The 71,338-nt window shown below is 43.9% G+C and overlaps 3 protein-coding genes across 5 annotated transcripts; 2 read left to right on the plus strand and 1 right to left on the minus strand.

The window, feature by feature from the left end:
• The first annotated feature begins 10,789 nt into the window (after positions 1 to 10,789).
• On the plus strand, positions 10,790 to 29,560 carry LOC115288485 (olfactory receptor 10J3-like). 3 transcript variants are annotated; one of them, XM_029935843.1, is made up of 3 exons: positions 10,790 to 10,950; positions 13,683 to 13,773; positions 14,029 to 15,161. In XM_029935843.1, exons 1-3 carry the CDS (start codon positions 10,860 to 10,862, stop codon positions 14,978 to 14,980), a joined length of 1,134 nt encoding a protein of 377 aa, XP_029791703.1. In that variant the 5' UTR covers positions 10,790 to 10,859; the 3' UTR covers positions 14,981 to 15,161. The 3 variants fall into 3 exon arrangements, 2 of the variants coding, with proteins under 2 accessions (XP_029791703.1, XP_029791704.1); XR_003907029.1 differs by lacking the exons at positions 13,683 to 13,773; positions 14,029 to 15,161 and adding an exon at positions 29,215 to 29,560 and having other exon boundaries at positions 10,865 to 10,950; XM_029935844.1 differs by lacking the exon at positions 10,790 to 10,950 and having other exon boundaries at positions 13,718 to 13,773; positions 14,085 to 15,161.
• On the minus strand, positions 19,626 to 25,307 carry FCER1A (Fc fragment of IgE receptor Ia). Its single transcript, XM_029935848.1, has 5 exons — positions 25,205 to 25,307; positions 24,580 to 24,600; positions 23,207 to 23,461; positions 21,496 to 21,753; positions 19,626 to 20,026 (listed from the first exon to the last, which is right to left on the minus strand). Exons 1-5 carry the CDS (start codon positions 25,242 to 25,244, stop codon positions 19,833 to 19,835), a joined length of 768 nt encoding a protein of 255 aa, XP_029791708.1. The 5' UTR covers positions 25,245 to 25,307; the 3' UTR covers positions 19,626 to 19,832.
• Positions 29,561 to 49,089: 19,529 nt separating the features above from the next.
• Positions 49,090 to 50,022, plus strand: LOC115288487 (olfactory receptor 10J1-like). The gene has a single exon (XM_029935846.1). The coding sequence runs from the start codon at positions 49,090 to 49,092 to the stop codon at positions 50,020 to 50,022; it is 933 nt and encodes a 310-aa protein (XP_029791706.1).
• Positions 50,023 to 71,338: the final 21,316 nt, after the last annotated feature.

The following is a 71,338-nucleotide window of genomic DNA, read 5'->3' on the forward strand; positions in this document are numbered from 1 at the left end:
TCAGTTCATATCCATATCTCTTTCTCTCCCACGCACACAGATTCTGCCAAGCGTATTTTTCTGGAAGTAGTGATCTGATTTGGATGCCCCTGTGTTACACACTGGCAAATGAAAGCAGGGCAAAGAATCTGACCCAGAATTAAGCATTATAGGTAAGAGGAGTCAAAGCAGGGTATAGACCTCAGAGACTGATGCAGCAATAAAGTTGTCTGGAGTCATTAGAAGCCGAACAGTAGAAACCAGCATTTGGTTAAGCCTATCAGGACAGACTACTTTGCTTAAGGTTTACTAAGTCCTACGAAGAAATAAAACTCTCATTTTATCTATGGAGAACGTGAGGCTCAGAAGGATGAATCACTTGGCATACATTTCGAGTATTGATAAGACCAGGTGTGAAACACAGGTAGGTCTCCAAATCCATACACTTGCGTTGAATCCAAACCCTACTGAATAAATGCTCAGACTGGAGCTTCAGGTTATGGGGAAGGAGGTGACACCTGTATGAAAACAGCTCGACCCTCAGCCTCATTCAAGACACCAGGGACACCAGCAGTAGATGACGACTCTAGGATTATACAAGTTGTCTTCTTTCCCCCTACCCCCATGATTTTTAATAGGTTCCCTCGTCATTTACTTATGGACCTGAGAACACTCTCTTCCACTTTATAGGCACCTGGCCTCAGTCAGCCAGGAGGCAAGACACCAGGAAAGTGGGGAACTCTAAAGTTCAAGAAAATCATCAGGAAACCAGAACAGGAAAACGAAGAAGCTTAGAACACTTAAAATCAATTCTTTCCTGGTTTTTCTACCAACAATCACTTACTTCCTGCAAAGTTGGCAATGACGACAGGAGAAATTCTCTAAGTTGCAGATCCATCTGAATTTTTTTTATAAAAAGAACTCAGAAGAGGAGTCTTCACGAGCGCTGGGAGGCAGAACTTGAACCACAGGCCTAGAAGGGCAGCACTTCTAGAAGGGCAGCACTTCCTGGGTGTCGGAAGCTCACAGTAAGGTGACGAGCTCAAAGCCCAGAGCTTCGATTCCTCTGGCCTTGGAAGATCTTCCTGCGGAGCTGAAGCCTCTTAAAGCCCCTGATCCAGGAATTCAGTCTGTGAATTCCCAAATCCATCTGATCCAGCACTCCAGGGACATCCCCTTGAGAACTGTTCCAGGGCATGGGGGACAGCAGAGAAAGAGCATGAGGCTCCATCCCAGGGGACAGATTAGGAACTTGGGCAATTAGTAGAACAAAACTCTACCTTTGTTGACTGATTCGCAAGAGCAGTTAGCCTTGTAGAAACAAATATGTTTTGCTAAAAAGCTAATGAACGCGGAAGACACCTACAAAATGCGTGCCTATTATTCTACACCTGAGGACTGTGCCTTAATTTTATTGAAGTAACAAAGATGTGATGCACAGTTCCAGGCAGTGTACTGAGTATTGGTGGAGCAAGTGTGACAAAGACAGTCACAGTATTTGCTTGCATGGAGCTCATCAAGGAGGCAAGTGTGTAGAGATGTCACTAGTCCACTGGGCATCTGTGCAGATTAGTAAAAGGAGCCTCCCCTGCATAGGTGCAGCCCATGGGCACACCTCTTGGTGAGGAGACCGTGTATTTTGGCAGCTTGTAAAAGGACATCCCTTCCTATGGACAGAAGGAGCTCGATACCGCAATGTTGGCTTGTCGAGTGCTAATGGGCTGCCTTCATCCCTCCCACTGTCCCTTGATTCAGTATCTTTGGATAGTCTACAGCGGCCACACGAGGCAGGTTCCAAACATCCAATGTCACAAATAAGAACAGGGTTTTGTGAGAGCATAGAATAAGGGGGGTGACATTTTGCTGGTCTGGGAAGTCTAAATATTCCTCTGATGATTCTGAGCAATGATTCTGAGCTGGGGTCCTTAACATGAATGAGGGTCAACTAGGTGAAGTTAGGGAAGAGAATTTAAGGCAGAGAAAAACATGAGGGAAGGCCTTGATAGATTATTGATAATAAGTCATTTCAAGAACTGGAAGCAGGCCAAACTGCACAGAAAGCGTGAGGGAGAGATGAAGTTAGGTGTTAGAGGAGGTGAGTATACAGGTCACACAGCACCGGGAGCTTATAGGGCCATTGTGGAGCCAACAGAGCTTTTAAGGAGGCTAATGGCACAGTCCCATATGCCTCTAAGGTGTATGGTTGAGAAGTGGAAAATGAGTTGGAGACGAGCAAGTTTGGAACAGGGTCAGGTGACAGCCACAGTCATCCGTTGTGAACACGGCAGGAGCTGGGACCAGGACGGATGAGAGAGACCAGTTCCCAGCAGACACCCTGGGGGTGTGGTCAGGTGACCTGCCTCCTCCAGGACTCAGTGATTCAGGAAGCATTTCTCAGAGGAATGCCCATCTAGAGAAGGAAAGGATGATTTTTTTAAAGCAAAAATCTGAGGATTCTGTGCTGTGATCCTCCCCTTGAGGCTCGACAGAATCCTGACTTAATTCTTTTTTGTGGAGAATCATAGTCTCTCACCCAATTCCCAGACTCGGGCCAGTTCCCGTTCCCAGACCTCAACTCTGTTTGTGAGTGTGTGTGTGTACATACATATAGAACGGCAGTGATCACACAAATAGGAACTATCAAATAGAAACTATAGAAAAAGAGCAAATGCAAGCTCTTGATTCGAAAACTATAATAACTGGAATTTCAGGCATCAACACTAGATTTGAGTTAGCAGAAGACAAAACCAGGAAGCCTGAAAATCAATACTAGAAATCACCTAGTCTGTGGAAGAGAAATATGACAAAAAACAGAGGGAATCTCCCAGACCTATGGGGACAAAAAAAAAAAAAAAAAAAACACCCCAGCATAGGTGTGATGGGATCCCCAGGAAACAAGGCAGAAAAAAAATACTTAAATAAATAATGGCTGAAGACCTCCCAAATTTGATGAAAAGCACTAATAGATTCAAGAAACTCAACAACTCCTGAGCTGGATAAATGTAAAGAGAACCACATGTAACACATCCAACTGCTGAAAGCCAAGTACAGAGACAAAAATCTTGAAAACCAAAGAAAAGTGACTCACACTCATGTACAGAAAAAAACCAGCATGATTAATAGAGACTTCCCAACAGGAAACAAAATTGAGACCAAAGGTGAGTGAAATGGAATTCAAATTGTCAAGAGAAAAAAAATTAACAGCAACAAAAAAATCTGCATCTAGCAACAATATCCTTTAAAAATGAAGGAAAAATTAAAGTGTATTTAGATAAAAAGATTGAGAGAATTTGTTGCTAGCAGACCTACCATACAAGAAGTACTAGAAGTTCTTTAGCCTGAAAGGAAATGGCAGTTGACAATAATTCATTTCCATAAGAAAGAAGGAATAAAACCAGAAATGCTGCCTATTGTAACACATATAAATAATCATGCAAGAGTATGTCGATGTGTGTTTATGTGTCCACATTTTTATTTTCCTCCTGTAGTAATTTTTTTAGAAAAAAAACCATACCATTATTTAAAGCAGTTATATTGTTATAATACTGTATGGTTTATAAATTGGATTTATAAAAATAAAGATGTTACATGACAATAATGGTGCAAAGGAGTAAGAGGAAGAAATGGAGGCATATTTCCATATTGCTATATTTCCTTGAAATCAACTTTGTATTAACCTGAACAACATGGTGATAATTTAAATATGCATAGAACAAGCACTAAAAAAAATCCAGTTTTAAAACCAACAGAAGAATCAATATGGTACAATAAAAAAGTTGTTTAACAGAAAAGAAGGCAGTAAAAGTGGAATAGTGGAATGTAAGACACATGAAATTTGGAAAACAACTAGTGAAATGGAAGACATAACTCCATTCACATTGTTAATTACATTAAACCTGAACACACTGACAAGTCTTGGTTTCAGTTCAGTTTGGTTTCTCACAGTTTGTGAGTGCGAGCCCCGCATTGGGCTCTGGGCAGCCAGTGTGGGTCCGCTTGGGATTTTCTCTTTCTCTCTATCAAAATAAGTAAGTAAATTTAAGAAAAGTGAATGCATGGAATCATCAAGTCAAAAGGGAAGGATTGTCAGAATGGATTTTAAAAAGCAAGATGTACCTGATATGCTGTTTACAGGAGATACCTTTAGAGTCAAAGACATAGATATTTTGAAAGTCAAGGTTATAAATAGATACATGATGCAAACAGTACCCACAGGAGAGCTTTGTTAATATCAGACAAAATAGACTTTCAGACAAGGAATGTTACAAGAGACAAAGAAGCATTTATTTTTGACAAAAGAGTCAATATGTTAGGAAGATATAAAATTATGAAGGTATATGCATCTGAGAGCAGAGCCCCCAAATCCATGAAAAGGACGGATTGAAAGGAGAAATAGACCAAACAACAAACATGAGGGGAGAGCTCACTAATCCTACGTTAGTAATTTACGGAACAACCAGACAGAGAATCTGTAAGGATGGAGAGTGCATGAAGAGCCCTACCAGACGACTTCACCCGATGTTATGGAAAACTACACATTAGAAGTGCAGGATGTGTCTTCTTTTTGAGTCCCGGCGACACATTTTCCAGGCCAGACCACAGGGCAGGCCCAAAATAAGCTTCGAATTTTTAAAAATGCACATCTTCTTTTCTGATACTTATGTAAAACAATAATTTTCTTTGGATTTGTGTTTACCTGGTATTTTTTCCATTCTTTTATATTTCCTCTTTCTGTATGCTGATAAGATGTGTCTTTTGTAAACAGAATTTTGTTTTCTTATCCAGTGTGACAGGTTTTTGTCTACTAATTGGATTATTACTTTGCATTTATTGAAATTTACATATATTATAATGAAATTACCAATATCTTTGGGTGTAAATATATCATGTTAGCGTTTGTTTTCGACCTTTCCCTTTTTAAAGATACCTTTCCTGTTTATCTTATTTTAGAATCATCAAGTGTTTTTATTATTCCTTGTATTTGGTACTTACACAACACTTTAATGGTTATTCTAGAGATTACACTTCGAGAATGCCACGTTGTGTGAAACCTGAATACCTGAATTTCATTTGTCCCCATCTTAATATCATTGCTGTGTATTTTCTTTCCACAAATATTTAGACGTTCACAAGACATTAATTTATTGGATAATATTATGTATAATAGTAATTGATACTTCCCATACTTTTATCTTTTATGCTAAAATTCATTTGGGTTATTTTTTGTTTTGGTTATGTCTGGCATGAATTTTCCTTCTATCTGAAGAACCCCACTTCATGTTTCTTTAGCACGAGTCTGCTGGTGAGGAATTCTCTCATTTTTTCCATTGCCTAAGCTGTTTTTATTTTGCTTTTCTTCGTGTAGGATATTTTCCTGGAGTGTAGAATTCCCCTTTGGCAGTTACTTCCCCTTTCAGCACTTTGATGTCACTCCGTTGATTTCTGTTTCTCATTATTACTGTTCTGAAGCCAGTAAATAGTCTTATTCTTGAAAATAGTGTATCTTCTTCCTCTCCCTACTTTTAAGACTTTTTATTTTTGGCCATATTACATGATATGTGTACGTGCATTTTGTTGGAGTGAGAGGTGTGTGGATCTGCCTTGCCTGTAGTTCAGGGTGATTCTTGACTCTCTTTCCTGATGTTCTCAGGTTTGGAAAACTCGTGGCCATGTTTCTGCATCTGTTGCTTCTGGTACATTCTCTCTCTCTTGTCTACCTGTAACTCCAATTTCATCTAGGCTAGACCTTTCACCCGGTTCTGAATGCCTTCTGTGCTCTGTGATATACATTGCACATTCTTTTCCCCCTCTTTGTACTTCCGTTTGGATATTTCTTACTGGCATGCTTCTCATTCGGTGATTTTTATCTCTAGTTTTTTCTTTTTTTAATGAAAAAATTTTAAGTGTATTTATTTATTTTGATAGAGATCGAGACAGCATGAGTGGGAGAAGGGCAGAGACAGAGGGAGAGAGAGAATCTCAAGCAGACTCCGTACTGCCAGCACAAAGCTCGATGTGGGGTTCAAACTCATGAACTGTGAGATCATGACCTGAGCTGAAACCAAGAGTCGGCCACTCAACCGACTGAACCGCCCAGGTGTCCTATCTCTAGTTTTTTTCTAATGTGCTTTTAAAATATTCTATTGAGTTCTTAGTTTCCATTAGTATATTTATTACTTCTGATGTTTTCACTTTATTTAAAAAAAATATTTTCCAGTGCTCTGTTGTGGTTCCACATTTGCCACCTATTTTCTTCAACACAATAAAAATTGGAGTTTTATTGCTTCACAACAAATTACCACACATTTTTTTTACATGTGGCATATTTACATTCAGTTTTTCACATTATGTCTCAAATAACCACAGATTTACTAGCTTACAACACCACAGACATGTCATGTCACAGTCCCCATGGCTCAGGTGTTCTGGGTCTCCTGCTCAGGGTCTCACAAACCTGAAAGCACAAAGTCAAGCCCAGAGGTATTCCCTTCTGGACCTGTGTGTTCTTTTGCAAATTCATGTGGTCATCCGTAGATTCATTCCTTGCGGTTGTAGGACTGAGGCTGTGTTTGCTGCCTGGCGGTCAGTGGAGTTCATTTCCTCCAAGCGCCTGCATTCCCTGCCCCACGGCCCCCTTGGGTGTCCTCTCAATATGCGGCTGCTTACTTCTGCGGAATCAGCAAGGGAAGGTATTTTGTTCCGTTCCGCTAAGACAAATTTTTATAGGATGTGATGTAAGGATGAGGGTGACAGGCCATCGCCAGTGGTGTCCTCTGTTGGGTAGAGGCAAGCTCGGTTGTGCCTGTGCTCAGGAGGAGATGATTATCCAGGGATGGGACTCATTGAGGGTCACCTTAGCATGCATCTCCCACCCTCTGTTTATCTCAGAGTCCTCATAGCTTTAAAGCAGTAACTTTTTTTTTTGTATGAATCTATTGATTGCTTTTTTTTCCTTCTTGATTTTTAGACCACATCTTGGACACACAACACCAGGAGTCCTCAAACTTTCCCCGAAGGGGGCCCGATAGTAAATAATGTAGGGTTTGAGACCAAAAGTCTCTGTTGCAACTATTTAATGCTGCCATGGCAGCGGAAAAGCAACCACAGGTAGCCTGTGAGGGAGGGAATGTGGCTTTGGTTAAGAAAAAAAACACAACTTTAATTACAGTCACTGAAATCTGACTTTCATACAATTGTCATGTCACACAATATTAGTCTTTACAACTTTTTTTTTTCCCAATCATTACAAAACACAGGGACTCTGATAAGGCGTGTAGGCCATGCCAACACTGGCGGTGGGTTCAAGGGCCAGTGGGCAGTAGTTTGCTTATTCTGCTGTAAGTGAAAAAGTTGTAGATACATTGAGGCTCTACATTATAGTATCTTCCCAGCCAGTAGTTAGATGAGGGGCAAGAGCATATTAACAAATAGGGGTTACATGAAATTGAAGCTGGTTTCAGACTTTGTGGAGGTTAATTTATAATTTGTTCCACTTTCTATCTCACTGGAAGTATGGCCGTTAAGCATGTGGAGACACCAGGTGACCAGATGCGCTGCTCTTTTTTTTTTCTTTAGCGTTTAAACCAAAGCCTATGCCTTTAAACCAAATTATAGTCCTTGAAGAAACTGCAAACAGTGGGTGTCGGGCTAACATTTCTACATATCCTTTCTTTATGGAACCTTGGCCCCTCAAGTATTCACTGACTTAGAAGCTACACCCCCCCTTTTTTTAAAGTTTAATGTTTATTTATTTTTGAGAGAGAGAGAGAGTGCACAAGTGAGGGCAGGGCAGAGAGAGAGGGAGACACAGAATCCAAAGCAGGCTCCTGGCTTTGAGCTGTCAGCACAGAGCCTGACACAGGGCATGAACCCACAAACGGCAAGATCATGACCTGAGCCAAAGTTGGACATTTAACCGAGTGAGCCACCCAGATGCCCCAAAGCTCCACCACCTCTTATGGTCATTATAACATCACTGCAGAAATGCAAGAGAGAGAATTCCATCCTTCGATTGGATGCTCATGTGAAGAGTGACAGCAGGGGGAGGGGGTGACCCTGGGAAGGGCCCCTTATTCCACTTCTCTGATTTGATCTTATTTCCTCAATTGTAAAGTGGGGGCAGTAATATTAAATATATATCTACTTCACCACGTTTTTGTGAGTTACCCAAGGCCACGTGAAGGATGCAGAGTGAGAGCAATATCCGGTGAGACGTCACTGTCCTCACTGTCGTCACACGTGATACCATCACCCACAGACACCATCAGGAGGCTCAGGTCAGAGAAGCTTCCATCCAGATGCCAGATTAGTGACAGAGCTGAACCCTGAACCTGGGGCAACGGAACCACTAGTCTAACGCTTTTCCACCACCACCAAGCTGCCTTCCTGGATTGCTGTCACCCGTGGCACCACCCTGGAGCACAATTTCACATTAAATTTGGCCTAAGCAGTAGTTATGGAGAATTACACTATGTCCAGACTTGTGCTAGGACTTCTTCTGAGGTCAGATTTCCTGGTTTCTCATTTATCAGCTCAGTGTCCTAGAGAATGTTCCATAACATCTCTGTGCCTATTTTCTATTTACTTATGTAAAAAAATTTTTTTAACTTTCATTTGTTTTGAGAGAGGCAGAGCATGAGCAGGAGAGGGGCAGAGAGAGAGAGAGAGACAGAATCTGAAGCAGGCTCCAGGCTCTGAGCCATCAGCACAGAGCCTGATGCGGGGCTTGAACCCATGAGCAAGATGAAGTTGAATGTTCAACTGACTGAGCCACCCAGATGCCCTGTATTCTGAAGATGAATATAGCTGTGCTCCCTTATAGATGTATTCTTAGGATTAAAGGAGCTAACATACATATACTACATAGTTTAGTACCTAGCACATATCCTAAGTCTTACTAATTATTTTGATTAGTGGCAGCTGTAAGTACCTTGAGAGAAAAGATGAATGAGGGTCTCTAAAGATGTTTATAACTGAATTATGGATGCAAGGCCAATGTAAAGACTGACTAGAGAGTTAAAAATATGTGACAATTGAGCATTAACCTTTGCCTAGTTCAAAGCTATTTACGCTCACTAACATCTGTGTGGGACTCTGGGTAGTAAGATGCATGTAGTTCGTGGAAGGTGGCCTGGCAAGGCTGAGGTCTTGGGTGGAACTGAGTCACAAGTTCTAGAATGACGCAGGGCATGCAGCGAGCAGAGCAGAGATGAGAAAGATTGGTTGAAAGCAGAAGAAGTAGAAGAAGTAATGGGATGAAAGGCACAGCATAGGGAATGTCGTCACTGGTACGGTCATAGCGCTGCATGGTGACAGATGGTGGTGACACTCATGGTGAGCACAGCATAACCCACAGAGTCAGGGTATTCACCTGAAGCCAGCGTAACATTGTGTGTGAACTGTACTTCAACTAAAAAAGTTATAAAGGAGAGAAAGACAAATATATGATTTCACTCATGTAGAGTTTAGGAAACAACACTAGTGAGCAAAAGGGGAACAAAGGGAGAGAGAGAGAGAGAGATGCAAACCAAGAGACAGATTCTTAACTAAACAGAACACGCTGCTGGTCACCAGAGGGGAAGTGGGAGGAGGAGGTGAAGGAACTAGGGGCTGGGGATCAAGAGCGCACTTGTGATGGGGCGCCAGGGTGGCTCAGTCCGTTAAGCGGCCAACTTCAGCTCAGGTCATGAACTCGTGGGTTGTGAGTTTGAGCCCCATGTTGGGCTCTATGCTGACAGCTTGGAGCCTAGAGCCTGCATTGAATTTTGTGGCTCCCTCTCTCTCTCTTTGCCCCTCCCAATCACATGCTTTGTTTCTCTCTGTCTCTTAAAAAATAAGTAAACCGTTAAAAATTAGAAAAAGAAAGAGTGGACATGTGATGATCACTGGGTGATGGATGGACATGTGGGATCTCCATATTGTACACCTGAAACTAATTATTACACTGAGCTTTACTCTGCTGGAATTTAAATAAAAACCTAAAGGTAATCTTACAAGAGAATTCTGGTGATGGATTAATGATTGTACCTGGGACTTTAAGCTGGCTTCAGGTGTGGGGTATCTGAAGGTCAGCCCTCTGTGGACCAGGCTGCAGGGTCCATGCTTAAATCCTACTTGGCAATTGTTGCTTCCCTTCCACCCTACATGAAGCATCCTTTGCATAAGGTCTTAATCTCCTCAGCTTTGGCACCAGAGAAATGGACAGAAAGTATGACATGTACCTTAGTGGGACAATGACCCAACCTAACAAGTTCTGAAATCAGCCTTCCCCCTCTCCCCCGAGATTTCTCCTAATTGCCAAGCCAGCTCTACCTTTCAAAATGTTGGTCCCAGGATGAGGCAAGGAGCATCCTGAGTAATGAGGTCCCTAGGCACTCTGCCGCTTGGATTGTGCCCTTTGCTCCTGGTCACCTGGGAGTAGTCGGTGCTGTTTTGGGGAAAGAGACCCAGGAGTCTGGACAGGAAATCTGCACCTTATTAAGAAACCTCAAGCCAGAGTTACTACTGCTTTGTGATCCCAAGAAGAGTTCTGTCTGAGGAAGCTGTGGGAATCCAGAGGAACTCAATGTGACTTTTCCTGTCTGTCACTTTAGGCTCAAGCACTAGAAGACTGGGCTTTGTATCCTCCCCTTCCTTTCTAGTTTCTTTTCGGTATCCCCTTCTGGGCAGCATCTCAAGATTAGCCAGTAAAGGAGGGGAGGGGAGTTCTTCTGAAACCACAGCTCTGCTTAGTAAGACGTTAGTGATCATCAGATAAGAAAGTACAGAGACTTCTGGTAAGATAGCACTTGTTTTACAAAGTCACCCAGACTCACAGAACTAATGGATTTTAAATAATCTAGGAAGGCCATTGACAAAAATCTGGAATATGCATTGTAACTATGAGCCCAAATCCATATCTATTGTTGCAGGCAGTCCTGTTTCCCCGGTGGAGGGATGTGACTCTCAGAAGACCAGAGAAACAGGCTACTGGTGAGTGTCACTTCCTTGTCTGCTGGGATGGTGCGTGTTGATTGTAGCATGATATTCAGTCATCACAGAGCCAGCGATGATCTGTAGAAGGAAGACTATGATCTCTCATAGAGAATCTTGTGCTTTTTATCATTTTGGAAATGTGTATGTGTGAACGAATGTGGGGAGGAGGGACCTAAGACTTGAGGGGTCTTTTTTGGGTCCAAGACAAAAGGCTGTCCAGAAATCTAAGCTCCATGAGGGCATGGACCCTTGCTTGGCCATCTTTGTGTTCCTGATACTAGCACAGCACTCACTTTGTGATGTACTCAGCACATGGAACTCCTGAAGAAATGGTTTTTCCTGGATTCAAAGCAAAATTTTATTATTTACAGGAGACTTAAAAAAATAGGAGAACAATGAGTTAAATAAGATCTCTTCCCTGGAGAAAAACTAAGATTGGGTCAGGGACAGGCTTTGTTTTCCTTTTTTTGTTGTCATTTATTTGAGAGAAAGAAAGAATATTAACTCCGAAGTCCACTATGGTCTGAATTTCAAGGTTTCTGTCCATCTGTACCCTCCCTACTTTTTTTTCTCTCTCTCTCTCCTTCCTCACCTTGATTTCCTACATCCTAGATGAGAAGCCCTCTTCTTGCCAGTGTTTCTCATCTCCCCATCCCACCCTGTACCCCTTTACTGGTGGTTTTGCTAGAGCCCACCCCCACAATGGTGCTGGGGTAGAGTTGTTTCAGGTGATATAATTTAGAGCTGACTAATGGTCTGGAGGAGGAAGAAAGCAAATATTCTAGGCTATGGGCATGAGTAAACTCTTTTGCCAGGAAAGGGGAATGGAGTTATAAGAATAACCTGGATGAATTTCACTGTAAGTATGCAAATACAATAAGATCTGTGGTTTTTGAGTGATGGGTTCCAAACTATTTATTGAAACCCAAGAATGCAACCTGGATGTCACTATAGACTGTTCCTAGCTGTGTTAGCTGGATGGGCCTAAGGGAGAAGGAAAATGCAGGGCATCTTCAGGAAGGGGACTCCAAGCAAAACTAAAAATCTTGTATGACTGGACCCACACCTGTGTTGGGATAGTACATGCAGCACCACATGATCTGGTTCGTGTACCACAAAGAAGATTTTAAAAGCGTGTGATGAAGTTCATATGAGCAATTGGAAGGGAAGTGATAAAATTTATAAAAATCAAGGCTGGATAATCACAGGCTTGTTTACAAATCCTTGAAAGCTGGTATGAAGCAGATAAAAAAATTCTTTTTAATGTTTATTCATTTTTTGAGAGAAAGAGCACAAGCAGGGTAGGGGCAGAGAGAGAGTGAGACACAGAATCCAAAGCAGGTTACAGGCTCTGAGCTGTCAGCACAGAGCCTGATGCAGGGCTTGAGCCCACGAACTGTGAAATCATGACCTGAGCCGAAGTCAGACACTTCCCTGATTGAGCCACCCAGGTGCCCCCAAGCTTTTATTTTACTTTCATTATAATTAACATACAGTGTTATATTAGTTTCAGGTGTGCAACATAATGATTCAACAGTTGCATACATTACTCAGTGCTCATCACAGTAAGTGGGCTCTTCATCCCCTCTACCTCTTTCTCCCATTCCCCACCTCCCCCCGGTGACCAGCAGTGTGTTCTCTATAGTTAAGTGTCTGGGATGTTTTGGTTTGTTTCTCAATTTCCACATATGAGTGAGACATTTGGTATTTGTCTTTCTCTGACTGGCTTATTTCGCTTAGCACTACACCCTCTAGATCCATCCATGTCATTGCAAATAGCAAGATTTCATTCCTTTTGAGGGATGAGTAATATTCCATTGTGTATATATACACCACATCTTCTTTACCCATTCATCTATTGCTGGACACTTGAGCTGCTCACATAATGTGGCTATTTTAAATAATGCTGCAATAAACCTAGGGCTGCATAAATCTTTTTGAGGTAGTGTTTTCATATTCTTTGGTTAAATACCATCAGCAGACTTTTTCCATTCAGGAGGCTGGTTTGGACTTGACGAAGGTCAATTCAATGAGGGACCTTGGTCGGGAGGCCATTGCAGTCTCTGCAGAGAATGACCATTGTTTGTGCTCACAAGGTGGGTGTTGATAGAAAGCACAGGGAAGAAGGGACAGAGAATACAGAATTTCAGAAGGGACTGTTTTCCACAAGGAAAAGGATGGTGTTCTGCTTTCTGAGTGGAGGTAATGGTTAACCACGAAGAATTCTATCAGGGATAGATCCGGGCTTAAAGGGAGAGACCAAACCTGCCACTGTCCAGTCTGCAGTTCTGAACTTCCATGAGATGAGCCCAGGACTATCTCTGTCTCAACATGGAATATACACAATTGAAGGAAAAAATAGAATATCTGATCCTTCTCCGATTAGATGAATTTATCTCTGCTCTCACACTAGGAAAATCCATTTCCTTCTAGAAAGGATATCCTCGGATTGGTTCCATCCTGTTTTCTGCTCAAATTCAAGGAGATAAACTGCCTTACCAACCTTCTCCATGGCCTGAGGGGTCACTTGGTGCAGGAATTTGAGGAGGGCCAGCTTGTAGGAATGCTCCCTTTTCTAGGCCTTCATGATCATGGGGGATTTTGGGTGCTGGGCTTAGTGAAGTAAAGCTGAGGAGCAGAGTCCAGGACTTCTGGGGCATTCAGCAGTGCCAGTGCCTTCCAAGACGTGTTGCAAGGATATCAGCCTCAGAAATTTTCTTTTACCTCAGTTACTGCCCTCACTCCATCCTTCCTGGCAAGTTCAAGAGTGTTTGAGGACAAACTTCTTCCCTCACCTGGACTCACCTCTTCGATGTCTGGGTAATTATTTCTGTGGATCTCCCCTGTACTCGGTCCCTACCTTCCCTCTGGGATCTGTCTCTGCTGTCAACCTTGGGGACCTGGGGTAGAGCCCAAGAAGAGGGTGGGTGGAGTCAATGACAGCAGCTGACACTGATGACCACTGAGGTCTGGGGCATTTGTTCAGATGATGGATGCACTTTTTACTGAAGGCCTTGGGTTACCCTTCTCTCTTGTATAGTGGTCTCATCACACCTGTCCTTTGCCCAAACCCAGACCTCCCTCAGGGCCAACGCCAAACTCCACCACTGTAACCCAGTTCCTCTTCGAAGGGTTCTCCAGTTTTGGATGGCCGCACAGGCTGGTCTTCTTTGCCATCTTTCTGAGTTTGCACCTTCTGACTCTGTCCAGCAATGTCATCATAGTGACTGTTATTCATCTGGACCGTCACCTGCACACGCCCATGTACTTCTTCCTGAGCATGTTGTCCCTCTCTGAGACCTGCTACACTGTGGCCATCATCCCCCAGATGCTTTCGGGCCTCCTGAGTCCCCACCAGCCCATCACTGTCCAAGTCTGTGCCACTCAGCTCTTCTTCTATCTCACCTTTGGCATCAACAACTGCTTCCTGCTCACAGCCATGGGGTATGACCGCTATGTGGCCATCTGCAACCCCCTGCGGTATTCAGTCATCATGAGTAAAGAGGCCTGTGTTCAGTTAGCAAGTGGTTCCCTGGGAATTGGCCTGGGCATGGCCATTGTCCAGGTAACATCTGTGTTTGGCTTGCCCTTCTGTGATGCCTTTGTCATCTCTCACTTCTTCTGTGACGTGAGGCCCCTGCTGAAGCTGGCCTGTGCAGACACTACTGTCAACGAGATCATCAACTTTGTCGTCAGCATCTGTGTCCTGGTTCTGCCCATGGGCCTGGTCTTCATCTCCTACATCCTCATCATCTCCACCATCCTCAAGATCCCCTCCGCCCAGGGCCGGAAGAAGGCCTTTGCCACCTGCGCCTCCCACCTCACGGTGGTCATTGTCCACTATGGCTGTGCCTCCATCATTTACCTCAAGCCCAAGTCCCAGAGTTCCCTGGGGCAGGACAGACTCATCTCTGTGACCTACACCGTCCTCACCCCCCTGCTGAACCCTGTCGTGTACAGCCTGAGGAACAAGGAGGTCAAAGATGCTCTGTGCAGAGCCATGGGGCAGAAGCCCCTTTCCTCTTAACCAGGATAGATCATTGAAGGCTTCTATTTGATTTTGTAAATAGGTATTAATTTTAATGCTGCTTCAAAAATACCTTTAACATGGGATCAGAAGGGTGCTGGGGTGGTTTACTTGGTTAACAGCTTGACTTCGGCTCAGGTTATGATCCACAGCTCCTAAGATCAAGCCCTGCTTTGGGCTCTGTGCTGACAGCTCAAATCTGGAGTCTGCTTCGAATTCTGTGTTTGCTTCTCTCTCTCTGCCCCTTCCCCACTAGCACTCTGTCTCTCTCTTCTTCAACAATAAATAAACATTAATTTTTAAATAATTTTCCAGTAAGCTCCTAAACCTGCAGAGGTTAACCTTGAGAAGTTTCTTCTTACATTCTCCCAGCTTAAAACCAGACTCAAAGCCAGCATTCCTGTTGGAGCATCACAGAAGGTGAGCACGTGCGCTCCGGTGCAAGGCAGGGTCCTTTCTCCCTCATCCTTCTGTGCATGCTGGCCTTCCATTCTAGGGAACGAGCATACTCTGACTTACAGACACTACTTCTGGAATGCCCAGAAGCCAGCTGGCCCCGTGGGGTGACCCTGTACAAGCAAAATAGTCACTTGTGAGAGTATCACAGAGTCTGCTGGTTACAAAGGATGGGACAAGGCAGTGGAAATGAATAAGTTCTCCAAGTCAAGATAACATGTCTGACTTTGCAAAAACACTAGCACGTGAAGTCAGCCTGGAGATCAAAGGTACCTTTGCCTTCAGGTCCAGATTTGTAGAAATGGTAGCACCAGTGCCTTGCTATCAGGATAGTCAAAATCATTTTCAAAATGTGTGGCTTAGTCATTCTGCCTAATCCAGATTAAAAAGCTGTTAGGTAGAGGTCTGATGTCCAGGATCTCATTCTCTACTATCACTGTTGTACTCACCTGATGCCGTGCTACCCTACCTGGATAGCTTACCTTTGGGACCCACACATCCGTTCCCCCAGCTGCTGCGAGGGTCTGAGGCAATAGTGGTCAGTTGAGTGGCTCTTCTAGAATTGCTCTTGGTGAAGAGCTCCTTTCTCCAGGGTTTCACACCTTTCACCAGGGTAGACCAGCTGCAAAGACTGGTCTATTTCTGGGTATAAAGAATGGCCCCAATCCCTCTGTCTAAGGTGATTAAAAAGGGCCCTCCCAACTCCAAGGCTCTCATCAGTGAGCTGGTTGACATTTGCTGTGACTACATCACGTTTCAGCCTCTCCCTCTGCCAGGGTCTGCTGCCTTCACTCTCACATGGATGTTGATGCCCAGGGCACTCTCCGGGAAACCTGTTACATTTCAGTAAGTTTCAGCATCTGTTTTCATTTCTTTTTTCCAATGTTTATTTATTTTTGAGAGAGTGAGCATGAACAGGGGAGGGGCAGAGAGAGAGAGGGAGACACAGAATCCAAAGCAGGCTCCAGGCTCTGAGCTGTCAGCAGAGCCTGACATGGGGCCCGAACTCACAAACTGCAAGACCATGACCTGAGCTGAAGTCAGACACTCAGCGAACTGAGCCACCTAGGTGTGCCCCTCAGAATCTGTTTTCTGTGGATCCTAAGCTGCAAGAGTTTAGCATCCCATTTCTAGAATAGTCCTTGGCAAGCAGAGAACCCAGATTTTTAGCCTTGATATATTCTAGTGAAGGCAGAAGGCCAATGGCTTCTATATTTTAATTAAACAATCATTTCACCCTATTAGTTGAATTATCTTTACTTGTGGCTGAATTTGGTTGGTTGTAGTGCAGTATTACCCTCTTGGAAACTAGTGAAACAAATTAAAATGTGAGCTTTTCTCAGAATCCACAAGAAGTTATTCCTTTATCTTCAGAATTTTTTCTGTAAGCAATTTTCAGTTGCATGGCAGCCTTGGATTTCCTTTCAATTACCTCGCAGAGAGATTGCTGACTACTCTCAGTGATATTTTTTAAATTTCAAATACAGGAAAGGCTAAATGTGAGGATATGTCATCTCAGTTTTTAGGAAAGTAGAGAGTGTGGATGCTATAAGTGATATGGACAAGTCAACTAGCCAGTGGCTCCAGGCACATTGTTAGGTACAAGTTCTGGGGTGGAAATGTCATGGAGATTGATGAAGCACCAGATAGGACTTGGGTTTGGCAAGTGACTGTTCAGAGCAGAGCCGACAGCTTGACACAGGGAGATCCCATGCCTCTCTGAGGTTGTCTAGGGACCCAGGCTGGCAGGTGCCTCTGGACTTCTTGACATAAAGCTCCCATCTCTGGGTCCAAGGAGGTGATCCTCTTGTCCTATTTCCCATTTTGTGAGAAGCGATAAAGAGCAGATTCGCTCTTCAAGCACTCAATTCCCCAACATACTGATGAGGTGGATGTTTTGTCTAAGTTCCCATGCTTGAGGTGACCAAGGGAATTAGTCTTTCACTGGCCACCAGCGAGGAATTAACTGATGTTGATCTTCAAAAAACCAATCTCTGACTATTGGGAACTCATGATGATTTGTGGCAGCTGTTTTGGAACAGCAACTATGGTAGAGAAAATTTGCTCTATGAACTGGCTTAGACCAATTTGGTAAGAAGCTGGAGGTAGCAGAGGAGGCCCTAATAGTGAAACAGGGTGAATTATTTCCATTTCAATCACCCGTAAAATATACATGCTCCTTCTCTGGCATAGACAAAGTATTTTATGTATATAAAAATAAAAATGTTCATTTTAAAAAATGTTTTTATTTATTTTTGAGAGATAGACAAAGCATGAGCTGAGGAGCGGCAGAGAGAGAGAGGGAGACACAGAATCTGAGCTGTCAGCACAGAGCCTGATGCAGGGCTCAAACTGGTGAACTGTGAAATCATGACCCGGGCTGACAGTGGACACTTAACTGACTGAGCCACCCAGGTGCCCCCAAAGCATTCTTTTAAACCCCATGTTTTGAAGCTCCACTAAATATTTAAGCCCTAACTCTGTTCCACATTTCTTATGAAACAAGAGATGTATGAAGAAGAAGGAAATAGGAAGAAACAAACGGTAGACATAGGTCTGAGACAAACCTGAAATTCACATCCGTGGAAGAGAAGGTGAGGAAGATGAAGGAAAAATTCCCATGAAGAGTTAGTTTCTTGGGCATGCGTTCTGAGCCTTTGAGTCTGTGTAGTCACCACGTGGAAAGTAGGCTTCCAAGTGATGGAGAACAGAATGTCTGGGCTCAAGGGAGCTTAGAGGCTGTCTAGTCCGAACCCTGTTTTTACATAGAAAGAATGGAATCTCAGAGATTCCAGTCACCCAGCTAGTTCATGGAGGCTTGAACATCCAGGTTTGTGCTCTAAGCAGAACTCTTGCAAGCTTGGGTAGGGATAAAAGAGGAGGCAAAGGTGAATTGTGATACTCCAGAATTTAGAAAACCCCTCAGAAGATGTGTCTCAAGCTGATCAAGCCTGGACTTTCTATCCATGTTAAGTATCCCTCAGTTCTTAACTCTAGGTCATCTGGCCTCAGATCCACAAAGGAGTAAGTCACTTGATCTCTCATCTGATGTGTATGATGCTGTGTATAGGACACTGTGAAGAAAGATGTTGTGAGTGAAGGTGGTGGCAAGACCATGGTATCAAGGCTGTAACCTAAAATGTGTCTTTGGTCTTTCCTTAAAGGCAGGAGAAGTGTCTGGGACAATGCCAAGGATCCTCCTGTGGGGACTTTTCCTGTTTTCTTTTGTTGTTGTTGTTGCAGGAAACATATACCCTGTTTACCTGAAGCCAAGGGGCTAGGCTGTTCAATGAGAATCTGGACATTTCTTCTGTATCTGAAATCATTTGGGGAAAAAAAGAAGAAGGGTCAAGGAGGTTCATCCCAGATACCTATATTGAAAAAACAAAAACCACCAACAATTCCCTCTGCTTTGTGTTCCAAAAACATCTTTTGAAAAAAAAAATGGGACTTGTCAGTCTCATGGGAATTGATAAACCACCCACCACCCCCACCAGATTCACTTCCTCCTTATGTTAGTAATTGTTGTAAAATATAGTGAAGTTATAGGTGCTCTCGTCTCTCATTGACTGTTGTGAGTTCATGGTCAGTGCAGACAAGAGGTTGCCTCTCTTCCCTAACGCCTCCTCCAGACACCCAGGATATGTGTGTCCACAGGCAACGGTGTGGGGGTGGGAGAGCAAAAATTGGGTCTTTGCCTGAGATCTTCCTCAGTCCTGGGCTGTTTTCAGAGCTGAGAGTTCTAGTGATTCTTATGTGCTGAAATTTCTCCAAGATGCTTAGTTCAGGTGCTCTGGGAGGGGTTTCAAGGCACAGATTTGGGAGATATTAGAGAGAGAAACAATAGCAGGAAACCTTAGACTAAGTCTCATCCCCAGGGTCCTAAGGCTCAAGATTGTCCTAGATTGAGCATGAGCTGGAAGCTCATGAATGGTAAGTTGAAGTGGGAGCATAAAAATCAGTGATCTCACCAGCATACCACCATGTCTTCCTCAGCCTGGTCCAGATTTACAATAGTTAAGAGAAAACATTCCTAATCTAGAACTTTATGGTTCTTGCCTCTAGAAACAAAAAAAGAAAGAAACTAGCAAGCTTCAAATACTTAGATCCATCATGTTACCTAGTTCCATACCCCTTTCATTCAAATTGTACTTCTCTTTTACAGATGCTAATAAATGAATACATTAACTTTTTAATTTATTTAACTGATGTTTATTGAGCAGTTGCTATTACATGCCACTTAACCAGTTTCAGTGGGTGTAATGAAGCAGTTCTGTAAACCTCTGCATACGGACACTCCCGTGTGCACTGTGAGCTATGGTTGACTGTGGAGAAGCGATGATTGATGCCGGAAAGAAGTTGCTATTGCAAATGTATCTTGAGTAGTAATGTCAGTTCATTTGGGGTCTGGCTTGGGACCTGGATCCATAAGGTTCTTGCCCTTCCTGGTCCTCTTCATCTTTAAGAGCAGTTTCAACTGCTGCTGGGTGGAGATAAACAGCCCTGTGTCCACAGCAAACAGAATCACCACCATCAATGGAATCAGAATTTGTAACCAGTAGTATTCGTTTTGGAGTTCTGTAGGGAAATCTGGATGGAAGGGGAAACATAAGTCATATAAGAAATTGAAGAATGGGGCTCAGAGCTTCATCCTCCCCGAGAGAAGTACCGAGCATGGTCCTCTGTCTTCTAGTACTAGCGTGATATGCTGTCCGGGACCCGAGGGCAACACTCATGGATTTGGGAGCCCCAGGACTCCTGAGACCTTCCCCTAAGCCCCAGCCTGTAGACCCTCTAGCCAGTTTGCTCAGTAGGGAAGGTCATAGGAAATGTGATCCCATTCGTGGAGTTCGCAGGACCACTGCCCACATATGACTTGAGGGTGGAAAGGAGACAGCAAGGGTAGGGAGGATGGGGGTTCACCAGTGCCTCATTTATGAATCATTCATCATTTTCTGCATCCCTGTTGGGTGACATGAAGACACTGGGCCAGAACCTCTTTAAGCTGCCTTCCAATTCCCCTCCATGTGATTCCCATGTGTTATTTTTGTTTACAAGGCACTGATTTTTGTGATTATCCTAGAATTATAGAGCTCCAGAATATTACAGCCACAAATCCTGTAGAGATCACCTAGACTCCGTGGCTCTCAACACTGGCTGCTCATGACTGTTACCTAAAAGGGCTTTTAAAAATACTGATGATCAGTCCTCCAAACCAATGAAATCAGAATCTCAAGAGATAAGATGCAAACATCAGTGTTTTTTTACGTTCCTCAAGGGGCATCTAGATCAAGCCCTTTATTTCATGGATAAGGATACTAGAAGGCCAATGACAAATAGCATTTAGGTCTCAGGCTAGTTAACAAAATATTGACATTAAAGCTTAATTCTGACTTCTGGTTTCCTGCTTTTTTAGACATTAATATGAACCAAGTCTGCCAAGCAAAAAAGTCTAATTTCCTCCTTGCAAGGCAGATATTCCAAAGGCTCCCTCTCTTCTTTGGAGTTTGTAAAGAGCATCTTCATATCTGGCCCTTGAGGCAGATGCCTGCCCCAGTCTCCTTGTGAGGCTCTGTTTCCTCACCATCCAGTCACACCGCCCACTGGCCAGTCCTCCTCTCTGAGCATGGCATCTCCAAGCTCTTCACCACCTTCATTCCTCCAACACTGAGCCTCTCTTTCAATTTGATAACTAGAAGTGTTCTCCCGAGGAGTAACAAAGGACTCTGGAATCAAACTGGTGACTATGATCCGTTTTGCTTGCATAGTGCTTACCAGGCTACACATCCACTTCATGAATATTACTGCATTTAGTGTTCATACAAATTCCACCATGTGAGCAGGTATTACTACCACCAGCAAACAAATAAGGACTCCAACAGAGACTGAGAGATGTGCCGTCTGCCCGCCCCCCCACTAGGGCTCAACCCTGGCAGGCCTGTGGGCTTGACAAGGTGTGCCCCTGCTGTCCCATTCTGCATGCAGCAGCCATTTCAGGCTAGGGTGTCCTCTCTCTCCCTTCCCCTGCAGTGGCTTCCCTTCTTTCTTTACCAACTCACCTTTTGTCACAGCAATGTTGACGATGTTAGAGGTGTGATTTATTTTCCAAATGAAGCCCGTGCAGTAATAGGTACCGCTGTCTCCTATTGTGGCATTGCTAATGGAGATGTTGATGTTTTCATACCAGTACTTGAGGGCTTGGCCATTCCTGTAGTAGGTCACCTTTTTGACATCCCGATTCTTCCAACCATGGCACTTGATGAGGAAGGACTCACCCTCCATCACCACCTCAGGAGAGACCTGGAGGAGCAGCCACTCTAAAGAGTGGTCATTACATTATTTAACAGCAAATGGATAGATGGACACAGAAAGACAGAAAAAATAAGAGCGGTGATGCAGAGTCTGTGTCAGGAACCATGGTTTATCATGAACCCATTTCTTGGCTCATAAGGGCAATTAAAAGGAAAAACAAAATCATGCTTAGAGTCTGTCCTCTATATGGATACATCTTCTCTCCTGAAAAGTGAGTCTGGGGCTATAAAACCACTCTGACATTTCTGCTGATCCTGTCCATGGAAGGATGGGCTTGAAAGCCAGTATTCCCTTCAGCTCTGTTGATGCAAGTTCTGGCCACTAAGAGGGAATAAGACTATTCTGTCCAAGGAGTACTAGCCTAGGAGCAGGTTTGTCCTCTTGCATTTTAGGGGCTCCCTAGTTCTACCATTAATCATAGTCGGTTCTCAAAGTTCCCCAGTACATGTATGCCAATTCTAATTATGTGTGTAGTTACTCACTTAATGATCTCTTCCTCATTTGGCTACATACTTCAGGAGGCCAGGGACCATGTCTGATCCTTACATTAGATCCCTAGTGCCTAACACGATTACTTTGGGGTCAGTAGGTACTCAACAAATACTTGTTAACAATGAGTCTGTAAAGTCTGAGACTTGGGTCTTATGGCTAATGTCATTGTAAGAATTGAAGAGCATGCACCAAAGGAGAATTTGGAACAAAGATCTGACTAGGCTGTGCAGGGCTCAGTTGATTTAGGAGCAATTCTTGAGGATTTTCTAGAATCTACTCCAAGGAAATAAAGAAGCTCTTCCCTGCTGCTTTCATTTGTATTTGGAATTTGCATATGGATGTCACCACACCTCTTTTCACTCAAGAGAATAAAAGAGATAAAGCAAAATATATCCGTGGCCCAGCCATTTAAATGAAATCATTCCTTTGTTCATCCAGCATTTAACTAACTAACCTGCATGTGCCTGAACAGGCTGTGGTAATGGTTGGTGGCAGAAGTCACAAAATTGAAACAAACATAACATTTGTCCTTTAGGAGAAGTGGAGGTTGTGAGGATGTACATGGATGTCTTTCAGAACTAAGAGTGCAACCTAATATCCAGGCCCTGGCTCATGGGAATTGTTGAGCAAACTTGACCTTTTGATCCTATTTCAGATGTTCAGCTCTTTGCAGCGTTTGCAGATCCAACAGGCCATGTGACCATATCATGTACATCTGCCCTGAGCAGAAAAAGAGAGGTGGGGTGGACTGGAAGGATACCACTGGGAGATGGGAGATGGCCAGAACATGGAAAGGAGGCAGAGCCATGCAGAAGTCATGGTGGAAGGAAACAGGCAGGTCTTGAACGAGAGACCCTGAGTCCTGCCCCAGTGCACCAAGCCCTGGAATAACTTGATCTCTCCCCATCTTCAGATGGGCCATTCCTCACATGGAGGAATGTATTTTTCCAGAGCCCTGGAACTTACCACGGACGACTTTTAAGTACACACGTTTACTCAGGATGGATCCTTTGTTCTGACACCTGTATACCCCGCTTTGCAGAGGTTGGGCTTTCACAATGTTCAGACTTGAGGTTGTCACTCCCAACCTGGTCTTGTTGTGGAACCACACAGTAGAGTCGAGTTCAAGGGAACTGTTCTCTTTACATGTAAGAGTCACATTGTCCTCTTCCATTATGGTAGTCCATGGTGGATTCAAGGACACTGTAGGTTTCCGGATGTCTTTAAGGAGACAAATTGTGGAAAGAGATATAGAGAAGGTGCAAAGGGTTCCAAAATACAGATATGGCAATAGTCAGACAGTTAGTGGTCAGTCTACCCTTGTACTGCCACCAATAAGAAACTCTCTTAATTCCTAGGATTACAGGGATGAGGAAGCAGTGTTGTAGCCCCAGGGAGTCCCAAACTCAGGGGAAAGATGGGACATGAGTGTGACATATTAGAAAACAAGCAAACAAGTGAACACATTTACTATGTGACAGAACATAACCACTTCGGTCCTCCTGATTTCCATTCCATTATCTGTTAGTGAAAACTAGAGCCTCTGGTCAGGCAGAGACGATGTCTGTCCTGTTCAGTCCTAGCTCAGAACAATGGCTGGGACATAGGACGTGTTCATTAAATATTTACTGAGTGGATGAACACGTGAATAATGGATGAATAAATGTGTTAGACTAGATGAAACATAGTCTCTCCCCACTCTAAATTTTTATGACTATTTAACTGTGAGTGGATATGGAGTGAAAAATGCATGTCAGTTCTGGAAGGAAGTGAGAAGCACTGAGAGAATAAGTCTTAATAGGTTTTCAGGAACAAAGAGATATGGTACAAATTTGACCAAAGCCTAGGAAGTGGCCAGTAGTGACAAGGTACAGAAACAGAACTTGGACCGCAGGGGCTTCTCTTAGAAGCTGGCTGTTGGTCAACTGCACGACCTCCAGCAAGGCATTTAATCACGCAAAACCCTCAACTATAAAATAGCAGCAATACTAACCATGATGATGATGTAAGAATTGAGTGAGGTGTGTGGCAGTGCCTGGGCAGGGGTGGGGCAGGGCAGGGCAGGGAGGGCAGGTGAGAAATTTAGATCTTCCACTGACATGGTTGTTGGCATAGAAAGAGATGGGGTGCCTCGAGAGAATGAGATGGGACATGAGAAGTTGTTGAACCAGGGAAAGAAGGCAGGCAGGCAGGCAGGGAAGTGGGGCTCAGGTTGGGCAGGGGGGGACAGATGCCTAATTGTTAGAAAGCAGAGGAGGTGGAATGAAGGGAAATGATGTAGCGGGGAGTGTGCCTGGCCACATTAAGACTGATGGAGCAAGGACTGGGGACTCACTCACCTACTGACATGCCACCTGGATCTGCAAAAGTCCAGAGAGGATAAGTTAGTGTCTCTGCCCAGCCTTCTGTGACTCCCAGGGCGGGGATTTGGGGATGGTGATGAGGTCTATATACATGGAGGTTATTTGGGTTTTTTTTTTTTTTTATTTATTGGGGTGGTGGGGAGAGACAGAGAGAAAGAGAATTCCAAGCAGGCTCCATGCTGTCAGCTTAGAACCCAACACAGGGCTTGATGCCATGAACCATGAAATCATGACCTGAGCATAAATCAAGTGTTGGATACTTAACCGACCAAGCCACCCAAATGCCTCCTACATCCACGGAGGTTTTAAAGGTCAACCATCTTTTCAGGAATCCAACCCAGGGAGAGAAGGAACTTCTTTCTTTCCTCCGCCCTCCCTCCCTTGCTGTCTGGGAGATGCCAGAGTGACTACAAGAATAGGCTTTTGGGATGGCTCCCCCTTGGGCCTTGCTCAGCCTGGTTTGCTCTGTTCCCCAACTGTGTCCACTATGGAATCCCTGAGAGAATCCTCTGTGGTTTGCACAGAGCCTACGAAAATTCACCATGAAATGTGTCAATGTTGGCCTCCCCAGACCCACGCTGGTCACCATGCCTCTACTTACAGAGGAGTAGCAGCGCTGTCCACAGCAGGAAAACAGGCATCTCCTCCCTGGTCCCCAGATTGCTGCCGACTGGACTGGAGAGACCTAACGCCTTAAAATAGACCTGAAGCCAGAAAGGAGAAGGAAATGTTTTCTGTATCATATCTGGTTACCTCATCAGCCGCGCCTGGGTTTGCTTTCTTCTCTGGAGATAATATTCAGAGTGGCACCTAATTGGGCAATTTCATATTCACCCCCTACCACACTCCCGTCCTGGGTCAGAAATTGCTGAAATTCAGTTGTGGTTCTCTGGAACCACCATCCCTCCTGTTACCTAATTTCCTGCTGGTCCATGAGCTCGCCAATCCATAGATTTTCATCCACTCCCTGAGCGGCCAAACTGGGGCTATTTTCAGAGACTCCTCTTCCACTGGGTCTTGATGGAGCTCACAGCACAGGACAACAGATGTGAGACCATAACTTCCAGGGTCTATTTCAGAATTTATTTTCTTTCCCAGCTTTTATCCATTTTTATGTTTCTACTCTTCCGGCATGACCTCCCTTTCCTCTTTCAACCCACACCAGCTCTCCTCCTACCAGGGCCCCTTTGACCAATCATTCTGTGTTTTAGCTCCAGGTCAGAGCTGCTCACTCACCTTCTTGTGGGATTTGGTATTGATGACAATGCTGGAGGTGATAACTCAACAAAATCTGTAGTCTTTGACATTCATAGGGTGTTTTTACTTTTTTTTTTTTTTACATGCAGTATTTATTCTATTAGGTCTTTGCCGAAACTCTGAAAGAGGCAGGACAGGTTGAAGTGACTAGGCTCACCTTGTTAACTTCCTTACAGACTGTTGGAGGCAGTCTCCTGAATCAACCATAAAGTTCCTCTGCAGGAGGACCAAACCAAAACTTCCAGCTTTTGTGGAATTAGAGAATTTGAGGCTACAAAGATTCATATATAGACATTTCCATGGGGTGCCTCGATGGCTCAGTCACTTAAGCGTCAACTTCGGCTCAGGTCATGATCTTGCTATTCGTGGGTTCAAGCCCCGTGTTGGGCTCTGTGCTGACAGCTCGGAGCCTGAAGCCTACTTTAGATTCTGTGTCTCCCTCTCTCTCTGCCCCTCCCCTGCTCATGCTCTGTCTCTCTCTGCCTCTCAAAGATGAATAAATGTTAAAAATCAATTAAAAAAAAGTTTCCAGATAAGGGAGGTTGGTGACCAATGGTTTAGTGACAGATCTTTCAAGAAAGCAGCAAGTTATCTTGGAAAAAGGCAAGTTGTTTGTATTTAAAGATCTGAATTCAAATACTCCTAGGATTTGTCATTAAGGTTTACCTATGACATAGAGACAATAAAGGCATCAAGGTCAAGGCTTTATTATGAGGCATACTAAGATTATAAATTCATAATGTGCATCACACAGCATCTGGTATGTAAAAGAGTCTCCATAAATAGTTCTTCCCCTTCTTTAGTACCATTATTTATTGAAGACATTTAAGGGGCACCTGGGTGGCTCAGGTGGTTAAGCATCAGACTTCAGCTCAGGTTGTGATCTCATGGTTGTGGGTTCAAGCCCCACATCAGACTTTGTGCTGACAGCTCAGACCCTGAAGCCTGCTATAGATTCTGTGTCTCCCTTTCTCTCTGCTTCTCCCCTGCTTACTCACTTTCTCTCTCTCTCTCTCTCTCTCTCTCTCTCTCTCTCTTTCTCTCTCTCTCAAAAATACATAAAGTTTAAAAAATTTTTAAAGACTTTTAAGAGAAACCTACATTTAAACTGGACTATGGCAGTTGGTCACCTACCTTCATTTGATAGCTGGTCTCATTTATTTACATAAAGCAATCTCATTCATCTCCATAATCATGATGAAGTGAGCATGATAAGGAAAGACTGGAACACCAAAAAGTTGTCCCTTGCGGGGCGGGGAGCAGAAAAAAGTGGGGAAGATGATGTTTTTATGATGCCATCAGAGCAATATTTGAATAGCAAGATCCTGGAAGCGAGAGATCTACTTTACCACTTTGAGAGTTTGTCCATGGCACTTATGGGATATTCCCTTTTCCTAGGACACTGATCTTACAATGACATTGCCCTTCAGACACAAACACTTTCCTGTGATTCACACAGTGTATTTGAAAGCTTCCTCCTGAGACTCCACTCTGTCCAAATACCTCCTTCTTGAATGGGAAGTAGGATGGGCCTTTTGAGATGTACTGTCTTCTGTTGGAGAGAGGACAGGCTTTGGGGTGGGAGAGATCACTTTCGTTTACTGCACCTCCTAAGGCTTTTGACTTGGTGTCTGCTGTTGAAATGAAGGCAGTGTTTTGGCAGTAGTGAGGCAAAGAGTTTGCGGATTCAGCAAAAGCCGTTCATGAAAGCTTTAAAAACAAAACAAACCACCCTGTCCATCCAGCCCTGAAACAAAAACAAAGCTGACAACAAAACCAGCAGCGTCAACATCAGGAAGAGTAAATCAACCCCACAGAACACAGCCACGGGTACCGAAAGGGCCAAATTGACACCGAGATGAGGCAGTAACCCCACCCTGGATCAATGGGCTGATGCCCCAGTGGAATTCCGCAATCCCTTCCCTTATATAAAAATGAAGTCCCCAAAATTTTACATCCTGTCTCTTGCTGGAATGTGCTGCTAATTTCTTGTATGTCCTGCCTGCCAATATCAGCAAGTGTGCTCACTGAGATCAGCAGACTGAGTCTTTATCTCATTTCTTCCCACAAGAGTTGGGTATTCCCAAACAGCATCTCTATCCCATATTTGACCTATTGTTGGTTCTTGGAAACCTTGGTTTATATTTATTTCACTTGGTAGCAGTGGAGAAGGGAAACGCCGACAGCCATGCAGGAATGAGAGGGTCGGTGAGCTGTGGTTTGGGTGTTTGTCTCTCTGCAGCTGGAGCCAGAGTGAAAATCTTCGGATGGGGGCTTTTGTGACTTGGGACGTGCTAGCCAAGGAAGGGTTAGCCCATAGGGTCTCTGGGCCTTTGTACCCTTCTCCAAAACCAGGAAGCATATGGAGGGCTAACTTACTGGCTTTTTCTTCTTCATGTTCTTCAGCACAAGGCAAAGTTCATATGAAATTAGAATGTGAAAGGATGAAAAAGCAAAACAGCTGTCCACTTGTGGTGTGAACGCACCTGGTAAGACCACTGATCTGTCTCTGGAGACTGGGGACAGGGCTAAGCATGCAACATAGCTCTTTTGCTCCCACCAACTTCATGTGGCTAAAGAATGAGGAAATTAAAACCCAGGGAACTTGGGTCACTTGCCCAAGCATGCAGCTGCTAAGTGGAAGAATTAAGATTTGAAACTTGGCAGGCTTGCTAAAGGGCCTGTGCTTTTGACCACTTCCATAAAATATCCATGCATGTAGTCTACACAGTGTGCTCCAAGTGCACATGGATTGATGGGTGCCACACAAACGTTGGATTTCCAGGGATCTACAACCCACAAATGTAAAATCACTGATCTGGTACAATTCTTGTTCTACACTTTCTTTGTTTCATGAGATGGCTTCCCCATCCCTCGTCACACAGTGCTGTTGGCATGGTCTCATATCCGTTATGGATATTTCATAGATGTGCCTGGAGGTAAGAGAGAGACAGATTCTTACCTTTTAATCTAGATTCTTAAGGCCAGGAGGTCATCAGCTCTCTGCCACTAGGACAGCAGTCTGCTCAGGAAAGAGCAGTCAAGGAGTGCCTGGGTGGCTCGAGTCATGACCAACTTCCGCTCAGGTTGTGATCTCATGGTTTGTGGGTTCGAGCCCCGCATCAGACTCTGTGCTGACAGCCCAGAGCCTGAAGTCTGCTTTGGATTCTGTGTCTCTCTCTTTCTCTGCCCTTCCCCTGCTTATACTCTGTCTCTCAAAAATAAATAAATATTTAAAAAAATTTTTTTCAAGGAAAGAGCACTCAATGGTGGTGCTGGCTGTCTGCTGGACTTTCACAATAAAGGCAATGCTATTAATACTTTTTTTAAAAATTCTTATCTTGACCTGAACAGTTCCTGCTTTGGGTGGATCCAAAAGAAATAAATGGAAACTCCCAGGACTCCCGAAGCAAATACCACTGAAAAGGAGATGGGCACAAGGGGTTATGGAAGCCACACTTTTGCGTGTGGATAAAGACGTTTTACCCTGAAGAAAAGAAAAATAAGACTTCAGAACATAATCTCAAAGATGATCTTTTCCTTCCGTCTTGAGAAGACTAAGATGAATTGGAACTTTCTAACACGGAAAGGACGATCAGAGGAATTCACAGAAATACGGATTTGAATGGAGACCAGCCATAAAATATATTTCCAGTACCTGATTTTAATAAAAGATGCTATTGCTCTAATGCAACAGTGATCACAGTATTTGGATTTTGTGTAGTGATAAGCAAGAGCTAACATCCTATAGACTGCTAATAGGCAAGTCCTACCAGATATCCAAAAGGCTGGCCGTGGTCAAAGGGCCTGGTTTAGACACACTCTTGGTGCTCATAAACCTTCAGTAGACTGGGAACAGGTTTCCTAACTAGGGCTATAGTTCTTGGGTGTCCTCTAAAACCATAAAATACAGAGAGAAAGCCCTTGAATCCGCCTTCTGACATGTCATACGGCTGAGCCACTGCCTGAGTGTGATGTGCACTGTGGGCGTCTGGGCTACCATGCTGTCTGTCTTTGAGCTGCGTCACCAGCCACTCACATTCTAGCTGAGGCATCTGGGTGGCGTCCTGTAGTTAGGAAGCAGTCTGAGTCACGACGTGTGCTCAAGCAGACTGACCATCAGCTTCGCCTTGTAAGTGTGAGGTTCCAGTCCAGAGACCCAGAGGCCCTCAGACTTGTCTTCCTGCATTCCAACAAATGCAGATCGGTTTGAGTGAGCTGAGTTTTCCTTCCGAATGGGAAGAACGGAATTATAAGCCTGTTAAGGAAGATTCTCAGAGAGAATGGTGGTATTAAAAAAAGTTTTATAAAATGTGAGACTGTTACATTCAATTTTAAAACTTAAAGAACAAAAATAAATTATTGTCCATGCATATTTTAGAGAGATTAAGTGTAAGACCGACTCAAGAGTCCAGGCTCTGAACAGGCTCTGGAGTTTGATTCTCCGCTCAGACCACTTATGATTTGTGGCTCCTGGCAAGCAGCTCAGCGTCTCTGTGCCTCAGCCTCACCTCTGGGACAATGGAGACAGTGCTAGCACCTGCTGTGGGTGTTCAATGAGTTGATGTAGTGAAAGGTTTAGAGAGAGTTTGGCAGAAAGGAAAGCTGTATAGGTGACTTATTGTGTGATTATTTTGTAAGGAGCCTTTGGACTTGAGAAGAACAGAGAAAGATCCTCTCGTGTGTCCATGGGGAAGAGAGCTTGAAAGACCACTGGTGGATCCAGGGGGCAAAACTGGGTCCGAGGTTGCAGCCTGCACGCGCAGGCCGGGTGTGCACGGGGGAGCAGACCGCATGCCCGTCCGGAGTGGGCAGGGGAGCTTGGGACAGCTGCGCCCTAGGGGTCCCGGCTCCTTCCCAGGCGTGCTTCCAGACAGAGAAACCCCTCTTGCGGTCAGCCCTCGAGTCAAACGTAGTGTAGGCCAGTTTATTTTATGTTTCCTTACAGAATTACACAGTTAACAAATGGAAACAGCCTTCTCTTAAAGGAATCCCTTTAGGCTGTTAGCAGATAAGGACAAGAGGTCTTAGCTCAGCTGAGGATATTTGCATTTTAATAGGTAACTTCTGAAGCCCTAATCTTTCAGGACCGGCCAGACAGTACTGTGACTAGTGTTTCTGGGGGTGAGGAAGGGACCAGTTGGGGTTGAAAAGTGAGGACAGGGCGAGTAGTCTGCACCTCTCAGGTCATACTAGGGAGTGTGTCATCCCTGATGCAGGCCATCAGGAAATGGATGTGCGTGCATGTGAGAGAAAGAGTGTGTGTGTGAGTGTGTATGCGTGTGTGCGAGCATGTGTGCGCGAACAGGTTGCCAGCATGTGTGTGCACGCATGTGTGTGAGCATGTGTGTATGTGTGCAGGAGCATGTGTGTAATATGTGTGTTTGCATGAGCATGTGTGTCTGAGTGTGTGTGCACACGAGTACCTCTGAGTGTGTGCGTGTGTGAACGAGCATGTGTGGGTGAGCACGTGTGTGTGCATGTGTGCATGAGCACGTGTGTGAGTGTGTACGTGTGTGAGCGAGTGTGTGTCTGAGTGCAAGCGTGGAAGCGGTTGCATATTGTTGGTGCCGTGTGTGCAGCACACATCGCTAGCTTTTGGTAGGTGCCACACATGCCGCAGCACCCAGGACGGCCTCTTAGGGAAGACGGAATGGCCCTGCTTCTCACGACCTTACAACGGCCAGCCAGCTCTTTTATCATTATTTGAGCCTTGAATCCAACTGTTTGACAAATAAATGCGAAGGTTTTTTTTTTTTTTAACACTTCTTCCCGTGTGCCGGATGGTCTAGAGAAAAACCCGTGTCTGCCTAGAGAAGGTGAGTCCCTTTCTCTACCGCGAACAGCATCCTTGAGTTGTTCACTGTGTGATCGAATCAGACACCCAGGAAACGAACTTCAGGCCCCGGCCTCACCAGCCGCCCCCTCCTCGGGCTGCGTGGGGGCTGGCACACTCCTCGTGGGTGTGTCCTCTTACCCTACAGTTATTCGGTTTTATTTCTTCGGTAGGCTAGGTAGGCTAAGACTTTCTGTGGGTACAGAGGTGGATCTAGCTTCAGGCGCCCCAACTTCCACAGCGTGGGCCCTCCTTAAAAAATTGGATAGAAGATTATGAATACAATATTAGGTATTAGAATGATGATTTAGAACAAGAAATTATATCGCAAAAAATATAAGATATAGAAAAGGTGAAAAATGATGTGAACATTATAAAAATCCAGAAAAGATAGCAATTCATTTGCTGCTAGACATTCCACTATGCATTTTCACTGCATAGTCTTTGATCTCCCCTTCATCAGTGATATTGTATTTTCATTTTTACTAGAGAAATTAGAAATACAATTCATTCTTTCCCCTATCATTGCGGATCAGCAGTTTTTCTTTTTTAAAAAATTTTAATGTTTATTTCTTTTTCAAGGAGAGAACGAGACAGAGCACAAGTGGGGGAGGGGCAGATAGGGAGGGAGACAGAATCCGAAGCAGGTTCCAGGTTCTAAGCTGTCAGCACAGAGTCCAATGCGGGGCTCGAACTCACAAACTGCAAGATGACGACCTGAGCCGAAGTCGGATGCTTCACTGACTGAGCTGCCCAGGCACCCCCAGCCATGTTTTCTGTTATTGGTACTTGGGTTGCATAGGAAATGCAGCCCATGTGAGGCACCCACACTTTCTGTTTCATTTCCCTGACAAAAAGACAAAAGCATCATGGTGTTTTTATAATTTTGTATTTCACCTTACTGAAAATATTCCTGAAGGGAGAAAACTTCCATTTTCATTAGACCCGGCAGTGTCCCCAAATCCTCTGCTTACAATTTTATACACATCTGATGCTTGGGAAAACGTTCTGACAAGATTAGCTTCTGACTCCAGATATTTCATCGTTGCTTTTCCTTTGCTGCCCCCAAATTACCAGTGCCGAGCGCCGGGGGACATGGGATCACTCTGCGCCTGACCTCTGCCTCCACTTTTGTGTCCCGAAGCCAAGACAGTTAGCTCTTGGGTGGAAGCCATTCTCACCACGATAGTTCAGAGTGCCTCCCCCGCTCTTACCCTACCTGGTAGGAACTGCAGACCACGTGCGTCTGTCACACTGAACCAGGGCGCCCTCAACCCACGTCCTCTTTAGCTGGACCCCAGAACCTTCCTCAGCGACCCTCATGTTGCCAGTAGGAGAGGAAGTGGGGAGAGACAATGGTCTTATCCAAATGTGGCCAAATTATCTAACTTCTGGAAAGCTTACAGAAACGTGTGATCTCCTGCAGATCTTGGAGGGGCCCACGCCAGTGGGGGGGGTCATGATGGTGAGCTTTCATTCGCGCCCCTTCCCCACATGACTGCATCCATAGGGGAGTCGGTGATCCATGCATTCTCATCAGAATAGCAAAGAAGGTGTTACCAAATAGAGGCCACAAATTAGGGTCTGATGGGATTGAAAGGTACCGGTCTGGATTTTGAAGAAGGGAAGAGGGCCAGATGAAGGTGGACTAGACGCCTGATACTAGGCAGATTCCAGAGAAATTTTCCTTTCCTTCAAAACAGAGGTTCAAAACAACCTGTGAGCATCGAGTGTCTGACCCCAAACTGGAATGTATGGTCTGAGCAGCAGACCAAATACTGGAAACGATGCAGTGTCAGAAAATTCGGGACGTTTTGGTAGCCATTCCTATAGGCCAACGTTTCTCATAGGATTTTTCTCAAGGATCTGCAATTTTTTTTTAATGAGAAAATACAGACATTTTTCACTGGTGATGCTCTATGCAAATCAAATATGTTCATTCAGGTGACCATTTCACAGCTAAAATCGCCACTTGATTTCAGTGCCTTCATGTGCATTTTGTTTACAATTTAGAGCTGCATTCTGTGACTGCCAAGTCATTCTGTACCCCTGAAAGTGGGTTAAAAAAGAGAAAAGTGGAAAGAAGCTTCCCCCAGCACAAGGGCCCCCACAGAACACACCACCTTCTGTTTGGTTGGGTTTGGTTAAACCGAACTGTAATTAACACACAGTATCCTGTTGGTTCAAGGTGTACATGAGAGTGATTTGACATTTTTATACATCATGAACGATCCCTGCACTAAGTCTAGTTATCTGTCACCTTGTGAAGTTATTGCAGTTTTATTGACACTTCCCTGTGTTGTACATTACATCCCCCTGACTTATTTTACAGCCAGAAGTTTATACTTCTTAATCCCCTTCAGCTATTTCAACTGCCTGGTGACCACCTGTTTGTTTCCTGCACCTGCGCGTCTGTTTCTGACACAACCCTCTCTATCCCAGCTCCCCTGGCAGTCACGTTGCCGAAGGATGCGTGAGGATCCTCTCTGCACACAACCCATGGGGCAACAGTTGATTAGAAAATATAAATAAGAAATAAACAATTTTTGTATATTCCCAATTCCTAAATTAGATTCATACCAATTTATAATATATTTCAATATTGTCAAAATGTTCATCTTTAAGAGAAAAAGAAAACTATGCAGTACTCTCAAGGGCTGCCCCATAGAAGTCAGCATTTGAACATAGATTGCTGGTAGAGTTTTGGCAAATTATATGCATATGTTGTACCCAGATTTTAATATCATCCCCAAAAACCAGAGACCGCCAGGGAGGCCGAAGCATGCATGCAAAAGCAAAGGGCTTTATTACGAATTCAGGCCCGGCCAGCCTAAACTTGGGCTCACAGACTTCAACAACACAGTGGATCCACGTGGAGTGAGCCCCAAACATGGGGGGCAGGGCCTTTTATGAGTTTGGGAAGGGGAGTTACAGGAAATTGTGACACAGGTACAGGGGTCCAATCAATATAGCATCACATCATTGACAGTAACTTTAACCAATTACAGAGTGGACCCAGAACCCTCAGGTAGGGCGTAACTAGGACCCTCAGGTAGGGCGTGACTACTCTTAACCTCCATCTTTAGGCCCACCCTCAGAAATGTTAATGGTGTTAGCTGGCCTTCAAGGTCAGCGGGGAAACCTGAGTCAGACCTGCCTCCTTACACTCTAATTTCCCAGAGTGAACCAAAAAAGTCTATTAATATCATTCTGTACAACATGCTTTTCCAAACATGCAGTCCCTGAAGCTGAATTATTATGACCGTTAATGAGGTCATAGGAATGACTTGAATATATAGAACGAATACTTGATCATCCTACTATGAACCCCATACACGATGTTTTGTTTCAGCACAAAAACATTATTCATCATATATTTTCCTTTCTTTTTTCAACCAACATTTATGTGCTAAGCTTCTGCAATGTGCTAGTAATGCAAAAGAGAACTATATATTCAAGTCATTCCTATGTCTGACTTTGGCTCAGGTCATGATCTCATGGCTCATGAGTTCAAGCCCCACGTCAGGCTCTGTGCTGATAGTTCAGAGCCTGGAGGCTGCTTCAGACTCTGTGTTTCTCTCTCTTTCTCTGTTTCCGCCCCTCCTCTGCTCGCAGTCAGCCTCTCTCTCTCTTTCAAAAATAAATAAACTTAAAAAAAATCTTAAAGGGCACCTGGGTGGATCAGTCGGTTAAGCGTCTGACTTTGGCTCAGGTCACAATCTCACAGTTGGTGAGTTTGAGCCCCACATGGGGCTTTGTGCTGACAGCTCAGAGCCTAGAGCCTGCTTTGGATTCTGTGTCTCCCTGTATCTCTGTCCCTCCCCCAGTCGTGCTCTAACTCTCTCAGTCTCCCCAAAACGAATAAACATTAAAAAGGCTTTTTTTAATCTTAAAAAATGGTTTGATGGCTTTCCGTTGACTATAAGTATGCGCACACATATGCACACAAGCACATGCCCACCGCAGCTGTGCATGATAAAGATTTTTTCAGCGGCAGTTGGGAGATGGTCATGACACAATAAAACACAATGATAGATCGGCCTGGAGAGGGAGCAGTGCGGGTGAAGACAAGTTGATGGAGTTCAGGCATATGTTGGAAGTGGTATTAACAGGACTTGCTGACAGATTGGAGCATGAGGGAAGCATAAAATAGCATTCCCAAGTTTCTGTTTTTAATCACTGGGTAGACAGTGATACCATTCATTACATGGTGAAGACTGAGGAAGGGCCAGATGTAGGGAGGAACGTCAAGTGTTCTGGTTTGGAGACACTTTAGTTTGAAGCATTTCTGTGAGGTCTACCTGTTTATGCTCAACAGGCAGTTCTGAGAGGTGGGAGACCAGAAGGAATGTTTGGACTAGAGACAGAAAGTTGAAAGTCACTGGCCTATGTTTAAAGCCACTGGAGCAAGATGAGATCAGCCAAAGAGAGAGAAGGAGCCTCTGGGAAAAGAGAATGTCCCAGGACAGAGTCCTAAGAAAATCTGATATTTAGAGGATGGGGAGAAGGGGAATCTCCAGAAAGAGACCAGAAGAAAGCGCCAGTAAGTTAGAGAAGGAAGCACAGAGAACCATGTCACTAAAGCTGAGGAGTGAGTGCTGTCCTGGAGGGTGTGGTTGATTACATTGCATTTTATTGAGAGGTGAAGCAAGATAAAAGAATGCAATTGTTCTTTGGATTTAACAATATGGAAAGTTCTGGAGCCTTAACAATGGCAGTTTTGGGGGACTGGTGTGTGTGTGTGTGTGTGTGTGTGTGTGTGTGTGTGTGTGTGTAAGCCAGCTTGAAGTGGGCTGGAAAGGGACTAGGGAGTGAGGAAGGAGAGCGAGCGTGTCTGAGTCTTGCTGTGCAGAAATGATGCAGGACACACAGGGTCAAGAGAGGGTTTGTGTTTTACGGGAGGTGCTGGGTCCTGTTGCAGGCTGGTAGGAATGATCGGTAAGTGGAGACAGACAGTGAGGGAAGGCAGAGTCAGGTCATGGAAAGAGTGAAGTTCTTGAATCAGCAAAAAGGGAGAAATGGTTTCCATTCATTCAATCCACTTAAGAGTTCTTGAACATAACACAGGTGCTTCTGCTATAACATCTTATGCATTTATTTTAAAAAGCCCTTGCATTCTGCAAAAACACGCACTAAAAATAACAAGTCTTTTGGGAAGAAATATTGTGGCAGATCATGCAAAGCCTATAACCAGAGTATTAACATAAACATTAGCATTCCTGCGAAATAAATTAAACCATTTTTTAAAAACGTAAAATCTCTAATAAATGAGTACAATCAACAGTAGGCGTAGGACTTGATCTTCTTTCAAAGGGAAGGGAAGGTTGATGGAAGGAGGTGACGAGGAGAAACACACAGAAGCGATCAATAGGAGCAACTGGTTCAATGAAACTCTCAAGACAGACGTAGGGCAAACCGAAGCCACCTTCCAGCAAATGGTGATTGTACAGGGTCTGCCAGCCCCTCGGCCGCTCTTCCTTGGTGGTGAGCATGAGCACACTGGGAAAATTCTCATGGGAACTAGCTTCCACATTATATTGACATGATTCCTGGGGTTGCCAATAGTGTCTGGGACATTTGCATTCCAGAAACGTGCTACATGAGCACAGAAACTGTAGTGCCTCTCGTGTTAAGCAGCTGCTGGGTGCCTGGCAATATAGGAAGCACTAATGTAGGGCAACAAAGCTGCAAGAAAGGGAGTTTCCCCTGATCACGTTGGAGTTTGTCAAAATCCTGATTTCCATAGGCGGAAATAACAAAAGAGAGACTGGAATGTGTTCTAATAAAAGTAATAACTATGGAACAGCGACAGGGATTGTTGACATTTATTGAGCACGGATTCTGTGGCAGAGGGCTTCATGTCATTTAATGCCCACAAGAACCCCATCGAATGGTCCCAGTAGCATCCTTGTTTGTCATGAAATAAAGCAATGAGCAGCAGAGCCAGGGTTTGGAACTCAGAGGGCTGAATAGCTACGTTCTTAAATAGGGCAGAAGAAGGCATTCGGTGTGGTGTCCCAGTATCTTCCCCACAATATTTGGGATTATTGAATCATTCCCTCCACCTCCAACAGGTTGAGAACTCATAGCCCTCTTTTGCCTTCTATCTGATGAAGCACTCTTCTGGAAGGGCACCCAAAGCTGGTGGAGCTGCAGGAAAAGTCTGGAAAAAAGTGATTGGACCCGACAGGGCAGGTGCTGGGAGTTAGGCTGCATTGTCACAGCTCCATGTAGCAAGACCAAGCCCCCGTCCCACGGGTCAAACAGGCAAAACAGAAGGTATAGGGGCTTGAACCATCTTGCTTCTCCGCCTTATTCTTTGGGTGACAGGGACCCCAATGACATGAGGCTGTGGAGTGGGTTGCTTGCAATGACAGCCAAAGGAGAGGGAGCCTTAGATGGGCAGGCAGATGGCAGGTGCTAGGTCCCATTGCTAGCTGATAGGAATAATCCAGTCAGCAGAGGCTGTGAGGAAAGGCAGAGTCAGGTAGTGGAAAGAGTGAAGTCCTTGAAACAGCAAAAAAGGGAGAAATGGTTTCCATTCATTCAATCCACTTAAAACCCTATGAAGTCCCTTCTCGGAGAGCACCTACATTTGGATAACTTACAAAGAAGTAGGAACCAATCAATAATGTTGAAGACATAGTGACAACTAACAAAAAGAGGACCTCACCACACACGTCCCTCTACTTACCAGGTGGTGGCCGTGTGTAAGAACAGCAGTGATGACAAAGGCAGGAGGGACAGCCCCTATGCTGTGGGTGGCCGTGTCTCATTCTGCATCCTCTCCCCTCTCCCTCCAACAATGAGAGGCTGGTGCTGGAAAGAGAAAGGGGCTGGGGTGACATCACCACCCTTCACCTCCCAACACACATCAAGCCACTATAGCCGCAAACCCTGTTCTGTGCTCAGGCATCATGGTGGCAGGGCAGTGGGCAGCGGTAGGTGGAAGAGGAAGGGATGATGGAAACTGGAATTTCAGATAGAATATAAAATTAAACTTCGAAAACACACGATTGTGTTGAATAACTCTAAGAGTGTGTTTTAGTAATGTAATGTGATTAAAAGTTTATAAAACTGGTGTCAGGTGTCATTAGGGAGCATGCTACCAGTAGGAATGAAGCCACAGTAGTGGTTATTGAAAAAAAATAACGATTCTATGTTTACATCTCACAGGTTGAGACTCCTTTCAAAACAGTTGTGTCTGTGAAATGGAAAGGTTGGACCACACGAGCCGTAAGGTCATCTGCAGGTCTAACATCCAAGCATTTCCTGGCAGCTGGGATTGGGGAAGTCCAGGTAGTAGATGGTGCGGCCCTGTGGTGGTTCCCCAAAGGCAGTGGCTGCTGTCTCCGCCTGGCCTGTGAGTCCTCGTTCCCCTCTCTGGTCCGCCAGGTGGTAGTTCAGGAGATGCAGTAACCTCACCGTCTGTGATCCTGTGTCACACTGGCAGAGGTGAAAATAAAAAGCAGGAGGTGGTGGTAGATTTGAAAGTGGAAGTGAATGGAAGGATGGGGTTGAAAGCATGATACAAGAGGAAGGTAGGACTGATGGTAACCGTGGGGCATCTGGTGGAAGTGACTTGAGGGACAGATGGTACCTTCAGGTTCCTAATCCCTTTTATCCTAAGTCCCAGAGTAGGGGGAAATAGCATAAAGCTTTAAAATGGGAAAGGACCTTAGGGATAATCAACTTACAATCTCTGTGTTAGGGAGTGAGAAGCCTGACCCACAAAACATGATTTGGGTGAGTTTGTGTGTCCATCTTAGCCATTCATCAGAGGCAAACCCAGGACAAAATTATGAGGCTCCGTCTGTTTGTTTGTTTCAGCTGAAGATTCAGGATGAGGAAAGGATGAGAAAGCCGCCCCCCCTAAGGACTAGACTAGTCCAGGGTGGGGAGAGATATACTGAAGTAATGAGCAAACAAATGAGCTAAAGCATCCCAGGTAATAACCAGACAGAGATTAAGTCAGAGGGATGTGATGGAGCCAATGTGGGTGGCTGATTTGTGTATCTAGGCTAATCACAGACTGAAAGGATGACAGGGCAGTCTTCTCTCTCAGTCTCAAGCTCTGTGAATCACCACGTTAAATGGCACTCACCCTCGGCTCTGCAGGCAGACCGGCAGACCCACACCTTTCCCTACCTGACCATGGTTGGTGAGCTTCTCTTCAGGAGAAACCACCAGTGCACAGACGTGTCACTGAATCAGGACTGAGGGACGTCCCAGGACTGGCAGTGATTCACAGCGCTGAATGCATCCATATGATCAACGGGGAGAACTAAGAAGAGCCCAGTGAATTCGCTCATTTGAAAATCTTGGTGTCGTCCTCATCATCCGGGGTTTGCATCTCAGCTGTGCAAGCCCCACGCCTCAGTGGCAAACTTTCCAAAGCTGACCAGTCTCTGAAGCATTACTCAGACTCACTAGATGGCTCCAAATGCGAATTTGTTCATTCTTTATGGTAAGTAGACCAGACCAGTCATAGCTTTGTGGCTTTTGCTTCCTGGTGGATATAAGTAATCAGGATAAAAAAAATGCATGCCAGAAGATTGCTTATTATTCCCATATTACCCTGTTCCTGCCCCATCAAAGAACACATCACAATATATGAAAAGCGCATCTCTTTCATCTGGTTCCTCATCACATCCCATGTGTGTTTGATTCATTGCTCTTTTCCTGGTGTTTAGCACAATGCAGGGCACGTGTAAGTCTTCAGTAAATATTTATTAGAGGTCTAAATGGGCAATTAGCTCATTGATTACTTCTATCATGATATTGCAACCTAATAAATCATCCTCTTCTTCCTTAGAAACAATTTTCTACAAAAAAAGAAATCTTTTGAAGAGCATTAGGAGCATGCTCAACAACTCTTCTAGAATTGTCCATCCCTCGTGGGAACGATGAACCTCATCTTTGCCTCTGTGGGAAGGAACACCAGCACCCAGGACCGTGCTCCTCAATCTGTTCCTGTGGTGATCCCTTCGGGGGTTTCCTTCATGACTGATGGCTTTCCAGGTCTGCCGAGACACATAGTGTGGGAAAGATGCAGCCTCTGGTTCTCTTTGTTCTTATAACCACAGGGAACTCAACTACACATTTAATTAACTGCAAAGACAGTATAATAAAGTCAATCAATGAAAAGGAAGGTGACGTTCCTCGTGCTGCCTGCCTCTGATCTGTAGATGCCCGTCACTCTGGGTACATGTCACCTGGCTGAAGAAGAGTCCCCTCTGAGCTGCCATTGAGGGTGTCTTTGTGACAGAAACTCCAGTTCTTCCAGAAGCCATGAGGCATTTGGCCTTCCATGGCACATCCATGGTCATGGGCATGGATTGTTCTGAAATGTGCTGGTCTGACCTTGTGGTGAATAAGAGGGGTGTGCACCAACTTTTTCCTCTCTGGATCCATCACCGACCCCTTGTTTCTAGAGCTCTTGTCTCTTCTGCTCAGAGAATCATTTGTGGCTTGCTTCCGCCCACAGATACTGCTCCTCCCAGGGGGCTGTCCCTGTCTCACATCTCAGCTGAGACAGTAGGACTCTGTGTGTGGTCCTGCTTCATCCACAAGTCAACAGGGAATCTCCCCCCAACGCTGGATAAAATGGAACATGCACTAGACACAGATTAGAGGGACCGAGTTTGGATTCTTTTTTTTATATAGTTTTTTGTCAACTTGGTTTCCATATTAACACTCGGTGCTCATCCCAACAAGTGCCCTCCTCCATGTCCATCACCCATTTCCCCCTCTCCCCCTCCCCCATCAACCCTCAGTTTATTCTCAGCATTTAAGAGTCTCTTATGGTTTACCTCCCTCCCTCTCCTTAACTATTTTTCCCCTTCCCCTCCCCCATGGTCCTCTGTTAAGTTTCTCCTGTTCAACATATGAGTGAAAACATGTGGTATCTGTCCTTCTCTGCCTGACTTATTTCACTCAGCATAACACCCTTGAGTTCCATCCACATACCTAGGAATAAACCAAGTTTTGATTCTATTTCTACCCAGCCCTACCTCACTCTTTTGCCCTAATGGATGAAAAGAAACTTCCACATACAAACAATTTCACAGAATAAATGTAAGAGAAATTACGTGATGGGGAAAGCACTGTTTGCAACTTCTAATAAAAAATTGATTTAGACAAAAGTCATCAAAAGATGAAATAATAAAATATTGATGGGATCAATTTGAATAGAGCACCAGGCTGATGCGCCCTGGAACACGGATCAATTTTGCCTTGCTTAGGGTGACATACAAAACAGCACACGCCTCGGGACCAGGCTGGCAGATAAGATGCAGGATGCCTCGCTAAATTTGAATTTCAGATAAACAATGAATCATTTTTAGGGTACATGTGTCTCATGTAATATTTGGGACATACTTATTCTAAAAAATTATTTGTTGTGTACTTAAAATTCCAATTTGACTAGGTTTCCACTATTTTTATTCGTTAAATCTGATAACTCTACTTGATGTAATGCAAAGCTGTGTGCGTGTGTGTGTGTGTGTGTGTATAGTTTAATAGACATAAAATATATATAAAGCTTAATATAGTATAATGCAGTTTATGGTATATATAGTTTAGTATAGTTTGTATCATTTAATAAGCTTTACCTCTGCAGCCTTTAGAACTGACTTCCAATTTACTGGAAATATAGGGCATAGAAAGACAAATGATATGATGCATAAGTGATATCCTGAAGGTGAGATTTTGATCTGGTTATTTATTTATTTATTTATTTTAATGAGACGAAATGTTTCATTTTTAAAATTTTTTGTAATGTCTTTTATTTTATTTTTGAGAGACAGAGAGAGACAGCATGAGCAGGGGAGGGTCAGAGAGAGAGGGAGACACAGAATCCCAAGCAGGCTCCAGGCTCTGAACTAGCTGTCAGCACAGAGCCTGATGCGGGGCTCGAACCCATGAACCATCAGATCATGACCTGAGCCAAAGCCAGACGCCTAACTGACTGGGCTACCCAGGCACCCCTGTTTCTTTTTTTTTATGTTTATTTATTTATTTTGGGAGACACAGTGAGAGAGAGAGAGAGAGAGAGAGAGAGAGAGAGAGAATCCCAAGCGGGCTTTGCACTCCCAGCAGGGAGCCGGATGTGGGGCTCAAACACACAAATCTTGAGATCTTGACCTGAGCTGAAATCAAGAATCATACACTTGACTGCAGCACCCAAGCGCCCCTGACCTGCTTTTTGAACATGTCAATGAAATGAAAACACTGAGTGGGGGATGACGGAATGCTCTAGACCACAGATGCTAAACAGAGGACGATTTTGTCCCTCAGCAGGTATTTTTGGCAATACTTCGAGATGTTTTTGGTTGCCTCTGATATGCTGCAGGGAGGGGAGAGGATGTTACAGGCACCTAGTGGGCAAAAAAGCCACTAACCATCTTGTAAGACATGGGTCACCCCTGGCCCCCACCCCACCGCAATAAATATCAGGCCCCAGAAGACAGCAGTGCGACTGTAAAGAGACCCCGATCTGGACTAAAAGACTCTACCGGCGATTGCCGCACGGGCCCGTCTGCATCCTGACGCCACACTTCACATACAGCATGCCTGTGATAGAAGGCAAGGCAGCTGATTATAAATGTTAGGGTACAGAAATGCTTATTTACGTGAGAAAGGCTCACAATACATTACCCAGAGGAAAAAAAGAGCCAGATATAAGGAAATTTGTATCGCATGACCTCATAGTGTTGAAAAGGAGAAAGAGCTACAAAAATAACAGTCATTCTGCTTTTGCCATAAACAGAAGGGTGTGTGTGTAAACAGATACACACATATGAACGCAGAGAAAAGCAATTAGAGGATTAGTCACCAAAGTATTAATAGCGTTGGTACTTCTAAGTTGGAGATCATCATAAGTGATTGATAGGATCTTCTTTTCTCTTTTCTGTGTTTTCTATGATGAACGCCTATTACTTTTGTCATCAGAGTGGAAATAGGATTGCTTTAGAAAGGAAGTTCTTGATCTGGGTTGAAGGACAGAAAGACAGCAATCCCTTTTTGCATCTCAGAGCTGAAATGGCCCCTCAGGTATCTCCCATGCCTCCGGAGAACCTTGATGGAGATGGTCATGCTGAGCCAGAAACTAAATGAACTGAAGCACAGATCTGCTGTGTCATTCTCTCCCCAGCAAGATCCAAGAATGAACCACTGGGAGCACAAGGAACTGGGCTGACAGCAGCCTCTGCCCTTTCCAAGTGTGGGAGCTGGGCCTCCCTCAGTGGGAATTAGGGTGGGATGTATGTGAGTGAGCCTTAAGGAGAGTGGCTATGGGCTGAAGCTGGACCAGACAAGACCTGGCCACCATACGCCTCTGCGTGCCCTGATTGTATTTGGATATGCTTTAGGAAACTGTTCTCAAGTCCTGAAGAACTAGAACATAGGGTCTTCTCTTTGTAAGCCTATCCAGTATTCTTGAGGCTTACTTGACTGAACTCAATTCACTATTAGTTCCTGAAACCCTAACAGTCCCCAACAATGAGTCAACCGATGAAAACATCTCCCTCATCTGCTACCCAGGTTCCTAAGGAAGCTCTTGAGACAAATCCCTAGGGCTCTCTCATCTTTACCTCTTGGTACCTCAGTGGGATTTTCAAAAGATGATCCCAGGAGTCTTGGGGCCAGGGGATTGCTTCTCTTGGGCATGATAAATATCCAAGGCTCCTAAAATCTGGAGTTTAAGAGATTGCATTTTTTTCCCCGGGCGATTCCCCAAGCCAAAGGAATCACTGTCCTCAGCTTCAAGCAATATAGCGATCATTTGAGGCTTTCTCTGACACAACAGAAGGCTGAATTTTCCTTGCTTTGTACATTTTAGCTTCCCTGGTAAACGGCTCTTGAACACAAGGTGTTTTTACCGGCTTCCTTTGAATAGATTCAACCCTTTCAGTGACTTTTAAAAAATCACTGTTTGGAAAGTGATTCTTTCTTCCTTCCGCCAAGGTCAGAAGCAGTGAGTGGCTGTGGGTAGAACTAAATGAAAATGGAGTGCCATGTGTGTTTTCTAAATTTTTATTATTTTCCAAGTTTTTCATTATTTTTTGGTTGTATTGATTCTCATGCCATTCATATTATATTTCCTCATGCTCATCTTGCTGTGGTGATGGATTCAAGGACAAGAAATTTAATGGACATGACAGTAATCTTCCACTATTGGGCTGAAAAGGAAGTAGAAGGTGGGATATTATAGGGAGGTGGCAGGGAGACTGATACTGAGTCAATAGAAAGTGATATTATCTAAGAATTAAGACCACTCAAAAATAGAATTGATGATAGTATATCTATGTGGATCCATATGGGGGGGAGTGTGCACTGCTGATAATGAAGATGGAGATAGATCGACTCCACTGTTATGAAGAGTATTCAAGATATAATAATAAGTGAAAAATGCTAGTTGTGAATTGGTATGTGCAGTTTAATTTCTTTGGGTAAAATTGAAATGATATGGAAATATCATTGTACTTAAAATTTCTAGACAACATCTATTTTATTTTTTAAATCTTAAAAAAAATTTTTAATGTTTATTTATTTTTGAGAGTGAGAGACAGAGTGTGAGCTGGAGAGGAGCAGAGAGAGAGGGAAACACAGAATCTGAAGCAGGCTCCAGGCTCTGAGCTATCAGCACAGAGCCCAATGCGGGGCTTGAACCCACAAATGGTGAGATCATGACCTGAGCCAAAGTTGGACGCTCAATCGACTGAGCCACCCAGGTGCCCCTTAAATCTTTGTTTTTAAGTAAATATTTATTTTTGAGAGAGAGAGCACACACAAGCGGAAGAGGGGCAGAGAGAGAGGAAGAGACTCTGCCAGCCCAGAGCCCTACTTGGGGCTTGAACTCAAAGAACCATGAGATCATGACCTGAGCCGAAATCAGGAGTTGGCTGGGCCGCTTAACCAACTCAGCCACCCAGGTGTCCCTAGACAGAAATTTTAAAAAGAAACAAACATGAATCATGTTTACCCCTGGACCAGAAAATGCAAAGCACAGAAGGAGAAAACTAACTTTCCCATTTACACCCTTTGTACAGATGGCTGTTTTTCCCCTGAAGCATTTTTATAATATAAAAAGCCTAGTTTTATTTTTTGAGTAAACTTAGTATCTTTAAAAACAAAAAGAGGGGATGCTAACTTGTAAGATAATGAATTTCCAATCATTGGAAGCACTGAAGCAGACTTTGGGGGAATATTTGTGAGGAATACTTGCTTTTAAAATTACCTCCTGGTGCTAAGGTCCTGTGACTTAGTTATATGAAAGGACTTAATGCCACCAAGCACATGCGTTTTCCCAGCTTGCTTCCCCCAGGAAAGACTTGAATAATGAAATGGATAAGATTAACCCGTTGTCCAGGATTGCTGGTCAGGTCTAAGTGGAATGTGATTTCTCTAGAAGGAAATACTTTGACTTTTTTCAGGGTGGAGAGATGTTTTTGGCTAAAGATCCAGAATCCAAGAAAACAGAAGCTGGTATAAAGTGTTGCTCTTCATGGTGACATGGATTCCACGGATGTAGGCTGCCATTTTGTTTCTGCTGTCATGACCTCATAATCCTCATTAACACTCATCAGGTCTTTACTGTCTGGATGAGTCCTCATTTTCCTGAGGGAGTGAGGAAAGAAGAGATGACATTCCAGGCATGCACAAGCTCAACTGAATTTTTTTCTCTTCTCTACTCTTACTTACATCCTTATCCCCTTTAGTGGCAGGATTGATTTTCTAGTTACCTAAGATTGGAGTTTCACCTTGTTCAGCAATACATAATGAATCTCAGCTAAATAGCAGCGGTTAAAGACTAGCCTATCACCCCCTCTCAAAGGAAAATAAACACATATTTCACTCTCCACTTTCCCCTATATTTTGCAAATACTTTATATTTTTCTGGGCTTCAAAATCTTTGGGAAGGAAACTCCAAAATCTGTCCTTACTTAGCTGCTTGCATCCCACTATAGTGATAGTCAGAATTGATCCTGGTTTTTCTTTTTTAATTTAAAAAAGGGTGTTTTTTTTTAATGGTTATTCATTTTTGAGAGAGAGAGACAGAGCATGAGCAGGGGAAGGGCAGAGAGAGGGAGACACAGAATCCGAAGCAGGCTCCAGGCTCTGAGCTGTCAGCACAGAGCTCGATGCGGGGCTCGAACTCATGAACCATGAGATTATGACCTGAGCCAAAGTCAGACACTCAACCAACTGAGCCACCCAGGCACTCCTCTCTTTTAAAATTTTTAAGTTTATTTATTTATTTTTAGAGAGAGAGTACGAGAGCACAAGGATTTTTTTTTACCAACTACAATCTTTCTTTAAAAACTGAAGTTAGGGCACTTGGGTGGCTCAGTTGGTTAAGCAGTTAAGCATATATTTAAGTACATATAAATCAATATACTTAAAAAGTAATTTAAAAAATTTTATTAAGAAAAATGAAATTAATTTTTTCTGGATCTGGCTGTTGAGTACCCAAATTTCTATGAAATGCCTGTTCAGAGATTAACGTGGTCTTATGTGATGCTGCCAGCGTTCTCTTCTCTAGGGTGAATTAACCCACTTTACCTTTTCTCCTCAATCCTCTGTGCAACCTCATTGTAAAGTCTCACTGGAAGAAGAATTTAACAATTAAGGTTTTTTGTTTGTTTAGAAGATACACTATTAAGAAGAAAATCAGAGGGTATAAAAAGAAAAATAATTTAAGATTCTCCATTTGCTATCCAGAAAAAAATATTTTTAGCATTTTGGTGTATTTACTTCCAACCCACTTTTAAGTGTTATGTGTGCCATTCCATATGTTTCCTTTCATTGTTTATTCCGTCTTTTTTCTTTTATTTTTCTTTTTGAAAAATTATGGACTGCCTATCTATGTCTGTCTATCTATTGTATAGACGTGTATTCCATGTCTGCACTTATTAGATATATAATGGTTGCATAATTCCTATCAGATGGATATATTATAATTCATCATTCCTTTGTTTATTTGTATTGTTTTTGGTATTATTATAAATAATATCCTGAAAGCTTCTTATACATATATCATGATGCATATCTGTGATTATTTCTTTAAAATAAATAATTGGAAGTGGAAGTATTAAGTCAAAGAGAATGGACACTAATATGCTAATATTCCATTTACTTGCCAAGGAAAACATCCTAAAAATGTTCTAGTTTCCCAATGTTTTCCAGAATTTACATTTTTGTCCCCATGTAATCTCATCCCCAGAATGAGGAAAATGAATTCACGTTTTTCTATAATAAATCTGGGAAAAAAGTGTCTTTTTTCTCAGCTGTTTTATAGCTATGATGTTACTTCAGGCAGTTGTAGGGTAGAACAAATCACGTTGGCTTTCAAATGGGAAGATTGGGTCTATGATGTGCTAATTTGGGGCAAACCATTGAACCCTAAGTGTCTTAGATACTCCATCTGAAAAATGGGAATAACAGTTATCTAATATATGGGATTGATATGCGGTTATATAAAACATTTAAAACCTCTATAAACTAGAAAATTCCATAAGGGACTGATCTCATCTTCTATTATTATTATCATTATTATTACCACTACTCTCTTTTTAAATATTGATCTCTAACACTCCCCAGATAAGGAAGAGGGAGAGTACGCAGACTGGTTTCTCCAAAGGTCCCCAGTTTGTAATTCTGAAGAGATTTGAAAAGAGAGGCTTGGCATCTCCTTGTGAGTCATACTACATGTGAAAATTCATATCCAAGTGCAAGGTGGAAAACACGCAGATACACACAGTGCTCGAGAGCCAGTTACAGAGCAACACTTAGTGACTGACCTACACTCGGCAGGTGTACATCAGCACCTGGTCCTGGGAGGCCTCTCCGAGCAAGGGGAGGCTCCATCAGTGCTGAGGAAAGAGGGGGATGTGTCTGGTTGAAAACTACTGTCAGGAGGAAGTCAGGTCTGAAGCTACTGAATGATTTGTGAAAAGTTGCAGACAAGCAGAACAGGGACAAAGCAAACACTCAGTCTCCTTGGAGCAGAGAATGATGGCAACTCAGAAGGTAAGACTTTGAGAAGATGGTCAAAATTGTGGCTTCAACGAGGTAGAAGAGGTTGACAGATTTGTTTCCGGTAAACAAAAATCTGACACTGTAATTCCCAAGAAAGTTCATCTCAAATTGATGCATTTTCTATTCTTTTAGCTCCAGTTCCCTCGGAACACCTGTGCTCTGACTCACCAGGAAACCTCTTCCAAGCCTGCCCTGGGTGTTGTCTACCTTTCACCTACAGGTGCAGGAGGCTCCATTAACCTGGCACATCTGCAAGGGCGGGTCCTTGTTGCCCCTTCTAATCCTGAGCAGGTGCAGGGTGCTGGCCTGTTCTGATGGACTGAGTCTCCATCCTGTAGACCCAGCATTCATCAATGAAGAGAGAGAACCACACAGCGGTGAGTGAATTTGTTCTCCAGGGGTTTTCCAACTTCCAGGAACACAAAATCATCCTCTTTGTGATATTTCTTACCTTGTACCTTTTGACTCTGGCTGGCAATGTCATCATCATGACAGTCATCAGCTTTGCTCATCACCTGCACACCCCCATGTACTTTTTCCTTAGTGTTCTTTCCACTTCTGAGACCATCTACACATTGGTCATTGTACCACGGATGCTTTGCAGCCTCACAGGCCTAAGCCAACCCATCTCCTTGGCTGGCTGTGCCACTCAGATGTTCTTCTTCATCACCTTGGCCATCAACAACTGCTTCCTGCTCACAGCGATGGGGTATGACCGTTATGTGGCCATCTGCAAGCCTTTGAGGTACACAGTCATCATGAACAAGAAGGTGTGTGCCCTGCTCGTATCAGGAGCTTGCAGCATTGGGCTGTTGGTGGCCATCATTCAGATTTCCTCTGTGTTCAGGCTGCCCTTTTGTGGCAGAGAGGTGGCCCATTATTTCTGTGACATCCTCCCAGTTATGAAACTCTCCTGTGCTGATACCACTCTACACGACATAATTAATTTTATCATCAGCTCACTTGTTATTGTGGTTCCCATGGGCCTGGTCTTCATCTCCTATGTCCTCATTATCTCCACCATCCTCAAGATCACCTCTGCCCAGGGCCGGAAGAAGGCCTTCGCCACCTGTGCCTCCCACCTCACAGTGGTCATCGTCCACTATGGCTGTGCCTCCATCGCCTACCTCAAGCCCAAGTCCGGGAACACCAGGGATCAGGACCAACTGATCTCTGTGACCTACACCGTCATCACCCCCCTGCTGAACCCAGTGGTCTATACCCTGAGGAACAAGGAGGTCAAGGATGCTCTTCACCATGCTATTTGCAAAACTCCTCTTGCTTAGAATCTATAGCAGTTTGACACATGGCCTGTCATCTTCTGGGTATTTCATAATGTCAAAAAAAAATTGGACATTGTAATTTATTCTCTACCCAGAAAAAGTTGCAGGATGTGGTGGTGGCTGTAGTGAGGAGTCTAGAGTTGCCCTGACTTGAAGTTCATTTTCATCATCATGGTCCCGTGCCTTCTACTAATGTCAGAGGTCACCTCCAGAGGCACTGCTCAGAAGGTGGAGAGCTGGGTGGGAATGACAAGCTAGAGGCTTATGCATCATTACCAGTTTGTTGATGGCAGGATATTTATATGAAGTGAGGTTGAGAGAGCCGCCTGAATGTCAGGCAGATCCTAAGCTCTGAAACATCAAGAAGGCATGGTTGACACACAGGATGTGCTGGAAAGACGGTCAAACCTACCTCTCCACTTCTCTCCACTTTCTCTTCTGTGTAGTAAAAGAGTAACAGAACCTGACATTCCAGAAGAAATATTCTCTGCTTTAATATGCTCACCTGCCTTGGAGACCCATGAAATTCCTTCCAGTTTTCTTGAAGCTCACTCTAGAACTGTCTTCTTGGTGAGTCACATGTATCCACATGTGAGTTAGGAAGTTGACCCTATGGCCACTGCATTCCACCACCATTAGAGATGCACCTGTGGGGTGGTGCATGCATGCTGCATTTACGAACGTGGGGATCTCTGAAGACCATTTGGGGAGTTAAATATATTAGCCCCACCTCCCAGCTCACTCTGGTTGTCTCGGATCTGGGTAATTAGTGAGTGTGAAGCCTGAGCAGACACATGTGTGTTGCCTTCTCCTCTTTGCTTCTGTGTTGCTGAATTCATTTTCCGTCAACAGTTGGGTGCCTATTTCCTCAGTGTGAACACTTGTCTGAGCACACCCTGGGCATCTCCCAGTTCTTACCACTATGACCTTCTGATGGGGGAAATTGTATTGATTTTTAAGAAAGGTATAAGGCTTTAGGGATGTTTGGTCTTGTGTGGAAAAGTGGCAGAACTTGCCAAATGTCTTTCTGTCTGTAAAAGGATAATATAAATAATAACCATCATCCCGAGTTCCCGCATACCATTCTTCTCCTGCTCAAGGACACTCCAAGTGTCCCCACTGAGAATGGATTGAGGGTGTATGTCCAATAAGCAGCTCGGGGATCCTTAATGGTAGGGGGGGCCAAGAAGGGAAATCCTCGTGTTCTAGAGCATTACCTGAAAGAGTGAAAGTCTTGCCTCCTCACAGCAGCTGCCTTATCATTGGCCTTATCTGGGTTCCCTCAACACACTTTGGAACCAATCTGGGCCAGCCTAGGTTCCAGGGAAACGCTCTCACAGGCCTGCTTCTCAGAAAGCCCCACTGCAGATCCTCTCTTTGGGGATCCCACTCACTTTAGCACCCCGTTCCCTAACACTGTATCCAACAGTCAACTCATTTTTGTCGACTGATGAATTTTTGCACATGGACACCCCCCCACACCCAGGACCTTCGTGACTGTCCAGAGCAGTGTAAGATTGGTGCCCTGATTGAAAACAGTGTGCTCTCCTGAGTTCCTAGAGTTTGACGCTGCAGAAAATTATGGTGTGATTTTCTCAAAGCAATATGTGCAACAATAAAGAATGTGTGCAAAAGGCCTACCCATTCTTTGTCTATTTTTTTAAATGTAGTTTAGGGGTGTCTGGGCGGCTCAGTTGGTTAAGCATCCAACTCGATTTCAGCTCGGGTCATAATCTCACAGTTCGTCGGTTCAAGCCCCACATCGGGCTCTGTGCTGACAGCGTGGAGCCTGCTTGGGATCCTCTCTCTCCCTCTCTCTCTGCCCCTCCTCTACGCTCTCTCTCTCTCTCAAATAAACTTATATTTTTTAATAAAAAATAAAATGTAGTTTGTACCATTATAACAGAGCCAGAAAAAAATTAAACCAATGCATTTAATTTCAAAGAGAATGTGTGACTAATTCTTACTCAACACAAATCATGTCTACACAAAGTGAAGCTGAAGCCCACACCTTGGGCTTAGTCACCAGAGCATAGCCATTATCTTTAGAAGTCAGTGCTGCCCATTCAGGGCAGTAACACCAGGCTCACGTCTCCTCTCGGGAAAACACTTGATATCCCGTATCTCCCCAATGAAGGATTGTTTTGCATCAAAACATCCCTCAAAGGAATCCTACTCTTGTTCCAGAATACTCTTGGCCTCTGTCCCGACACAGAACCCCCCTTCTCACACCCGCCCTCCTCCTCTGGGGCAGACTCCTCGCTGGCACAGATGTGGAATTGGGGGGGGGGCATAAGGGGACCAGGGCTTTTGCAAGTGACTTGTGCAAGAGCCCACAGCATTTGCAGCGGATGGCATATGCTTGCCTGCTTGTTGACAAGGAGAAGCAGCTCCCTGTCCCCGGGGCCGGTGCTGTGGGAGGGAAGGCGGGAAGGGCCAGTGAGGCCAGAAGGTCCTCCTGCACAACTGTTTGGTCAGATTCGCCTTCACTGGGGCCTGGAGGCTGCCTCTGAACAGAGGATGCAGGGCATGCCGGAGTTTACAGGGAGCCCGCCAGTGCACGAGCTCAGCCGCTAGAGAAGCAAATGCTGTGTGAAGGCACAGGTTCGGGTACAGCTGTCTGCCAGAAGAGGAAGTAGGAGATGCCCTGCATCAGCCCGCCTCCGTCTTCGCTGCCCATCTCATCCGTGTGCAGGCGGCGCGCAGGAAGCCCTGCTGACTCACCCAGGGTAACTGATAAGGCCAGGAGCACACTCTGCGACGTCTCCCACCGGACGGGACACTTGTGGCTGTGAGCTGAGGGCGTTGCAACGGCTCTTCTGGACACAGCGTGGCTGCGCTGGACACGTGCTCGCAGCCCGTGCACGTCTGAGAAGAACTGTGTGCACACCCCCAGGCCCCTCTTGTGCACTCTGCTTGTGCGGGTCTTGGGTCCAGGACCAGTTTCCCACTGTGTGTTCCCCGTGGCCACAACGTCAGGATCCTGGGATTACTTATCATCGACTTCCATCCACTTACGACTGCTGAGAGAAGAGGGCTTAATCATCACAAAATCAACCATTTTTCTCTTGCTTAGGAAGGCAGATTTAACAAATATTATGGTCTGGAAATAGATTAGAGAATAATGGCTAACTTAATCAAGGGAGGCACGGTCTAGAAGCTCTCTGAAGTCCTGAAATGGGTTAGTTTTGCTTTATAGTAGGAAATGGGAAAACAGCATGCATTCTTGTTTCCTTAGATACAAAGGTTTCTTAAAATGCTCACCCTAGACAAGGAATAGGAACAGAGAATTTAGGGAGAAGGAGCTAGGGGGAGATTATAGACTTTAACATTGAGAGAGGGAGAGCACCAGGAGGAGGGGTCAGGGAGAGGGAGGAGAGGGAGAGAGCAGGTCAGCCCTTCAGTCTGAACAGCAGGAGTCAGGAAAATGGCAGTAGTCCCTGTGTTCTAATTACCCCTGTGTGTGTTTCGTGACCTTGTTAATGTATGAACCTGGGGCAAAATAACATGGTTGGCCCAGGAGTGGGGTTTGGGATGTCTGATCACTGGTCGTGACATGACAGAGAGGGTGAGGGTCTTGAACTTGGGAAGATGAGGCTGTATTTACTAGGAAAAAACAAAGCATGCTAGAACATATAAAGCTTTGCTTTTGCTAATAAAACCGACTTTCTGTGACATTTACTCATCACGAAGTACATTTTGCTTTAACCCATCTCCCCCAACCTTCAAACCAACTCTTTCGAGACTGATATAATTTTTATTCCCATTTCATAAGTGAAGGGACTTGAGGACTAGGGTTCATGGATCTCACTAAGGTGAGACCAGACTGTGGACTGAAGGACTGACAAGGACCAGAGAGGGAACACCTCTACCCGCAGAAACTTCTTTTTCTAAAAGCTGTCCATCCCTTTTTGTCCCCTCAGGTGAGAGGTAATGGTGTTCCCACCAGTAAGCACCCACTCTATCCTGGGGCTTTCTTGTGCCAGACACACCCTTACTCCCCAACGTCTGTGGTGGTTTTTAAAATATGTCCCAAAATAACTCTCCTCTCCTTGATTGTGGATTAACTCACTTCTTCTGAGGAGAATACAGCCCAACCGAGGTGCGTGGTTTCCAAGATCAGATTGCGGAAGGCTGATTTCCGCACTCGGGCCTTCTCCCTCTGCGCTGGCTCACTCCCTGCTGGGACACAGGTGCCATGTGTGAGCTGCTCTGTAGAAAGGCCCACGTGGCGAGGATCCCCCCCAACCAATAAAAGGGACCCTGACGATGGCCACGCGGGCGAGTGTGGACACAGGTCTCCTGGTCAGACCTGAGGTGGAGCTCCTCCCTGATTTCTGACCCATAGAAAGTGTGAGACAGGAAGGGCTTGCGTTTGCAGCTGCTAGGTTTTGAGGTGCGTGGCCTGCAGCGGAGGGGGGGGATCCTCTACGTCATCCTTCACTCGTGTCTTCCTTAGAACAGCAGCAGGAGCAGCAACCACACAAGGTGCTGTGCTCCTGTCCCACTGGGGACGTGGGGACATGTCTTCCCAACAAGGCTCAGTACCTCCCTGACTGTGCCACGCCTCCTGAGAGCAGCCAGGAGCAGGGCACCCACAGGAAGCGTCCGCACCATGCTCTCCTGGGGTCTCAGGAGCAGTGCCCCCCATGGGGCTTCTTGGGTTGCTCGCTAAGAGGCACAGCCTTTGTTCCAGCAAAAGAGGGCAGCATTTTTATTGGCTTAATTACCAGAACCAGGATAGGATTAGAAATAAATGTATTTACTTCATTGAATTCTCCCAAGTGTACAGTCTTCCCTTTCTCTTTCGACCGTTCTCTTTCCTGCTGAGCTGTCCTGTTCATGCCTTCAAGGAAAGAGAAGCTCCATCCTCCTAAAGGGACATTCTATTCCTGAAGTGTGTGAGGAATTGTGGCCCTGGACTGTTTGTCCTGCAAGAGGAGCATCGTTGAGCTGCTGCTGGAGGAACCATCTCCTGCCAGGCTTAGGGCTGGGGTGTCACCGGTAGACCAAGGACATTCAGTGGTTCAAGGGGCTGTGGCTTTCAAATAGTGTGAGATGGAGACTCCGTGGCCTGTGGCAGAGTGGAGATCCAGTTCTCGTGGTCTTGATGAAGTTGCCAAGTGGTTGATAAAGGCACTCCTGGGTGTTGAGTGTTAGGATAAAGCCTTCCAGCTGGAATCAGGACATCCGCTGGGCAAATGAGGAGCTCACGGAAGGCATCTGTGAGGATGGATAACTGAGCCCATCTCAAGAGGACGTGGAATAGCATTTGGTACCGGGAACAAGCTTGCTATGTGGACCTAAATCTACGATTCGCCAACCTATTTATAAGCATTGCATCCTACTATTTGTTTCTCTGTCTCCAATCAAAACGTTTTGTATGCTACTGTATCAGTTCCCACTTTCTTGTTGGTCACGCATTGTAAGTAAGACTTTAAAGTCCAAGAACATCTGGGTTGGTGGTTTCCCCCACAGCATCTTCTCCAGCATCTATCACTGTGATTAATTCGTAAGAAGAGCCATACAACTGCTTACCGAATGGAGTGATCCGGGTGTGTCCAGGTTCGTGAGAAGAAATAAGGGAAGTCTCCTGAGTTAGGCTCCTGATGGTGAGCAACAAAAGCCACTGAGGTTACTTGTGACCATTCACCTTGCCGTGCAATAAACCACCCAAAACTCTGTTTCTGAAAAATATAACCATTTATTTAGTATGTGAGTCTGTGGGTTGGGGGTTTAGGCGGTTTATTTTTTCTTAAGTCTCAACTAGGTGATTAACAGCAAGTCGGCATCTTTTAGATGATGATATTATCTGAGTCAGAAATGGGATGATGGTGGGGACGCCTGGGTGGCTCAGTCGGTTAAGCATCTGACTTCAGCCCGGGTCATGATCTCACACTTTTGTGGGTTCGAGCCCCATGTTGGGCTCTGTACTGGGCTCTGCTGACAGCTTGGAACCTGGAACCTGCTTCTGATTCTGTGTCTCCCTCTCTCTCTGCCCTCCCCCTGCTCATGATCTATCTCTCTCTGTCTCTCAAAAATAAATAGATGTTAAAAGTTTTTTTTTAAAGAAATGGGATGATGGAAATTAGTACATTTTAAGATCATTGCCTTATTTGTATAATTTTAGGTTGGTCTAAATCAATCATGATGTCTCTCTCTCTCTCTTTTCATTCTAAAACTCCATAGTATTATAAAACATCAAGAATTCCCTAAGTAGTTTTAAAAATAATTTTTCACAATATATTTTTGCCTAATATAAAAATATTTTCTATAAAATACGGTATGTTAGATCAATATATTCCAACTAAAGGTTACATTGTAAGTTACTTTTATAAAGTCTTTTTTTTTAAGTTTATTTATTTATTTTGGGAGAGAGAGAGAGGAAGCAAGAGCATGAGAGGGGGAGGAACTGAGAGAGAGGGAGAGAGAGAACCTTAAGTAGGCTCCATACTTACCCTGGAGCCTGATGCAGGGCTCCATCCCCTTGAACTGTGAAGCCATGACCTGAGCTGAAATCAGGAGTTGGATGCTTAATCAACTGAGCTACCCAAGCGCCCCTTAAAGTCTTTAATACATATATAGATATGTTAGATATAGAGATATGTTAGATATATATCTAAAAAGAAAAATTTGACTTGTCCACATTTAATAAGTGCTCTATATTATTGAGCTAACTTTAAAATAATTATGTGAGAAAGACTATGATTTATGGACAGATTCATAATGACATTTTGTATACCACATTTCATTTAGGGATAAAAATAGATGCATTAAAATGAAGATTGAAATTTAACTACTTTTTGCTACATCACAAATACACAAAAATTCCTTTGATGGTCTTAATCTATGTTTCTGAGGTTTAGAGCCCAAGAAAACCCTATGCATTGTTTTTTTTTAAATATTAATCATGCTTAGTTTCCAAATACTTTCTAAAGATTTAGTTAATTGCTGAAGACATCTTGATGTTCTATAGAATATTTATTAGATTAGGATCTTTTTGGTGATCAATATGGATACATTTCGAAAATAGAATACATATGTATATTTAGAATAATACCATAGAGTTGTAAATACAGATATATGTGCTCATGTATAAACAGACAAAGGAATAACAGACACAAGGGAAGGAAGGGAAGGATGGGTGAGTTCCTGATCATATCCATAAATGATATAACCTTAAAAGAGGAGATAGGAAAGGGGTGCCTGGGTGGCTCAGTCAGTTAAGTGTTCAACCCTTGATTTCGACTCAGATCATGATCTCATGGTTGGTGAATTTGAGCCTGGCTTCGGGCTCTGCACTGTTGGGATTCTCTCTCCTCTCTCTCTCTCTCTCTCTCTCTCTCTCTCTCTCTCTCTCTCTCTCTCTCCTCTCTCACTCTGCCCCTACCCTGCTTACACTCTCTCTGTCCCTGTTTCTCTCTCTCTCAAAATAAATAAATAAACCTAAAAAATTTTTGTTAAAGAGATAAGAAACAATTATGAAAATATGGTATAGCAAATACATGGCACTTGATTTTATAACTTTCCTCCACTTTTTTGTAAGTTTAAACTTTTCACAGTTCTTGTCTTTTATTTTTAAAGAATCTTACGGTTACAGAGAGGGAGGGAGGCAAACCATAAGAGACTCTTAAATACTGAGAACAAACTGAGGGTTGATGTAGGGGGTAGTGGGGGAAATGGGTGATGGGCATGGAGGAGGGCCCTTGTTGGGATGAGCACTGGGTGTTGTATGGAAACCAGTTTGACAATAAAGTATATATTTTTAAAAAAGAATCTTCAGGTGAATTCTGAGAGATCATTTTTATATTCCTCACTAACATGGGCTATTTCAACATGAATGTTCCTTATGAATCATAACTTTCACCAATGACTTATTGTGGATGCAAATGAAATAAGAGTATAAGCAAGAAAAAAAAACACATGTAAAATGGGATAACGGTCAAAACCACCAGCTCATCACTGCAAAATGATAAACAGAGTGGCTGAGCCGAGAGCAGGCGTTTCCGAGCTCCACTAACCACGAGCCCTACTCGCCTCATTTCCCCCTGAGACGTCTCCACCGGGCTCCACTTTAAAGGAACAAGGCCAAGAAATGGAGGGCCTCCCCGCTGGCTTCCTTTTCAAAGCCCCTCCCTCCACCATGGTGAGTGATGTCAGTTGTCTGATAAGATACCAGTCCTCCGAATTCCCATACTGAACTGAGACCTGGAGACACTGATAGTAAATGTCAGAGGCTGTGCCTTCATGAAGACAGAGAGCCTGCCTCCTTGTCCGCACTCAGGAGAAAACAGAAAAAGAGAAGCTAAAAACAAAAAGACCCAGTTCTTGGAAGGAGAGGGTCAGAGGCAGGTGGTGTGCACCCGCCCCGACCCTGCAACTCCGGAGGGTCCCCTCCGCCCTCAGGACTCCCAGGGCAGGGAGGCACGTTCAGGTGGGTACCCAGTCCTGGGTGGGAGTTTCCAAGCTAAGAAACAGAGGGAGACACTAGAGGTTTTTTGCGCTTGTTCGTTTGCTTGTCGATGGGGGAGAGAGACGTGAAGGCAGAAGCAGAAAGAGGTGGTGGGAAGAGGGGAGAAGTGGTTTTCTGAGCACCAGGACCAGAGAAAGGAGCGTTGGTGTGGCTGCTGGACGGGAACACTTACTTTTAGTTCAAGAGAAGGAGAAATGGTCTTGTGGGTTCACACACCAGTTTCCTGTGTGCAGAGGCAGCCTGCTCCAAACTGGAAGGTGGGTTTTACTAAAGCAAGCAAACAAGCGAGCTCATCTGAGAGGCTTGTCCAGGGAGGAAGCAAGATGAGTAGTTCCAGGCACCTGCCCCCCAGAATCTGAAAAGTTTACAGAGAAGACTTAACTGGGTTCAGTCCCGTGTGCCGTCTAGATGCTCTGAGCACCACATCCAAGTCATATGACCCTGAGATCCAGAGTCAGACATTTTACCAACTAAGCCACCCAGGCACCCCCTCTAAGAGTTTTTATCGTTTGAGCTTTTACATCAGGTCTTTAATTCATTTTGAACTAATTTTTGCATATGGTGTATAGCAAGAGTCCATCTTCACTCTTTTGCATGTGCATTCCTGGTTTTCCCAGCACCGTGTGTTGAAAACAGTGTCCCTTCCCCATCGAATGACCTTGCACCCTGACTGAAAATCAATTGGGCTCTCTAGTCTATTTCATTGGTCTCCATTTTTGTCCTTATGCCCCATATACTCTTCACTTGGATTTACCAAGTGTTAATATTTTACCACTTTTGCTTTCTAGCTCTTCTGTACACACACACATGCACATGAATGTGTGCATGGATATAGGAGTATATTTTTTATCTACTTCTTTTTTTGAACTGCTGAGAATTAGTTGCAGACATGATGCTCCTTTACCCCTAAATACTTTAGTGTGTATGTCCTAAAAGCAAGGATATTCTCTTATATCATACATTCTAAGTAGGGATAACCCCTCCCTCAAGGGGGCAAAAATTGATTATATGGACAAAAAGTTTTTAGATATTTAAGTGACCTGTGGCTTTCCCTAGCTCAGCCCTACCCAACAAAATCATATTTTTTAGTACTCAATGTACCATATTAGGGAGAGATACATTTAACTTGTCTTAATTAATTAATTTTTCTCCTTTGGCTGTCCGATGATAGGAAAAGGTTGAGAATTGTCATACGTACTCACACAGCAATGCTCAAAAAATATGTCAGTCGTTAGTTTTTAGTTTTAATTCATGAATGTCGAGGTTACACACACAGTGGTTTTCTATACTGGGGCACCTGGGTGCCTTATGTCAGGCCAGCATGGGGGAAGTCTGATTTCTATGATGGTTATGTTTATAGACCTGACCGGGCTCTAGACAAACAGGGAAAAGCTCATGGCATTAAGGTTCTGTTTAGGCTCAAGGGGAGATTTACTGTGAAGCTAATGAAACTTAAGCTTCTCCCTCATTTGCACAGAAAATAAACACTCATTTTCATGGACTCAGAGCCTGAACCCTCCCCTAGTTAGATGCCTATTCACAGAACCGAGATCAAGTTCTGGCCTTCTGTTTCACTTGACAGGTAAAATCCGGGTTCTAGGATCTCACCTCAGACGCTTTCCTCAGAATTTCAGGTGTGACATACATCAACTTTTCCCTTCTCTATGGAGCACAGTGTCTTTTCAATAACAAGTTGCCTTTTTAGACCTTTTGGATCCCAATGTTGAGCTCCCACTTTCTCTTCTCTTGGACACCCAGGAGATTGCTTGCTGAGGGACACATGAGCAAAGAGATTTAAAGCTGCTGGGCATAAGAAATGCCCTGAATTTGGGTGGCTCTCTGGAAACAGAAGAGAATGGAGGCGAAAGTGGAGAAAGGGTGAGCAAGATGACATAGCCAGTGACCCATAAAACAATGTACAGGTGTGCAGTGACAAGGAGTGGGGTTTGTGAGGAATTTGAAGAAGAATGATCAGATATTAACACTGACACAGTCTGCCGTGTGGTGCTATATATAATGGAGTCGTTCTCCATCCTCTCCTTCTGTTAGTTCTTCTTCTGCTATAGGAACAAGTATCTGGCAGACTGTGAGTTTGTGGCAAATTAGAGAAATGGGCTGGATTCCTTTTCTGTGTTGGTACGGGATCAAGAAAAGACAGGCGCTATAGGAAGGAAGGGCAAGGCAGAAATGGAATCAAGAAATTAGAATTAAGAGCAAGCCTAAAAATAAGAGTCCTGGTGAATTTGCAGAAATTGGACTTCCCATCAGACGCAGAATGGCAGGCTTGAATCGATTTTAAGCAATTATGTGTGCATGTCAAAGGACAGACTGCCCCTGACATCTGGGATAACCATGTATGCGGAAGAATTAGCGAACATTTGACAACCATCACACATTTAGTACATCCTGAGATTACCTTTCCTGTGGTACCAGCGGTTTGGGGAGGACCAGTGACCATTAGTAGGAGGGAGAGTTTGTAAGCCTTAATCCATGTGCCCCTCCAATTGGTTGTCCTTTTGAGAAAGACAAAAGCAGACCCGCAGGATGTAGAAACAGAATGGACGGTGGAGGGGGTGCTGTACTCACAGCTGTGGGTTCACATGCTACCTCTGTAGTGACTTCTCTGTGACTCTGGGCTAACAGGTCACTTTTTTTTAATTTTAATTTTTAATTTTTTAATAGTTTATTGTCAAATTGGTTTCCATATAACACCCAGTGCTTCTCCCCACAAGTGCACCCCACCATGACCATCACCCCCTCCCTCCCTCCCCCTCCCCCTTCAGTCCATGGTTCATTTTCAGTATTCAATAGTCTCCCATGATCTGTGTCCCTCACTCTCCCCCACTCTCTTTCCTCCTTCCTCTCCCCATGGTCCCCTGCCAGGTCTCTCCTGTTAGACCTATGAGTGCAAACATATGGTTTCTGTCCTCTGCCTGACTTATTTCGCTTAGCATGACACCCTCAAGGTCCATCCTCTCTCCTACAAATGGCCAGATGTCATTCTTTCTCATTGCCATGTAGTACTCCATTGTGTATATATGCCACATCTTCTTGATCCATTCATCAGGTGATGGACATTTCGGCTCTTTCCATGATTTGGCTATTGTAGAAAGTGCCGCTATGAACATTGGGGCACATGTGCCCCTATGCATCAGCACTTCTGTATCCCCTGGGTAAATCCCCAGCAGTGCTATTGCTGGGTCATAAGGGGAGTTCTATTGATAGTTTTTTTGCGGAACCTCCACACTGTTTTCCAGAGCGGCTGCCCCAGTTTACATTCCCACCAACAGTGTAGGAGGGTGTAACAGGTCACTTTTTAATTTCTTTACACACCAGCCGTTCAAACCACTATCTCTCAAATGCCATCAGTGTTTTAGGACTGAATACCTCAAGTTCTCTTTCTTACCAGATATCCATTTTTGTTCCATTTTGTTTTGGGCAGGTGGTCTAATCCCTCAGTCGTCAGCAAATGCTTTTGATGACAGCTATGACTTACTGATGATACCTAATACCCTGGTTTCTAGTGTCATTCACAACGTATTGCCTTTTTTTCCCTTCACCTAAAGAATTTCCCTTGGTTACCCTCAGTATGACTTACTCCTCTATCCAGAGAGGATAGTCATTCTTCAGGGTCTACCTCACTCTTCACGCTAATTAAGTCCTAATCAGTGATGCCTGTTGCCATGAACTCCCACTGGCAGAGAGTTATCCCAAACTTCGGAGAAAACTACTTCTCTCGATTATCCAGAAACTCCTACCCTTTTTTTTTTTTTTTTTCATTTCAGATGAGTTTATTGGCTTTTGAGGAGGTAAAGATCAGGAACTATTCAAAATGAGGTTGGTGTAGACTGGCGTGCACACAACTGATAGCTTCCTCTCTGTTAGAACAACACTCATAAGAAGTGCTGATTAAACAAGCATTTTCCCATGCAGTTAAGATGAAGCAGCTTCAGTTGTGTGAGTTGACTGGTTTTATTTTAGGGAGAATTCCCTTCTCTTTTTTTATATTGATCAAAACAATTAGAGACAGGGCGCCTGGAAGCTTAGTAGGTTGAGGGTCCAACTTCGGCTCAGGTCATGATCTCACGGTTCGCGGGTTCAAGCCCTGCGTCGGGCTCTGTGCTGACAGCTAGGAGCCTGGAGCCTGCTTCCAATTCTGTGACTCCCTCTCTCTCTGACCCTCCCCTGCTCACACACTCTCTCTCTCCCTCTCTCTCTCTCTCTCTCTCTCTCTCTCTCTCAAAAATAAAATAAAACATTAAAAAAAAAGAGATACAAAGTGTTGGCAGTATAATACAGCATGTTTATCAGAAGAATTACCAGAAGAATATAATATCGATAGCATGCTTATAAGAAGAATACGTTAGTTAATGCTTATCAGAAAAGTATACTAGAGATAGCATGCTTATAAATAGTTAGACATTAAATTCTGGTCATGTGATATAGATAGCATGCTTATCAGATTAGGATCTCAAGCTTATTACCTTTAGAAAGGGCCCTTTTTATTATTTACTGCTGGACCTGCATATTTATAAAGGTTTTGGGTTTTTTCCCAAATGAATTATTTCCTAAATAACTCACCTTCTGATTAAAAAAAAAAAAAAGACCTCTGAAGGCTTCTGGACAAGTGGTACCAAAATTAATTGAAGTAATTCAAACAAAAGCAATGCAAGTTGATATGTAGTTAACCTATACAACCTTACAGCAGGTAAAAATACAATTCTTTTAGAACATTTAACATACAGGAAAGAATGTATTGGTCTTCACCAGGCACAACCTTTAGACACTAGGTCAGAGACAGAACTAGAGGGCTGAATGGTGTTCACCCAAAAAATATGTCCACCCAGAACTCCAGAATGTGCCTTATTTGGAATAAAGGTTTTTGCAGATATAATTAAGGTAAGGATCTCAGAATGAGATTAATCTGGCATTAAGGCAGGCTCTAAATCTAATGACAAGTGTCCTTACAAGAGATAGGGAAGGAGAGGTCATAGGCACAGAAGAAGAAGGCAATATGAAGACAAAAGTGAGATTTGTGCAGCCACAAATCAAGGACTACCCAGAGCCCCCAGAAGCCAGAGCTTTCTGTGGAAGGTGGCACTGCCAACACCTTCATTTCAGACCCCTAGCTCCACCACTGTGAGAGACGACATCCCTGCTGTTTTAAGCCACCAAGAGTGTGGCAATTTATTACGACAGATTCAGAAAACTAATATAATTACCTTGCTGGAATATTTTAGCAAGAGCCTTAGAGGGTAGAGAACTGGGAAAAACATGACAAGGAACCCAGAACTTGACTGAGGAGTTGAGGTTGGCTGGAACTGATTCCAAACAGAAGGATCAGGGGAGGTTTCTTCTTGGACTGGGATGTACAGGGAGCTGGGCAAGGTCGGCTGAGACCATTATTTTCCAGTCATGACTCTCCCCATACCTTTCTCAGAACAACTGAGAGACACCAGCCAAACTTCAAGGATTCCATGCAGAGATTTCTGAGAAAACAAGGGCCATAATATTAATTGTGAGATATTTCAAAAAGATAGGTGTTTCCAGGAAGACTTGTTTAAGATGGGCCTCAAAAGGCTTGATCTTACCCACAGGTTTGGTTGCTTAGACTCTTAATGTTCCCACTTCTCAACAAGAATGCCAGGCCCTGAACCATCGTGACAACTGGAAATTTCCCAGTGGTAGGCACACCATGAAGTTAATCCTATGGAATTAGCACTATGGTAAATTTCACCCTAATAAACTCCCAACTTCAAAGCCACTCTGATTCTTCTGCTTTTTCTTTCTTTTTTTTTTTTCAGCAATTTAAAATTTTTGGAGCAGTTTTACATTTACAGAAAAATTGGAAAGATGATGCAAAGGATTTCCATATACCCTGAATCCAGTTTCTATTATTAACATTTTTACATTTATGTGGTACATTAGTCACAATTGATGAACCAATAGTGATCCATTGTTATTAGCAAAGGCCGTATTAATTCAGATTTCCTTGGATTTTACCTACTGTCCTTTTTCTTTTCCAGGATCCCATTCAGGACACCTCATGATATTTAGTTGTCATGTCCCCTTAGGTCCCTCTTGGCTATGACATTTTCTCAGACTCTTATTTTTGATAACCTTGATAGTTGTGAGGACTGTGGGTCATGTATTCCACAAACTGTCTCTCAATTTGGATTTGTCTGATGTTTTTCTCATGCTTAGACTAGCGTTACGAGTTTTGGAGAGCAAGACCACCGAGGAAAAGTGCCCTTCTCATCACATTATATCAAGGGCACACCCTGTTACTATCGGTGTTGACCTTGACCACGTGGATGAGGTAGCGTTCGTCAGGTTTCTCCACTGCAAAGTTCCGCTTTGACCCCTTGTGCCATATGCTAACCTTCCAACAGAAGTCACCATGCATAGCCCATACTTAACAATGGGGGGGGGTTATGTTCCACTTCCGTTGGTGAAGGATATGTCCAGATATTTTTGTCCATTTTGTGTTGTTGTTTTATAAATTATTGTTGACTTTTAAGGATTCTTTGAGTATTTTGCATACAATTCTTTTATCAGATATATGCTTCACAAATATTTTCTCCCAGTCTGACTTTGCCCTCTATTCCCTTAATAAAGCCTTTCAAAGAGCAGTTTTTAATTTTAATGAAGTCCAATTTATCAATGTTTTCTTTCAATGATCATGTACTGGGTTGTCGTATCCAAGACCCAAGGTCTTGTTGGTTTTCTCCTGTGTTTTCTTCTAGAAGTTTTATAGGTTAGCATTTTACATTTAGGTCATGATCCACTTTGAATTACTTTTGATGAAAGACGTAAGGTCTTGGCCTGTGTTCATTTTGTCATTATGGATATCCAATATTCTCAGCACCTTTTGTTGAAAAGACCATCCTTTCTCTTTTGATTTGCCTTTGCTTGTTTGTCAAAAGTAAATTTGCTACAAAATACTGTGCTGGAATTTTGACTGGGATTGAGATGACTCTGTAGAGCCAGGTGGGAAGAATTGCCATCTCACTAACATTGAATGACAAACTCTGTCTTTTCGTTGGTGTATTTAGACCATTCACAATTAAAGTAATTAATGATAAAGTTAAGTTCACATATACGTTTGTGTCTGTTTTCTACTCACTGCATTTTCTGTTTCTGTTTTTTCCCCTATATGTCTAGCTCCTCTGGTTTCAACAGCATTTTCTGTGATTCAATTTTATCTCTTCTCTCAGTATATTTATTAGAAATAGAGTTTGCTAATAGAGTTTGCAATAACACTTCTACCTCATCGAAGTCCATGAGCATATAATACTATTTGCTTCACATGTAGTACAGTACACCATAATTGAGTATTCTCAATTCCCTTTCCCATTTCTTATGATTCAGAGTCATTTATTTCAGTTTTCCATATACTATAATCACCCATACATTGTGACTATTATTACTTTCAACAGTTATTTTTTAGATACTTTAAAAATAATAAAATAAAAGATTTTATTTTAGCTTTCTTTATTCCTTCTCTGATGCTCTTCCTTTATGCAACTCCCAATCCTGACCTCTACCATTTTTCTTATGCCTGAAAAACTTCTTTTAAAATTACTTGCAAGACTAATCTCTTGGTAATGAGTTCCTTCCATTTTCATTTGTTTGAGAAAAGTATTTCTTCTTCATCTTTGAAAAAAAATTTCTGAATGCAGAATTCTAGGTAGGTAGCTTTTTTCTTTCAAAGCTTTAAATATTTCCCTTCTACTTTGTTCTTGCTTGTGTGGTTTCTGATGAGAGGTCTGTTTTAAATCGGATCAGTGTAGTTCTAAAGAGAAGGTGCTTTTCCCCCCTCTATATTTTTTTCTCAAGATTTCATCTTTGTCTTTGGTATTCTAGAGTTCAAATGATATGCCTTGTTTTAGACTTTTTGATATTTATTTTATTTGGTGTTCACTGAACTTAATCAATCTGTATTTTGCTGTCCTTCATGAATTTTGAAAAATTCTCTCCATTCTTATTTCAAATATTTCTTCTGTCCCGTCCCTTCCTCCCTCTTCTTCCAGTAGCCCAATTACACATATATTATCCTTTTGCAAGTTGTCCATTGTTCTTATCTGGTGTTTGTCTATTCATTCTTTGTCTTTTCAGATTGTGGTTTTTTTCTTGCCTTATTTTGACCTTTGTAGTTTTTGTTGAAATTTGGACATTCTGCATTAGAAGAAAACTGAGGCAAATGGGCATTTAAGGTGAGGCTTTGTATTAATGGTGCCAGGGATTGGGCTGTGTTTAATATCTACTGTCTCTGCAGGTACCAGAGACTTCAAATTCCTCTGGTGTCCTTGTTTTCATCTTCTCAATAGAGAAGGACTTCAGGATTCTCTCCTTAGGGAGAGTTTAAATCTTACAACTTTTAACTGTGGACCATAGTTATTACACTGGAGCCCTGTTGATGTGGTGGGGGCAGGGAATAGGGCAGGGGCAATTCTATAATTTTATCCTTCATTCTCAGTCCTTTATTGGACCTCTGTCCATGAAACATGACCTTCATGAATGTACCTTGCCATCCCTCCCCACTCCTGGGCAAGAGAGCCTTGCTAAACAGGCCAGAATGACAGAAATGTTCCTCTTCAGGTGGGATAAGGCTCTCAGTAAATATTTACTCCATGAGAGGAGGTCTTTTTATGGAGAATACTCACATTGTACTTCACTACTTCTGTGTGTCTTGGGCCTCTACCACAGCCCTGCGGTTCTTTCTCAACTCCTCACCGTGAAAGCCCTGCGGGGTGTCCGGAGGCAAGACTCACGAAGGCATGGGGGGCCCATGAAGACAACATGCCCCAGGTATTTGTCACTCTTAGGACACTCCACACTCCGCCGACAGCAATTCATCAAAGTCATCTTCTACGTGTTCCCGTTTATGGTTCCAGCAGCTTCTCCAGCAGTAAGCAGATCTGTCTGTGTCTTCCGTTTGCCAAGGACAGTTCACTCTGCAACTTGAGTTTCTTGAGGCATCCATGAAAATACATTGATTTTGTTTTTCTCTCGTTATTATTGTGGTTGTAAGAATGGGAGTGACTTCCAAGTTCTTCACATGTTGGAAAGGAGAAGCATCTAATCTAATTTTAAAGACCGAATTTTGTTTTTTAAGGGAACCCTCTGGCTTATTCTCAGACTGAACTCCAGATGGAAATATTAAGTCTATACAAATAACACTGTTATTTTGGAATTTTAATATCACCTCCTCCTTGAAGCTTTCTGCAAAGCCTTCATCTCACACTAAACTCACTTAGATCTGAGTTTAAAATCCCTTTCTTTCTTGTCTTTTTATATTAATTTGCATGTTACTGAATACTACTTAGTAACACTTGATTTTGGATGACGAACTCTTTTATAGGAGGAACAACATTTTAGGCAACTACTATACTCTTAGGTGTACCTCCCATGCGTGTATATTAGGCATATGAGAAATACTGAATTAAGTGTTTACGGCAGCATGGGGGTTGCTTACTTCTCTTTAATTCTGCTGTTGGTGAGGATTCCTCAGACTTTCAGAGCAGAAATATGCACAGGTCACTACAGTTATTAGAGGCTTATTGTCAGGATAGATGGGAGGGTAAGGAGCAGAGGACAAAACAGCCAAACAGGCAGATCCCACAAGTGACTGGCACATCACTCATTACCAGTTTGACATACAACAATAAATGAGTTCGTTTCAGAGCAGGTGCAGTGACCCAAGAGCAGTCACCCATGTGGGGACAAGCCCTGCACCTCAATTTCCCCCCTCTCTGCCTACGTTCTGGTTGACTGTGCCTTCTCCTACTCTGTCCATATGTGTCAGCGACTGATTGATTTAAGGAAGACAGGCTCAGCACGCTCCATGTGCCAGGCACCCTGCAGGACTTTGGAAATAATAAGGAGAAGAAAGATACAGGTCCTGAGCACAGAACATACAGCCCAGAGCACCATGAGTGCTGTGATGGGGACCCGGGGCCTATGATAGGAGTATGTAGAAGGGGCATTTCATCCAGTCGAGGGGGTCAAGAAGATCTTCTTGCAGCAAGTGCCACCCAAGGTGAGAAGTAAATGGAGAGAGGATTTATCAGCTGGGTGATTATGGTGAGGCTTTATTACAAACAAAGGGGTCAGTAGGCATGAAGACCTTGGGAAATAGCATGGTGTTTGGGAAACAGAAAGCGATTTAGAATGACTGCAGAGTGGAGGATGGGATGGGAAACTGGGCAGGATGTGGTGGGAACATAAAAAATAGTGTCTTAAAGATACACAGGGTCAGATTATTAGGACACTTTTATCGTGTCAGTAAGTATGAACTTTTTAGCCTAAATGCCCCTGCAGGGAAGACACTGGCTACTTTCAGCCATGAAGATGACACAATCCAAGTGGCATTTTGGAAATACCATTCTGTTCACTGTTGGAAAAAGCCAAGCAAGGCTTGACACAAAGAGACTAGTTACTGAGCTATTCCAATAATCTGAGGAAGAGAAGTTGGGTGTGATGAGGAAGAAGTAAACAGAAAGGAGGGAGAACTATTTCAGAAGTAGAATGGTGAGGCCCGAGACTTCCTACATGAAATAGGAACGTGCCAGCTTTTGGATGCCACATTTGCCTCAGCACACCACTTCTGGGAGCCAGTCGGTTTGCTCAGAGTGGGGCACTGGGGGCCCAAAATACAGAGCCATTCTGAGCTCCTGCATCTCTACCAAAGAGCCCCTGACTTCAAGTTCTTGAGGGTGAGAAGCCATCAGGACAAGGATTGCTTCATCTAAACCAAGGGGCTAAGAACAAGGGAGGATTTTAATATGAAGCCAAGTAAGAGTCTTGTTGAGGATGGAAGGGGTAGCAGGAAGCCAAAGTAGCTAATTCTTGCCTTTTCTAAAGATGGTACGAATGAGCAGGGAGCATCTAATGCCTCCTTGATGCTCTTGTCCACCAGCAGCCAGGTGTTCCTTCTTGGAGAACCACTTGTAAATTGAAGCAGTTAGCCTCCTCCTGTCCCAAGTCCTAACCTCTGGCAGCTCCCTGGGAGGACCCGAGAGTCACATGGCTCTCGTCAGACCAGGACATCCTGACACTTAAGTGCATGGCCCTCATCCTGAGGCGATTCCTCAATAGGACTGACCCTTGGAAGCTGACTTTAAGATCCACAATCTTGGATCTGATTTTCACCTTGTTCGTTCTTCTGGGCAAGGAGGTTTCGCTCAAAATAACGCCATGCTATCAGGCTAATTATTATGTGATTCTGAATGAATGTGACACCCACCAGCAGCATCCATGCTGTTGTGTTTATGTCCTGATGGGTTACAGGCATATATTCTTGAGCTATTATGAAATTATTTTTGGGTGAACTAAAAAAGGAAAAAAAAAGAGAGGAATGAAAAAGAAAGAGTACCGCTATTTTAAACAGCAGCTGCCTTTGAGAGGGTGATGGATTTTGTTAAAAATAATCCCAGGGACTGCTGGTCTTTTGTGCCCCTCATGTCATAGATGGCCCCTTTGCCAAGCACCTTAATGGGTTTTGATGCAAGAAATATGAGCCCGGAACTTAACTTTGACAGTGAAGATTAGAGAGAGCTTTGTTCTGCATTCTGTGGGAAAATAATTCAGAGTTCCGAGGAGGGAATGTGGATAAGGGAGAAATGGCTGAGGAAAAGACGGAAAGATGGGAGGGAGAAGGAGTCGATAACTGGTGAGAAGCCAGTAAATCCACACAAGTGCTGCAAACCTGAGTGCTTTCCATGGGAGTGCGGCTGCCACAGCCGTCTGGGCAGCTATGACCACCGTCCGTGTGCAGGCACGTGCCTGCGCAGTGACTTCTGTGGACCACAGGCCTCCCCCATCTCCCGAGCTTCTCAGTAGAGCCTGATACACATCATGTGTAAGGAGCTGTGAGTGGAAGTAAAGGGGGTTCTGCATGAAGGTAGCGCACGGATGAGGCGGGATGCTGTGGACAGGAGCCACCAATAGTCTCAGCTGAGGCACCGGGGACCAGAGGTAAATATGAGAACGTAAACCTCCCAGGATTCACAGCAGCGATGGGGCAGGCGTCACACCTTCCATAAGTTATGAATCAGGGGTTGAGAAAACATTAACAAAAATTTTTTAATGTTTATGTATTTTTGACTCAGAGTGTGAGCAGGCAAGGGGCAGAGGGAGAGGGAGACACAGAATCCGAAGTAGGTTCCAGGCTCTGAGCTGTCAGCACAGACCCGGATGCGGGGCTCGAACTCAGGGACTGTGAGATCGTGACCTGATGCCGAAGTCGGCTGCTTAACTGACTGAGCCAACCAGGCACCCTGAGAAAACATTTTAAAAACAAGATGACCCTGGTTAAAACCTCGGTTCTCCTATCCATGACTGCCCCTTGCGTGTGAGCTGTGGAAAAGTAGAAATGGAGTCCCATATCATCTAAATAAATGTCTTATAAGTCAAGTGGAAAAAATGGTAAGTAAAATGTTCTAATTTTTTTTTTTAATTTAAAGAGACAGGGCAGGTGGCATGTGAGCAGGGGAAGGGCAGAAGGGGAGAGAGAGAATCCCAAGTAGGCTCCGCACCTAGCACAGAGCCTGACTCAGGGCTCAATCCCACAGCCCTGGGGTCATGACCAGAGCTGAAATCAAGAGTTAGTTGCTCAACCAACTGAGCCCCCCAGGTGCCCCAAAAAGTTCTAAAGTTTTGCCTAGACAAACATATCATCATAATGTCAAAACTAAAAATATGTATAAAGTTGGATAAGAAATGAAACAGACACAGAATTCATAAAATGTTTATTTCAAGAAACATATTTTTCTTGCCTTCATTTCAGAAAAGTCACTAATTATGTTCTTTTATCAATATTTTCAGGTAATATTTGTCTTATTC

The sequence above is a fragment of the Suricata suricatta genome, chromosome 3 (genome assembly GCF_006229205.1).
Source record: "Suricata suricatta isolate VVHF042 chromosome 3, meerkat_22Aug2017_6uvM2_HiC, whole genome shotgun sequence".
Lineage (NCBI taxonomy): Eukaryota > Metazoa > Chordata > Mammalia > Carnivora > Herpestidae > Suricata > Suricata suricatta.

Coding starts and splice junctions, on each gene's coding strand:
- LOC115288485 (XM_029935843.1), top strand. CDS start 10,860: ATGAGCCCAAATCCATATCTATTGTTGCAGGCAGTCCTGTTTCCCCGG. Junction 10,951..13,682: donor ACCAGAGAAACAGGCTACTG/GTGAGTGTCACT, acceptor CTTTTACCTCAG/TTACTGCCCTCACTCCATCC. Junction 13,774..14,028: donor CTCACCTCTTCGATGTCTGG/GTAATTATTTCT, acceptor GCCCAAACCCAG/ACCTCCCTCAGGGCCAACGC.
- FCER1A (XM_029935848.1), bottom strand. CDS start 25,244: ATGCCTGTTTTCCTGCTGTGGACAGCGCTGCTACTCCTCT. Junction 24,601..25,204: donor GACAGCGCTGCTACTCCTCT/GTAAGTAGAGGC, acceptor GGACTTTTGCAG/ATCCAGGTGGCATGTCAGTA. Junction 23,462..24,579: donor TCCAGGTGGCATGTCAGTAG/GTGAGTGAGTCC, acceptor GTCTCCTTAAAG/ACATCCGGAAACCTACAGTG.
- LOC115288487 (XM_029935846.1), top strand. CDS start 49,090: ATGAAGAGAGAGAACCACACAGCGGTGAGTGAATTTGTTCTCCAGGGG.